Genomic DNA, 72,089 nt, shown 5'->3' on the forward strand with positions numbered 1-72,089 from the left:
CACATCTACATCCACATACATACAAACATCCACATCCACATTCCCATTCACATCTATACATCCACATCTACATCCACATTCACATACATCCACATCCACATTCCCATTCACATCTATACATCCACATTCATATACATCCACATCCACATTCCCATTCACATCTATACATCCACATTCCCATCCACATTCCCATTCACATCTATACATCCACATCCACATCCATATACATATATACATCCACATCCACATTCCCATTCACATCTATACATCCACATTCACATCCACGTTCACATGCATCCACATCCACATCAACATTCACATTCATACATATACATCTACATGTATACATCCACATCACATTCATACAACCACATTACATTCATTCTCGTTCTAACACATCCCATATACATCTTAACACATCCTAACTCATCTTAACACATTCTATCACATCTCATATACATCTTATCACATCTTTTTACATCTCATACACCTCTTATCACATCCTATCACTTTCCATACGCATCTTATCAAATCTTATCACATCTCATACACCTCTTATCACCTCCTATCACTTTCCATACGCATCTTATCAATTCTTATCACATCTCATACACCTCTTATCACATCTTATCACATTTCATATCTTTTTTTAAGAGAATTCTTATATTTAGTATAAGATTTCTCTACACTTTTATTTATGCATAAATTCCATTTAAGGAGACTAACAGTTTCGAAATTAAAATCAATCTTTTATGCATCTTCTTATGCATAAGTTCAATTTGGTAGGAATTACACTTTTAGAATAAAAGAATTTCTCTTATGCATCTAAGTTATGCATAAAATCCATTTATGAGGAAAATCACACTTTTAGTATAAAAAGAATATCTTTTATGCATACCACTATGCATGAAATCCAATATGATAAAAGTAACACTCTTACAATAAAATAATCAACTTTTATGCATACCTCTATGCATGAAATTCAATTATGATAAAAGTCACACTTTTATAATAAAATAATCAACTTTTATGCATACTTCTATGCATGAAAATTAAAAATGATAAAAGTAACACTTTTGATATAAAATTTTTTCCTTTATGCATACTTCTATGCATGAAAATTAAAAATGATAAAAATAACACTTTTGATATAAAAATTTATCCATTATGCATGCTTCTATGCATGAAATAAAAATGGTAAAAATAACACTTTTGATATAAAAATTTATCCATTATGCATACTTCTATGCATGAAATAAAAATGGTAAAAATAACACTTTTGATATAAAAACTTATCCTTTATGCATGATATTAAAATTCAATTTCTCCATGATTGTAATGAAATTCTTTCAATTAATCTAGGATGATAATTCCTAGAATATGGTAGGAAGTCCTCTTTTTATGCTTTGAATGAGATTATTTTATGCATAATTTTTATAAAAATTTTGCCATAGCTCCGCTGCTATGACTGATAAATCTCAATTTTTCTAAGGGATAATTCTTATCATTAAGGAAATAATTAAAATAATCTCTAATTGGATTATTAATCCATAATGGATTGAATCATTAATATACATAAACTAAAAGCATAGAAAAAAGCCATTAATTTGGCCTCAAGCATAGCTTAATCTTGGGTTAAGAAAAAGCTTTATGAAAAGCTTGATTTGGATTGAGAACGGGTCATGAGTATGACCATTTCTTGAGTGAGGGAGAGAATTTACATAAAAATCATTAGAATTTAAACATAAATGAAAATTAACTTCAATAGCATTATGTAACTCTTCACTACTATTCAAACTTCAATAGCATTTAAAAAAAAACCATACCAATTAAACTTCTCAAGCTTGAGAGGGGTTGAGAAGAGAGAAACATTGAGAAATTATAGAAAGATCAATATTCACTAATTACCTTACAACTTGCTTGATTCTTTGTTCACGGTAGAGGCCCCCAACCAATCAATTGGTTAAGTATGTTGATGGAGCCACTAATGGGGATTGAAGAAAGAGGAAAGCTCCAAAAACTAGTGAATTATTAAATGAATTCACAGTTCTTGGCTTAGGTGGAGTAGAGTAACGATGCATAAACACTATATATTTTTCAACAAGGGGGAGGCTTCTATTTATAGGAAAAATTGAGCTCCTAACCAAACAAACTGATTCTAGAATTTTCTAAATCAGTTTGGTCAATAATTGACCATTTTTAGGTCAGTTAAGCTAACTTTTTGGAACTAGACTTGAATGAGGAGAGAGGAGAGATGAAATATCTCAATTTTTATGAGTTTAAAACTCATTCAAGCATGTGAAATATGCACCTCCTTTAAAGAACTCCCCTTCCTTACATATGTGTCATAATGGAATCATTTTAATATTGCTCATAGTTTTTTTACTAATAAACCTTGTACATTTTCAACTCTTCATCTTATGTGAAATATGCACCTCCTTTAAAGAACTCCCCTTCCTTACATATGTGTCATAATGGAATCATTTTAATATTGCTCATAGTTTTTTACTAATAAACCTTGTACATTTTCAACTCTTCATCTTATGTGAAATATGCACCTCCTTTAAAGAACTCCCCTTCCTTACATATGTGTCATAATGGAATCATTTTAATATTGCTCATAGTTTTTTACTAATAAACCTTGTACATTTTCAACTCTTCATCTTATGTGAGCATTTAAGGGACTCCCCTTCCTTACATATGTGTCATAATAAAATCATTATACCCAAAATATCTCATATTTTTAATATTGCACATAGTTTTTTACTAATAAACCTTGTACATTTTCAACTCTTCACCTCATGTGAGCATTTACTCATTTTTGGGTATTTTCTTTTTACAAGTTGGATTTATCTCTTCCCTACATATGGATTGATGCTATTGGTCCATAGGAACCTTAATTGGACCATAGTCTAAAGATTTCTGAAAATCTAGACCCTTAGGCTAAGGTTCTTTATACCAATTTTTAATTAATTCCAATTGCACATTGGAAAATTCTTTTTTGAATTTCTGTTTCAAGGGAACTCATCTGAATTAGAAGAGATATTTTTCTATCCAAAAATATTCAAAATCTGAATATTCTCTCTCTAGAATATTTTTCTCTCTCTAGGCTAAAACAGATAGAAACAGGGTCTTTATATTTCTGAAGAGGGATTGATTACAGGGAAAGATACTAGACATCAAAAAGGGGGTGGGGGAGGAATCTTACATTCTACCCCACTTGAAAAATGCGAGATGTCCTCATCTCGCAAACTGGGATAATTTCGCAAGATGCACGAATATGAGACTTAAAGAAAAATTTTAATCAAGATTAACCACCAAGAAACGTCTTAAAGAGAGCAAGATTCAAAATAAGAACAAGATTTAAACTTTATTCATTCTCGGAACTTATACAGTAAAGATAGAAGAACTCTTTACACTTCCATAAGCCCGTCCATCATATGATCACAAAAGCAGTCCTCACAAGCTGCACAAGTATAAGGTAACTCATCTATGGGAATAATTCTGTTGGTTATTGCTGCACCTATCTCAGAGGTATGAGGTGATCTAACAAAAGGACCTCTGAGAGGCAAGCCAAAAACGGGATAAAGACATATCTTCTCATGAGGAAGAAAACATGCCAGTAAGAAGACCCGCTCAGAAAACCCAAGATGCCTTGATATTATGACACAGTAATATCGGGGACCCAAACCCAAAGCTTCAATAACCATGGCCAAGCGGACATTGTTACGAAAGTGCTGCTGACCCCAGGGTGTTACCCTAGTTATGTTTTGATAGGTCCGCCATTTGGTTTGCGCTACAGAAGTTCCCAAGTGAGGGAAAAGTGAGCGCTCATACTGCTCTATAAAATCCTTCTTCACAGATTCACTTGCGTCTTGAAGGTGAGGAATCATTATGGATAAAACTAGTTCTTGTTGCCAAGCCATGAAGGAGATTAAGAAAGAAAGGAGATCGATGGAAGTAAGATTACTGTGAGCGACAAGTAAAAGTTACGACTTATATAAAGAAAGGAGCTAGCGTAACTTAGAAGCCAACGATAACTTGCCACTGAAGTTTTACTGTCTTTCCATGATTTGGGTTTGACACATTTTTCTATAGAAGGCATTAAGAATTTTGAGGTGAAGAGATAAAAGAAGCTTGTAGGCTAAGTCACCTACTTTCATTGAATTCAGATATAAGGCTCACAATATCTGGGGGATAACTTCATATACTCCCCAAGAGATAAAGAACTTCTTTTGGGCCGTACTCAAATGAAGACCAAAACCTTGATATCCAAAACATCGATTCTCACTTCTGAACTCATTGTTCTGAATCCTTAAAACAGGTGGGACTCTTGAGAAGTATTCTAGAAAAAGGGTCTTCCTTTGTTAAACAAAACTTTCTTTTATTTTAGAGAGGGAATAATTATAAGATCAGAAAGGGAGATTCTTACTCCTGTATACCTCGAAGGTTGGGGAGGAATCTTACATTCTACCCCACTTAAAAGGTGCAAGATGTCCTCATCTCGCAAGTAGAGGACAACTCTTTTGCTTAAGATCCAATTTATTCTGGGGTTCCTTATATTCCGGTCAACCCAACAGAATATGGGGATAAATATCCCTTATATAGAACTCATCATTAAATAATAATTCATTTAGATCATATCATTCCTACGATAATGGTCCATCAGACCGAATAATTTCCTTCTAAACATTCCTCCACGGGAATTTCAGTTAAGCAAGTTCTCAATTTGTCATCCCTTAACTTGATCTACCGTCTCAAGTATTAACAGTAGCAATTTGACAGCACAATCCACTAATCTCATAGTGATTTGCTGAAATCATTATCATCATTTATCATTACAGGGACTCGTCCCATTCATCCTCATTGTGGTTTTGCTCAGGTTATTATATTTCAACTAAATTTCAAAAATCATCATTTTTCAATCAGAATCCCAATCAATTCATCAGTTCCCAAACAGAATTTAAAATCATATCAACCACATTCGAATTCATCAACTGGATAGCATTAATGCTTATAATTTCAAGTCTTAGATTTACTCGTATATACTGTCAGTAAAGAGCTGCAGTATACTCTCGGTATATACGAGTAGTCACGGCCCTTGGAATTATAAGGTAAATACCATCATGTCTAGGCCTCAAACAAGTCAGGGATTCTATATAATTACGGTACTTCCATCTGAAGACCCAATTACTAATTACGAATTTCAGTTTGAATATCAAATTGTATGAATTATATCACACAATTACAACCTTTTTGTGCTTCTTGATAAATTTTTGACATATTTGGCTTCTCAGTTGATCTTTATTAACCAATTTGCTCTGATACCAACTGTGAGATCCCTATTCCCACCGCGCAACGGATTCGGGGTACTAGCAGCGGAAGTAGCACTTCTTGCGCGAGGCAGGATCCCACACTCGGGGCCTCGTCCACGGATATCCGGACAAAAGACTAATCCGTCGGTTTTTCCAAAACCGAACCCGAAAAAACTTCCCTTATCCGGAAAGCACGGGCGATTCCTCCAGGATAACTTTTTACTCTAACGTAGTCAAGACCATTAATAATGATCAAACTGATCCGACTGCACCTATAAAGATACTCGGTCAGATCAAGGAAGAAACTTGCACTTGGATCATTGGGATCAACGCTTTTTTCCCCATCAAGAGGCACAGCCGTTGATTCCTATCCATAGAACAATTACTATCCGGGACTTACTTCATCTATCGTAATAACGGAAATTGAGTCTCGATTTACGGATCCATCAATCCAGCCTAACCCCATCCGATCCCATGGGTTAGCCAACCACCCAACCACTGTAGTGATGGGATCCAATTTGGAATTTGGTTAGGTTTTGTCCCGGGTACCAAGGAAAAGAGTTCCAAGGCCCCCTAGCCGGAAGTTCGTGCAAACATAAAACTAGCCACACCACTTACACACCCAATATGAAATTACCTTTTTCTTAACATCAGCTAACTTTAAAACAATCCTTTAATGAAACCATAGTACCACTGATCATAATATTCCAATTTATCCGGTTGATTCATAATTTCCCATCATCAGAGTATCTATGGCATCATTGGCAACTAGAACGCTCACCACCTGTCCACACAGGGGCCTTTTCAATAGTTCCTAGCCCATAATACTCGGCAATATAATCACTTATAAAAATCAAGATGGACTCTCGTTGAAGATCAGCAAGATCAACCAACAGATCCATATAAAGAGCCATGGACTCATCCATTGAAGACCAGCAAGGTCAATCAATCAGATCCATGCCCGGTTTCACAAAACAACTCTTACTCCTTGTTCCAATATCTTCCACGACGCACGTGTGGGTATCTTCGGCGACCCAGAGCCCGAGCACCGTATGGTCAGCACCCTCTAGGATCCTTCGCAGGTGACCTAGCGCTTCACTCATAGGCCGCTTCCTTGGTCCCTCATCCACCGTACCGGAAGCTCACCATTTAAATCGAACCGAGGCTGGTCAAGACCTCGGTCGACCTTGCTACGCGAGACGTCCTCCATTGACTCTCCGTCAGCAGTTGCAACTTTAACAGTTAGGTCTTCATGACCTTAATCCACAAGACGGTCAAAATGCTTCCCCAGCATTCATGACATAAAACAGTCATTTACAAACAGTCATAAAATACAGTTTCTAAATCAAACTCTCGTCTTTCCACATTATCCCTCCTTAGTCCACATTACTTATTCCACATTCCATTTAATGTGTACTCATTCTCATCCATTTCCTCATATCGGCGACACATTAATTCACAGACACATTCACATTCACACCCCTACATCCACATCTACATGCATACATCCATTTTTACATCCTCATTTATACATCCACATCCCATATCCACATTCATACATACACATCCATATCCACATCCATCTCCACATCCACATCCACATCCACATCCATACATCTACATCTACATGTTTACCTCCATTTTCACATCCTCATTTATACATCCACATCTCATATCCACATTCATACATACACATCCATTTTCACATCCATACATCCACATCCACATGTATACCTCCACTATCACGTCCTCATTCATACATCCTCATCCACACACATACATCCACATCCACACACATACATCCACATCCACATTCCCATTCATATCTATACATCCACATCTACATCCACATACATACATACATCCACATTCACATTCCATATCCATATCTACATCCACATTCACATACATCCACATCCACATTCCCATTCACATCTATACATCCACATCTACATCAATATTCATATACATCTACATCCACATTCACATACATCCACATCCACATTCCCATTCACATCTATACATCCACATTCACATACATCCACATCCACATTCCCATTCACATCTATACATCCACATTCATATACATCCACATCCACATTCCCATTCACATCTATACATCCACATCTACATCCACATACATACAAACATCCACATCCACATTCCCATTCACATCTATACATCCACATCTACATCCACATTCACATACATCCACATCCACATTCCCATTCACATCTATACATCCACATTCATATACATCCACATCCACATTCCCATTCACATCTATACATCCACATTCCCATCCACATTCCCATTCACATCTATACATCCACATCCACATCCATATACATATATACATCCACATCCACATTCCCATTCACATCTATACATCCACATTCACATCCACGTTCACATGCATCCACATCCACATCAACATTCACATTCATACATATACATCTACATGTATACATCCACATCACATTCATACAACCACATTACATTCATTCTCGTTCTAACACATCCCATATACATCTTAACACATCCTAACTCATCTTAACACATTCTATCACATCTCATATACATCTTATCACATCTTTTTACATCTCATACACCTCTTATCACATCCTATCACTTTCCATACGCATCTTATCAAATCTTATCACATCTCATACACCTCTTATCACCTCCTATCACTTTCCATACGCATCTTATCAATTCTTATCACATCTCATACACCTCTTATCACATCTTATCACATTTCATATCTTTTTTTAAGAGAATTCTTATATTTAGTATAAGATTTCTCTACACTTTTATTTATGCATAAATTCCATTTAAGGAGACTAACAGTTTCGAAATTAAAATCAATCTTTTATGCATCTTCTTATGCATAAGTTCAATTTGGTAGGAATTACACTTTTAGAATAAAAGAATTTCTCTTATGCATCTAAGTTATGCATAAAATCCATTTATGAGGAAAATCACACTTTTAGTATAAAAAGAATATCTTTTATGCATACCACTATGCATGAAATCCAATATGATAAAAGTAACACTCTTACAATAAAATAATCAACTTTTATGCATACCTCTATGCATGAAATTCAATTATGATAAAAGTCACACTTTTATAATAAAATAATCAACTTTTATGCATACTTCTATGCATGAAAATTAAAAATGATAAAAGTAACACTTTTGATATAAAATTTTTTCCTTTATGCATACTTCTATGCATGAAAATTAAAAATGATAAAAATAACACTTTTGATATAAAAATTTATCCATTATGCATGCTTCTATGCATGAAATAAAAATGGTAAAAATAACACTTTTGATATAAAAATTTATCCATTATGCATACTTCTATGCATGAAATAAAAATGGTAAAAATAACACTTTTGATATAAAAACTTATCCTTTATGCATGATATTAAAATTCAATTTCTCCATGATTGTAATGAAATTCTTTCAATTAATCTAGGATGATAATTCCTAGAATATGGTAGGAAGTCCTCTTTTTATGCTTTGAATGAGATTATTTTATGCATAATTTTTATAAAAATTTTGCCATAGCTCCGCTGCTATGACTGATAAATCTCAATTTTTCTAAGGGATAATGCTTATCATTAAGGAAATAATTAAAATAATCTCTAATTGGATTATTAATCCATAATGGATTGAATCATTAATATACATAAACTAAAAGCATAGAAAAAAGCCATTAATTTGGCCTCAAGCATAGCTTAATCTTGGGTTAAGAAAAAGCTTTATGAAAAGCTTGATTTGGATTGAGAACGGGTCATGAGTATGACCATTTCTTGAGTGAGGGAGAGAATTTACATAAAAATCATTAGAATTTAAACATAAATGAAAATTAACTTCAATAGCATTATGTAACTCTTCACTACTATTCAAACTTCAATAGCATTTAAAAAAAAACCATACCAATTAAACTTCTCAAGCTTGAGAGGGGTTGAGAAGAGAGAAACATTGAGAAATTATAGAAAGATCAATATTCACTAATTACCTTACAACTTGCTTGATTCTTTGTTCACGGTAGAGGCCCCCAACCAATCAATTGGTTAAGTATGTTGATGGAGCCACTAATGGGGATTGAAGAAAGAGGAAAGCTCCAAAAACTAGTGAATTATTAAATGAATTCACAGTTCTTGGCTTAGGTGGAGTAGAGTAACGATGCATAAACACTATATATTTTTCAACAAGGGGGAGGCTTCTATTTATAGGAAAAATTGAGCTCCTAACCAAACAAACTGATTCTAGAATTTTCTAAATCAGTTTGGTCAATAATTGACCATTTTTAGGTCAGTTAAGCTAACTTTTTGGAACTAGACTTGAATGAGGAGAGAGGAGAGATGAAATATCTCAATTTTTATGAGTTTAAAACTCATTCAAGCATGTGAAATATGCACCTCCTTTAAAGAACTCCCCTTCCTTACATATGTGTCATAATGGAATCATTTTAATATTGCTCATAGTTTTTTTACTAATAAACCTTGTACATTTTCAACTCTTCATCTTATGTGAAATATGCACCTCCTTTAAAGAACTCCCCTTCCTTACATATGTGTCATAATGGAATCATTTTAATATTGCTCATAGTTTTTTACTAATAAACCTTGTACATTTTCAACTCTTCATCTTATGTGAAATATGCACCTCCTTTAAAGAACTCCCCTTCCTTACATATGTGTCATAATGGAATCATTTTAATATTGCTCATAGTTTTTTACTAATAAACCTTGTACATTTTCAACTCTTCATCTTATGTGAGCATTTAAGGGACTCCCCTTCCTTACATATGTGTCATAATAAAATCATTATACCCAAAATATCTCATATTTTTAATATTGCACATAGTTTTTTACTAATAAACCTTGTACATTTTCAACTCTTCACCTCATGTGAGCATTTACTCATTTTTGGGTATTTTCTTTTTACAAGTTGGATTTATCTCTTCCCTACACATGGATTGATGCTATTGGTCCATAGGAACCTTAATTGGACCATAGTCTAAAGATTTCTGAAAATCTAGACCCTTAGGCTAAGGTTCTTTATACCAATTTTTAATTAATTCCAATTGCACATTGGAAAATTCTTTTTTGAATTTCTGTTTCAAGGGAACTCATCTGAATTAGAAGAGATATTTTTCTATCCAAAAATATTCAAAATCTGAATATTCTCTCTCTAGAATATTTTTCTCTCTCTAGGCTAAAACAGATAGAAACAGGGTCTTTATATTTCTGAAGAGGGATTGATTACAGGGAAAGATACTAGACATCAAAAAGGGGGTGGGGGAGGAATCTTACATTAACACTTATATATCACATAAAAAAGAGCAAATATTTGCATACATATTTTCTCAAGGGGAGAACCAAAATATGGAATACATTTCTATGTATTCAAAAAGCACGTGCACACACACACACACACACACACACACACACACACATCACAATACATATTTCACTATCTAGAATCTATATTATTAACAACATATACACTCCCAAGGGAGGGCACATTCTTTGGTGTGTAATTTTTAGAAGAGAAAGTGTGCCGACTCTCCACCCACATAAAAATTTGGTTATTTATATTTATATATGTACATTTATATATAGTAGCACACTAGTGCAAGAAAAAAACCATATGTACTATATTGAATTCCAGAATCTTGTAGCCCACTAATTAAAACTAAGAAAATAATGCTATGTCATTAAGACTATATGAAAGAAACCTTTTCATGTCACTCTAAAATTCAAGATACTAAAATTCAAAACTTAAACACTAAGAAAACAAGGCTCAAAGCTCTAAAGGTTGCCAAAATTAAAGCAGATCAATACATACATTAAAGAAAGCGCACAAATATATACACAATACTACTTTACATACATCAAAGCTGAGGAAACTATCTTTGTTTGTGAAATCTGTTTTTAAATGATTGTTTTATGTCAAGAATGCTGGGGAAGCATTTTGACCGTCTTGTGAATGAGGTCATGGAGACCTATCTGTTAAAGTTGCAACTGCTGTGACGAAGAGTCATCGGAGGACGTCTCGCGTTAAATGGTGAGCTTCCGGTACAGTGGATGAGGGACCAAGGAAGCGGCCTATGAGTGAAACACTAGGTGACCTGTGAAGGATCCTAGAGGGTGCTGACCATACGATGCTCAAGCTCTGGGCCACCAAAGATACCCACAAGTACGTCGGGGAAGATATTGGAACAAGGAGTAAGAGTTGTTTTCTGAATTTGGGCATGGATCTGGTTGATTGACCTTGCTGGTCCTCAACGGATGAGTCCATGACTCTTTTATATGGATCTGTTGGTTGATCTTGCTGATCTTCAACGGAGGTTCCATCTGGATATTTTTATGTGATTATATTGCCGGGTACTATGAGCTAGGAACTATTGAAAAGGCCCCTGGTAAACAGGTGGTGAGCGTTCTGGTTGCCAATGATGCCATAGGTACACTGATGAAGGAAGGAATTGGAAATTAGGATTCAACTGGATAATTAGAGGATTATGATCAGTAACACTATGGTTTCATTAAATGATTATTTTAAAGATTGTTGAATCTATGAAAAATGCAAGTTCATATTGGGTGTGTAAGTGGTGTGACTAGTTCTATGTTTACATGAATATCCCGCTAAGGGGCCTGGGAACTCTTTTCCCTGGTACCCGGGACAAAACCTATCAAAATTCCTAATTGGATCCCATCACTACAGTGGTTGGGCAGTTGGCTAACCCATAGGACTCGATGGGGTTAGGCTGGACTGATGGATCTCTCAATTTCTGTATAGTACGATAGATGAGGTAAATCTTGGATAAAAACTATTCTATGGAAAAGAATCAACAGTTGTGCCTCTCAATGAGGAAAAAAGCATTGGTCTCTATGATCCAAGTACAATCTTTTCCCTGATTTGATTATGGGACTTACGGGTTCGGTCAGATCAGTTCAGTTAGTTCAGGCTTTTGACTACGCTAGAGAAAAGTTATCCTGGAGGAATCGCTCGTGCTTTTCAGGCAAGGGAAGTTTTTCCGAGTTTGGTTTTGGAAGAACCGATGGATTAGTCTCTTGTCTAGATATCCGTGGGCGAGGCCCCGACTGTGGGACCCTGCCCCGTGCAAGAAGTGCTACTTCCGCTGCTAGCACCCCCAAATTCGTTGCGCAGTGGGGTCAGGGATCTTACAAAGGATTTGGGGGAGCTCAGATATTTCTTGGGCATTGAGGTGATTATGTCACCACATGGTATTGGATTACTGCAGAGACAGTATGGCTTGGACATGTTGTCCAAGTATGGTATGAGAGGCTATAAGCCTATCATACCATACTTGGATTAGAATGGCAAGTTGAGTGCAGATTGAGGAGAGATTTTGGAGGATCCTACTTTGTATAGGTGCATAGTAGGAAGCTTGATCTACATGACAATCACCAGGCCAGATTTGAGCTATGTTGTTGGGTTGGTGAGTCAGTTTATGCAGGCTCCTCGAAAGCCGCATTTGGATGCATTGAGACGCATACTGAGGTATGTGAGGTCTACTTTGCATTGTGGACTATTTTATGAAATTGGGACAGAGATATGTGTACATGGGTACACAGATGCTGATTGGGTTGGTAGTATCTCAGATAGAAGATCTAGAAGGCATTGTATTGAGCAAGAAGCCTAGTTGTATTTTGAGCAACTTAATAAGCAAGATATTTTCTTGTATTTTGTGAGTCTCTCTCCTGCACATCTTTGATCTAGCATGAAATTATAACATGGTATCTAGAGCTTTGGTTGCTTAGGTCACCTTTGTGGTGTAGAATAGGTCAACTCTATTATTATTTTTCTTTGTGGAGCTGAACCTCGTGCAAGTGGAGCAGCTCCAGCAACTCGTGGAGGCAAGAACTCATGGAGCTTTCAACTAAAAACTTGAAGAGGACGTTCGGGCGCTCAAGATCGTACAGCTCATCAGACAAGTGACCCCTTCTCTGCCGTAGCATTGTCGTCTGAGCAAGCCGGCATAATTTTCTAGCTACCGTCGATGTCGTACACGCATTCGATGTCTGCAAGTGATTACAGGCTATGAGAGATTAGGGATTTTGAAGCCCATAGTCTCAACTACCTACAGCCCGAATCTTAGCCCTAATGGCGGCCTGATGCGTTCGCTACAGTAGAAAAACCAGGCTACTCTCCTTGAAAGCCATTGAAGCTTCCATTAAAGCTTCAAAATCAAGCTTCTTTTTGCTCTAATCCTGTCCTCTTAGCTCTAATCACTTAAGTGCTCTTGTGAGGGCTTGTTGCAGATCCTATTTTGAGTTTGAAGTGGTGGGCATACACCATGAGGTATTCATGAGCCTCATTCTCATCAAGCTCCATCAACATCTTCAAGTGCACAAAGCTTTTCAAAGTGTGCTTATAAGCACTAATAGTGTTGATTAACACTAATGAGGCTTCTAATCCAACAAAGGGGAGTCGTTCCAAAGTGTTTCTAAACACTAAGAGTGTTCTTAAACATTAATGGTGAATCTAATCAGCAATGCAAGTGTCATTAGATGCTAGAAATGTGCTCTTAAGCACTAATCATGTTTTTAAACACTAATGGTGATCTTTATCACCAAACAAAGTGTTCTTTGACACTAATGAAGCTAATCTCCATCAAAATTAATGGTTGGGCACAAACCCTAAATGCTAAACCATAAGCTTCACCATCTTAATCTCCTTTTTTATGCAACATCCTTGGCTTGGTTAAGGGTTGTTGCATTCTCATAAGCCTCTCTCTTTCTACTTAAGCCAAAACATCACAAATTTTTGGTTTTTTCTTCTTTATAAATCAGCCCATTACTCTCTAGTAATCTCAAAGGACAACACCCAAATTTTTGGTTTTTTCTTCTTCATAAATCAGCCCATTACTCTCTAGTAATCTCCTTCAATACCCAATGTCAAAGGACGACACCCAAATTAAGAAGTTCTCAAGAGAGGGCTTCCACACTTAGCAAGTCCTTGTCAAGATGATGTCCAAAGGTTTTGGGCCATTCATCCCCGCCGGCACTAAGGTTATTGATCGAACTAAGGCTGAAGATATTGAAGATGATGAGAGGGCACAAGCCATCATCATGCTTCATCTTGATGAGGCTCTCATACTAGCTTCTGACTGCAAAGGAGAAATGGGATGAGCTTGATAAGCTCTATGGAGCTCGTGGTAAGAATTCCAAGATCTCACTTAAAATTGAATTTTTCAGCTTGGAACTCAAAGAGGGAGACGGCATCGGAGCCTTCATCTCTAACTTGAAGGGCCTTATGGCTCAACTTGCATCAGTGAATGCGAGAATGGATGAAGATGATGTAGTGGCTGAAGAACATACCTAATCCCACCCTTAAAGGAGTCATTCAATCTTGTCTTATTGATGAAGAAAAGAGGCCAAAGGGAGGAGTTGAATCTTCAAATGCAACAACTTCATCGAATATCGAACAAGCTTTGTCACATCAAGTGATCAAAGTAAGATGTGTCCATTGCAAAAAGGTGGGTCATTTGGCAAATAATTGTTGGATCAAACATCCCAACAAAATGAAATGTAACAAGTGTAAACAAACGGGACATATCACTTCTAAATGTCCTAACAAAGAGTCAAAGGCTAACTTTGTATCAGCCTCTAACTCCACTGAGAAATTATTTTAAATCTCAATGTACCCACACCTATATTCCTAACCTTGTACGTCTAATGTTATAAAGGCAACCTATGTCCAATACCACCTATTCCAATTTTCTTTCATAGTTGGTATTGAGGGGGGGTATTAAGAGACTAAGGTTATGTAAAAGGGGAGGAGAAGGGTGTGTGTGTGAATGGACTTATGGTCCACTAGCTCACCTATTTAAAGGTGGAGCTAGAAGGCATCGTATTGAGCAAGAAGCCTAGTTGTATTTTGAGCAACTTAATAAGCAAGATATTTTCTTGTATTTTGTGAGTCTCTCTCCTCCACATCTTTGATCTAGCATGAGCACCATGAAATTATAACAGTGTGTGTGCTTGCAAGAGCTCAAGCTCTTTTCTCCTTTGCATCTTTTTAGATATACTAACTGGGAATTTAAGCTTACAATAGCTTTATACACCTATCGCATATTATACAAAGTTGCAATTAGTTGCACACCCTTTAAAATGGTGTATGGACTTGAGGTAGTAATGCCTTGGGAGTTCATGATTCCTAGCTTAAGAGTAGCTGATGGTGAGATGAATTGGTTGACCAATTATTTGTTTTAGAATGACTCGAAGAGGAAAGACAAATTATAGTACAAAACATGCTGACAGAGAAAGACTGTAGAGAGAAGTGGTTTGACCAAAATATCAAGAATAAGGAGATCAATCAAGGAGATCTTGTACTTATCTATGTAATCCGTAGTGAAAAGAAAAATCCCAAATACACTTGAAAGCAACCATTTAGGGTTTTTGAAGTTACACCACAAGGTACTATACATATTGAGACTCTTAACGGAGCTAAGACTATCAATTTCCTTAGTGGTATAGTAAGTTTAAGAAATGATGGACCTCTTATTAAAGAATCCTTATATGCTTCTCATGATACACAAGCTGCCATGGAAAAGGCCGCTCAAAAGAAGATCTAATCCCAAGGGAAAGACAAGCAAAACTTTAACAATAGGAGTCAAGGGAAACTTTAACAACATTGAGAAGAAAACCTTGGACCTTCCACACAAGCTTATGTTGGAGAGGTAATCGACAACATGGATGCATTCCATCTCTCAGAACACCCATTGAATTATCTAGCCCCTATGGTAAAGTGTTCTATAATGCTATGCTTGACATGGGTGCTAATCACAATCTACTCTCATTTGCTACATGGAATCAGTTGGGTGAATCTCAACTTAAAAAGTATAACATGAGAATAGAGGGGATAAGTGGTGCCAAAAATACCAAAGTGCTTGGTTTGTTTAAAACTATCATCCAAGGTGATAACGAGCACTTGGTTATGTCGATTTTTTATGCCCATGGGAACTTTAAAAGAACATGTCATTTTTGGACGAACCTAGATGATAGTGGCTCAATGCAAAATTGAATGGGCCAAAAGGAGTGTCTCAGTCGTAAAACATCCTAACCCTTTTACACTCCACGAACATTACTCTCATGGGTCCCTAAAGCTTTTCACTCACCAACTTACTGTCAAGGAAATGAGGAGGCATCGCAACAAAAATCAATCCAAACCACGGGTTACCTCTCGATGGATTCCAACTCGTCTTCTGCAAGCTCAAGGCTACTATGAGGGTAACAAGTGGATTTGGGTGCTAAAAAGGAAGCAAATTCCCATAACCTTATCAACAACCAAAGCAACATCTATGGGGTGACCCTCAATCTTGTCCACTCACAATGCCCAAAAAAAAGAGGGAAGAATCAAACCTTCCTCATTAGTCACTTAAAGTATTTGGATTGTAAGATTCCTCCCCAGCCTCTCAAGATGTCCGCATCTTCCCCTGTAATCAAATCCCTCTTCAGAAATATAAGAGATCTTGTTTCTACCAGTTTTGGCCTAGAGAGAGAAAATATTTTAGAGAGATAATATTCAGATTTTAAATATTTTCGAATGGAAAAAATTCTCATCTTATTAAAATAAGTTTCCCTGAAACAGAAGTTCAAAAAGATTTCCAGAAGGTGCATTAGAAATTAAGTATAATCTGTTCAAGAGGTATTATCCAGGGGGTGAAGATTTTTTCGAAATTTTAAATTAAGGTTCCTATGGACCTATCCTATAAGATTCATCCAAATGTAGGAAGGAGATAAATAGAAGAATAAAAGAAAAATCCCCCAAAAATGAGTAAATACTCACATAAGATGAAGAGTTGACTAAGGACAAGGTTAATAGTTAAAAAAGAGAGATATTTGGAAGTAATGATGCATTTTTGACACCTTTGCATGGGGGAATTTCCCTCATGAAGGAGGAGCCTATTTCACATGCTTGAATGAGTTTTAAACTCCCAAATAATGAGATATTTTTATCTCTCCTCTCTCCTGTTTCAACTAGATCCAAAAAGAGAGCAAAACTGACCCAAAAATGGTCAAAAATTGACCAAACTGATCTGGAAAATTCTAGAATCAGTTGGCTTGGTTAGAAGCTCACTTTTTCCTATAAATAGAAGCCTTCCCCTTTGTTGAAACTCAATAGTGTTTTTGCACTCTTACCCTGCTTCTCCCTAGAGCCAGAAAACTGTGAATTTACTCATAATTCATTAGTTTTTGACCTTCCCTCTTCTAAAGACTGGTGGCCACTCTTGTTTCAAACAAGAGTTACCCTCAAACCATCAAGCCAAAGGAAAGCTCTCAAATTCCTTCGTAAGTTGGAGATTCTTCTCTTTTTTATTCATTTTTATGGTTTTTACGATTTTTGTCTTCTCTAAATTGTAAATGATGTTATGCCTCATTAAAAAAAGGCATTCCCCTCTCTTCTTTAGCAAATCCAACCTTTCTTTATCCTAGATGAACGATTAATGGATAAAATCAAGTTTTTCATAATGTTTCTCTTAAACAATGGAACCATTTCCCTCCGTGACCTTCACGGGAACAAAGTTCAAGGAACTGGAGTTTCCGGATCCCCAGACCTCCAGTTAGTAAAAGCTTCTAAGTTGCTGAAAGGACTTAGAAAGAAGCAGCAAATTTATGTTGTCGAAATGAACCTAGTAGACTCAAAGCTTAAGGCTAAAGAACCAGGATGGTTAAATGAATTTGATGATCTATTCCCAGCAGAGCTAACTGAAATGCCTCCAATTCGGGAAGTAGATCATGTGATAGAATTGACCCCCGGAGCTCAGCCAGTAGCCCTGCGCACATACTATAAGATTCCTCCCCAGCCTCTCAAGAAGTCCAGTATCTTCCTGTGTAATCAAATCCCTCTTCAGAAATATAAAAGATCTTATTTCTAACTGTTTTAGCCTAGAGAGAGAAAATATTCCAGAGAGAGAATATTCAGATTATGAATATTTTTGGATACCCAAAATATCCCATATTTTTAATATTGCTCATAGTTTTTTACTAATAAACCTTGTACATTTCAACTCTTCATCTTATGTGAGCATTTACTCATTTTTGGATACCCAAAATATCTCATATTTTTGATATTACTCATAGTTTCTTACTAATAAACCTTGTAAAGCATGTGAGCATGATTAATGGCATGTAGAGTTCCAAGGCAATGTAAACATAAGGCAAGGAAATGTAGAAAATCCTTGGTTTATGAGGATTCCTAAACCCTATTTTCTCATAAAACCCTTTTTCTTTGGCCAAATAGATCAAGAAACATATGGTAGAATAGAAGAGACCATGGGAAAGAGGATTATGGATTGAATTTATTGAGAAATTTCACTAAAAACCCTAATCTTGGAGAATTTCCTAAACCCTTTTCCTCTCAAGAAACCATAAAATCATGAACATTCTGCCATAAAAATGGTATGGGAGGGTAGAGGGAGCTTGAGGAAGAGAACTAACACCCAAAAACTCAAAAATCCTAATTCCTTTGAAAAACGAAGCATAGGTAGCATATATAAGAAGAGAAGAGCATGTAGAAGATGGTTAGGGTGTTACTTATATAAGCATGAGAAACTCTAATTTCGAAGGAAAACCTAAATCACCAAAATTATTCTCAAATGAAGCATTGAAGGTATCAACATGAAGCTTACATGAAGATAAGAAGTTTCCATATCATGTAGAAGTGATTTAAGCAAGTAGCTAACTCTTCATATGCATCTCAACATGGCCCCACACATGGGTGGCGTAACGGTGCAAAATTACCTTCCTTCCATGGCCGAAAGAAGCTCCTTGTTTAGCTCTTGAAGAGAATGATCCATGGCTTCATTTATTGGTGGAAGAAAAGTGGTATAATATGTAGTAAAGAGCATACTTGTCTCTTGAAGAGAATGATCCATGGCTTCATTTTATTAGTATAATGTGTAGTAAAGAGCATACTTTCAAGGTCTCCATGAAAGATTAAAAGGGGGAAAAAGGGGAAGAAGAAGGACACTCACTTTTCACCATTTTTAAAAAAATGAAAGACAACCCTAAAAGTGGGGAAAAAAACTTTTTCCTTCTCCCTTTTTCTCCAAAAATTTTCTCAAACCATAGTATAACACTCCTATTCTCACCAATTTGAATCTAACACTCCATATCTAGCAAGATTGTACTCAATCTTGGCTATAATTCAATAAAATGGTGCAACATTTTTAAAAAAAAACAAGAAAACCAAAAAATGTGTGCATAGATTCAAGAATTTGTGGAAAATAAACATGTAGGATCACTTAAATTTTATTATTCTTTACACTTGGGTTTTAAAAGTGTTCTACATATGTTCTAGCCACATAACGTTGTTTAGGCATCATGCCAACCACATAAGGTGCCATTTAGAGGTGAAAGTATTGATTTTAGTAAGCAAGGGTGTGATACCTCTTGTCCAACCATGATGATACCTTGGTGGTAAGGGGTGTAACTTCAAATATTGTGTCCTTCCAACTTGCGAGTTGATGTTGAGGGGTTGATCATCCCAACCGCATAAGGTACCATTTTTAGAGGTGAAAGTATTGATATTAGTAAGTAGTAAGCAAGGGTGTGATACCTCTTGTCCAAACATGATGATACCTTGGTGGTAAGGTATGCAACTTCAAATATGGTATCCTACTAGCTTGTGAGTTGATGTTGAGGGATTGCTATACATCTCCTTCTACCACTAGAGGAGGTACTTGTCACCTTGCCTTCTTCGGCGGATGAAAATTCTTATACAACTCAGTTTGACAGTTTTGGTTTTGTCCCGTTGTTGCAAATAGGTTTGTGTGGTACCTCTCCTTTTTTAGGAGTGGGTTTTGTGTGTATATTTATAGGATTGAGATTGAGGGCTCTTGTGTGTCTTCACGTTTTCTAGGTGAAGGTTTTTGCTTGCTTCTTTCCTTTTTGTTGTCATGATTAAAACTAGTAGGTTCTTATGAGTTTATCTCCATTTTAAGATTATATTCTTATGCTTCTACTAGTATGGGATGTAATTCAACTGGTGCTCCTTGTTATTGACTTTGGTTGCCATACTTGGTCTTGAAATGTTACTTTTGTGGTTATTATTATGGAGTTTGCTTGCCACATTGCAATTCCATGGCTTTGGCACCTAGATTTAGCAGTTGTCTTGGTAGTATCTTTGGGAAATTCAGCTAGTCCTTCTGTACCCAACATTGGCTTACTTTAGCAAGTTGAGATTGTGAAGAGGTTTTTAACCAAAATTTCTTTGAAGAGTTCTTTTTTAAGGAAAACTTTCTTGGGTTAAGTATCAATGCTTGATTGGTAGCATTCTCAGTGTGGCTAGTTATTAGCACTACTCGGTGTCACTGTCAGATTTCTTCAAGGCAAGCCCAAAATTTGATTGGGATTTCTAAATTTCAGTTGCTGAAAATATACCCAAGGCCAGTTTTTCGTGAACATTGACTAACATCCATCACAAATCTTGTCACATAAGAGACCTATGTATGCCAATTATATGAAGCCTTAAATCAGGCTTCATTCACTAAAGCTATCTCACATCCCATGCCACACATCTACCACCCTCTAACACAGTTAATGTCACCAAGGTTGTGTTAAGTTGCACCATGGTAGAGCCCAAGGATCATGAAGACCTTGCTTTTGAACCACTCTCCTTGCTAGAACATCTTTAATAGGACTTTGTGAGAAGGTTTCCCCGCTCTTGGACCACCATACAACAGTTGTCCCCATCCACCAAGAAACCTTGTGGGACCTAATAACTATCATGATTGGTCATAATATACTTTGGCGAATATACTTTGGTGTAATACTGGAGGTCAAGATTAGCTCTTGGGTAGTGAAACACAAATATCAAGCAAAATTCATGGAGGAATTACTTGACGTTTTATCATATTTTTTCTCCAAGCTATCATTAGGCAGATAGGTTGCTTGCATGATTCAGAGAGACTTGATCGTATTTTTCCTCTCGGGGTTATCATTGAGGAGATGAGGGCACGTAGGTAACAATTCTCTTTCTTTCTTTCTTTCTTTCTTTTTTGTGTGTCTTTGGAAGGTCTCCGATTCAATTGACTCGGGATGTTTGCAGAAACTTTATTTTTTCCACCAAAGATGATGTGGGGGACTGATGGCGGTCAAAATCGTGCACTAAGATGTGCGTCAGGTGAGGTTAGAAGTACTACTAGGGTTAAAATGGGTTGTGTACTCTCTCCCTCACAGCATACATTGATGAGTATACATACTACTACTGAATCACAAACACACACAAAGATAGCGAGCGAGTCTTTTGCTGGTTCATGACTCTTGTAGAAACTTTCTTTATTTTCCATGATGAGAGATAATGCTACTATAGGTGAGTGGCTGTGAGATCAACAATACTAATTATGGTTGTTAACGTAGACTTCTCTCAACAACTGTTGCACCTGCACCACCCATTATATATATATATACCCTCCTCCCCCAATGTTGGTCATGCAATATATTACTATCATTATCTTTTATGTAGAATTTATGTTGTACACACATATATCCTTTGGTTATATGTATGTATATATACTGTACCACACTAGTGCAATGCAAAGCTTTCCATCTTGAAAAACTAGAGTAAGAAAATCCAAACATTACACACACAACACAGACACCTTAACACTTATATATCACACAAAAAAGAGCAAATATTTGCATACATATTTTCTCAAGGGGAGAACCAAAATATGGAATACATTTCTATGTATTCAAAAAGCACGTGCACACACACACACACACACACACACACACACACACACACACACACACACACACATCACAATACATATTTCACTATCTAGAATCTATATTATTAACAACATATACACTCCCAAGGGAGGGCACATTCTTTGGTGTGTAATTTTTAGAAGAGAAAGTGTGCCGACTCTCCACCCACATAAAAATTTGGTTATTTATATTTATATATGTACATTTATATATAGTAGCACACTAGTGCAAGAAAAAAACCATATGTACTATATTGAATTCCAGAATCTTGTAGCCCACTAATTAAAACTAAGAAAATAATGCTATGTCATTAAGACTATATGAAAGAAACCTTTTCATGTCACTCTAAAATTCAAGATACTAAAATTCAAAACTTAAACACTAAGAAAACAAGGCTCAAAGCTCTAAAGGCTGCCAAAATTAAAGCAGACCAATACATACATTAAAGAAAGCGCACAAATATATACACAATACTACTTTACATACATCAAAGCTGAGGAAACTATCTTTGTTTGTGAAATCTGTTTTTAAATGATTGTTTTATGTCAAGAATGCTGGGGAAGCATTTTGACCGTCTTGTGAATGAGGTCATGGAGACCTATCTGTTAAAGTTGCAACTGCTGTGACGAAGAGTCATCGGAGGACGTCTCGCGTTAAATGGTGAGCTTCCGGTACAGTGGATGAGCGACCAAGGAAGCGGCCTATGAGTGAAACACTAGGTGACCTGTGAAGGATTCTAGAGGGTGCTGACCATACGATGCTCAAGCTCTGGGCCACCAAAGATACCCACAAGTACGTCGGGGAAGATATTGGAACAAGGAGTAAGAGTTGTTTTCTGAATTTGGGCATGGATCTGGTTGATTGACCTTGCTGGTCCTCAACGGATGAGTCCATGACTCTTTTATATGGATCTGTTGGTTGATCTTGCTGATCTTCAACGGAGGTTCCATCTGGATATTTTTATGTGATTATATTGCCGGGTACTATGAGCTAGGAACTATTGAAAAGGCCCCTGGTAAACAGGTGGTGAGCGTTCTGGTTGCCAATGATGCCATAGGTACACTGATGAAGGAAGGAATTGGAAATTAGGATTCAACTGGATAATTAGAGGATTATGATCAATAACACTATGGTTTCATTAAATGATTATTTTAAAGATTGTTGAATCTATGAAAAATGCAAGTTCATATTGGGTGTGTAAGTGGTGTGACTAGTTTTATGTTTACATGAATATCCCGCTAAGGGGCCTGGGAACTCTTTTCCCTGGTACCCGGGACAAAACCTATCAAAATTCCTAATTGGATCCCATCACTACAGTGGTTGGGCAGTTGGCTAACCCATGGGACTCGATGGGGTTAGGCTGGACTGATGGATCTCTCAATTTCTGTATAGTACGATAGATGAGGTAAATCTTGGATAAAAACTATTCTATGGAAAAGAATCAACAGTTGTGCCTCTCAATGAGAAAAAAAGCATTGGTCTCTATGATCCAAGTACAATCTTTTCCCTGATTTGATTATGGGACTTACGGGTTCGGTCAGATCAGTTCAGTTAGTTCAGGCTTTTGACTACGCTAGAGAAAAGTTATCCTGGAGGAATCGCTCGTGCTTTTCAGGCAAGGGAAGTTTTTCCGAGTTTGGTTTTGGAAGAACCGATGGATTAGTCTCTTGTCTAGATATCCGTGGGCGAGGCCCCGACTGTGGGACCTTGCCCCGTGCAAGAAGTGCTACTTCCGCTGCTAGCACCCCCAAATTCGTTGCGCAGTGGGGTCAGGGATCTTACAAAGGATTTGGGGGAGCTCAGATATTTCTTGGGCATTGAGGTGATTATGTCACCACATGGTATTGGATTACTGCAGAGACAGTATGGCTTGGACATGTTGTCCAAGTATGGTATGAGAGGCTATAAGCCTATCATACCATACTTGGATTAGAATGGCAAGTTGAGTGCAGATTGAGGAGAGATTTTGGAGGATCCTACTTTGTATAGGTGCATAGTAGGAAGCTTGATCTACATGACAATCACCAGGCCAGATTTGAGCTATGTTGTTGGGTTGGTGAGTCAGTTTATGCAGGCTCCTCGAAAGCCGCATTTGGATGCATTGAGACGCATACTGAGGTATGTGAGGTCTACTTTGCATTGTGGACTATTTTATGAAATTGGGACAGAGATATGTGTACATGGGTACACAGATGCTGATTGGGTTGGTAGTATCTCAGATAGAAGATCTAGAAGGCATTGTATTGAGCAAGAAGCCTAGTTGTATTTTGAGCAACTTAATAAGCAAGATATTTTCTTGTATTTTGTGAGTCTCTCTCCTGCACATCTTTGATCTAGCATGAAATTATAACATGGTATCTAGAGCTTTGGTTGCTTAGGTCACTTTTGTGGTGTAGAATAGGTCAACTCTATTATTATTTTTCTTTGTGGAGCTGAACCTCGTGCAAGTGGAGCAGCTCCAGCAACTCGTGGAGGCAAGAACTCATGGAGCTTTCAACTAAAAACTTGAAGAGGACGTTCGGGCGCTCAAGATCGTACAGCTCATCAGACAAGTGACCCCTTCTCTGCCGTAGCATTGTCGTCTGAGCAAGCCGGCACAATTTTCTAGCTACCGTCGATGTCGTACACGCATTCGATGTCTGCAAGTGATTACAGGCTATGAGAGATTAGGGCTTTTGAAGCCCATAGTCTCAACTACCTACAGCCCGAATCTTAGCCCTAATGGCGGCCTGATGCGTGTTGAAATTTGAGCATAATGATGAGCTATGGTGGATCATACACTAGAATCAACATGATTAACAAAGTGATTAAGAAATGATTAAGATGTAATTAGTGAATAATTAGCAGATAGATTAATGTAGGCATAGATACTCAAAAACCAGCAAATTCTCATTAGGGCTATGCCTCAATTTATAGTGTTTACATCAAGCATCAAATCCCCTTGATTTCTCCATGATTCACTCCCTGAATATCTCCACCTCTTGCCTGATTCTCTCCACCTCTTCTCTTTTCCCTGAATATCTCCCAGAATATCTCCACACTCCTAAATTCCCTCATGCTACCCATTATTCTCTCCCAGTAGATTCTCCTAACCTTTTCACAGGTTCTTTCACAATTACATCTCCTCTTTTACAGCCTCTATCCAAGAGCTTGTTCCCACACACACCCTATTCACTTGTATATTTCAACACCTCCCCTCAAGTGAATAATCCTAGTACACCTAGACCCTATACCAAGTTTGCCACCCATTACTTGGTAGTCCGCGACCAGTGTCTAATCCTCCCCTCAAGTTATCTCAGCACACCTGGACCCTGTATCAAGTTTCTCTCTTACTTGACAGTCCGCGACCAGTGCCTCAAGTCCCTAAACTCCATAGTCCTTGACACTCTCTCTCTCAATGTGTCCAAGGCTACTATAAGTGCCCGTGACCTTGACTAAAGTGCTCACACATACATCTACCACTTGGCCTACATCATCGGTGGCTCAGAGTTGGTTTTACTTTATTGGGGCAGGTTACATTGGGTTGTGGGTTCTCTCTCTCTCTCTCTCTCTCTCTCTCAGAGATTTTTACATGGCTCCTCACTCTTTGGAGCCTCACATCTTCTCTTTTCTTCAGTCTTCTTCTCGTGGCAGCATCTCTTCTCGGGGCAGCTTCTCTTCTTGTGGCAGCTTCTCTTCTCGTGTCCACGTCTTCCTTCAGGTCTTCTTCTCGGTGTGGATCCTCTTCTTGGGAAGAGATATTCTTCTTCTTTCATGGCTGGAGCCATGAGCTCGTCCGTCAGGTCATTTTGCTCCATGTGAGCAACATGTTTCAATGTTTTGCTGACAGTTCCTTTGGGCTTTTTATGTTTATCTTTTGTCATTATGCAATGCAAACCCAAATTTATGCGGGAGGTCTTACCTCTTGCCTTAATCTGGACAAGGGCAGTGTCTGTTCCCATTTTTACACTGATAAAATGTGCCCAATACATAATGCGTATAGCATTCATTCTCATGCACATTCCAAATGCAATTCTGGCTGTGAATAATCTTGAATTTGAGTGAGATTTACAGGCATTAACCAAGGGTTGAATGCAAAATGTTGATTTTCACAATTTTATCAGCACAATTTTCCCAGAAATTACACTAAATTAAGGGTAACCAATTTGTACGGGATGGTTGGAGTATCAAACCAACTCCGATTTGAAATCTGAAGTTATAGGGATCTGTATCAGATACCTAATGGTTAATTTGAACCCTCAATTGCACCAAAGTACAGTGATTAGCACTGATTAATCACTGATTAGCAAATTAATGCTCTGGTTTGTGTGCAAAAAACAGAGTATGCGGGGAGCTCAGATCTGATGCCTTCCACTTCAAATGAGCTCAAATGCTTTCAAAGGCATCAATAGCAATGAGTCTAGTAGAGGATTAAGCCAAGAAACACAAGATTTGACCAAATAATGAAAGCTTAATCTCTGTTTTACCAAAGTCACCTGCAGATTTGATGAAGAGCTTTGATCTCTCTGTAGACTTGATGAAATTGATTTCTGTCTTCACCAGCTTGTAGAGCATGCTTGATTACCCCTTGGGCTAGGAGGAATTGAAGTAATTTGATTGCAGCCAAGAGAAATCTGCAGTTTGCTTCAGAAAAAACGCGCCGGTTCAAACGTCGATTTTCGCTTCATTTCTGCGCGGTTTGCTACGCCGTCTTGATAGGCTTGAAGCCAAAGACCTAAGCTAGCTTGTGTAAGAATCTTATGCCCTAATTTTGAGTGTGCTAGATGCTAGAGACCCTCCACTGGCTGGGGGTGAAGGGGAAGAGTAAAAACTCACTAAAAACTGATTTTTTTGCTAATTATCTTACTAATCCTGATTAATTCACTAATGGGCTCATAAATCTGGTTGATTCTAGGCATGGCTCTGATACCATGTTGAAATTTGAGCATAATGATGAGCTATGGTGGATCATACACTAGAATCAACATGATTAACAAAGTGATTAAGAAATGATTAAGATGTAATTAGTGAATAATTAGCAGATAGATTAATGTAGGCATGGATACTCAAAAACCAGCAAATTCTCATTAGGGCTATGCCTCAATTTATAGTGTTTACATCAAGCATCAAATCCCCTTGATTTCTCCATGATTCACTCCCTGAATATCTCCACCTCTTGCCTGATTCTCTCCACCTCTTCTCTTTTCCCTGAATATCTCCCAGAATATCTCCACACTCCTAAATTCCCTCATGCTACCCATTATTCTCTCCCAGTAGATTCTCCTAACCTTTTCACAGGTTCTTTCACAATTACATCTCCTCTTTTACAGCCTCTATCCAAGAGCTTGTTCCCACACACACCCTATTCACTTGTATATTTCAACAATGCGTTCGCTACAGTAGAAAAACCAGGCTACTCTCCTTGAAAGCCATTGAAGCTTCCATTAAAGCTTCAAAATCAAGCTTCTTTTTGCTCTAATCCTGTCCTCTTAGCTCTAATCACTTAAGTGCTCTTGTGAGGGCTTGTTGCAGATCCTATTTTGAGTTTGAAGTGGTGGGCATACACCATGAGGTATTCATGAGCCTCATTCTCATCAAGCTCCATCAACATCTTCAAGTGCACAAAGCTTTTCAAAGTGTGCTTATAAGCACTAATAGTGTTGATTAACACTAATGAGGCTTCTAATCCAACAAAGGGGAGTCATTCCAAAGTGTTTCTAAACACTAAGAGTGTTCTTAAACATTAATGGTGAATCTAATCAGCAATGCAAGTGTCATTAGATGCTAGAAATGTGCTCTTAAGCACTAATCATGTTTTTAAACACTAATGGTGATCTTTATCACCAAACAAAGTGTTCTTTGACACTAATGAAGCTAATCTCCATCAAAATTAATGGTTGGGCACAAACCCTAAATGCTAAACCATAAGCTTCACCATCTTAATCTCCTTTTTTATGCAACATCCTTGGCTTGGTTAAGGGTTGTTGCATTCTCATAAGCCTCTCTCTTTCTACTTAAGCCAAAACATCACAAATTTTTGGTTTTTTCTTCTTTATAAATCAGCCCATTACTCTCTAGTAATCTCAAAGGACAACACCCAAATTTTTGGTTTTTTCTTCTTCATAAATCAGCCCATTACTCTCTAGTAATCTCCTTCAATACCCAATGTCAAAGGACGACACCCAAATTAAGAAGTTCTCAAGAGAGGGCTTCCACACTTAGCAAGTCCTTGTCAAGATGATGTCCAAAGGTTTTGGGCCATTCATCCCCGCCGGCACTAAGGTTATTGATCGAACTAAGGCTGAAGATATTGAAGATGATGAGAGGGCACAAGCCATCATCATGCTTCATCTTGATGAGGCTCTCATACTAGCTTCTGACTGCAAAGGAGAAATGGGATGAGCTTGATAAGCTCTATGGAGCTCGTGGTAAGAATTCCAAGATCTCACTTAAAATTGAATTTTTCAGCTTGGAACTCAAAGAGGGAGACGGCATCGGAGCCTTCATCTCTCACTTGAAGGGCCTTATGGCTCAACTTGCATCAGTGAATGCGAGAATGGATGAAGATGATGTAGTGGCTGAAGAACATACCTAATCCCACCCTTAAAGGAGTCATTCAATCTTGTCTTGATGAAGAAAAGAGGCCAAAGGGAGGAGTTGAATCTTCAAATGCAACAACTTCATCGAATATCGAACAAGCTTTGTCACATCAAGTGATCAAAGTAAGACGTGTCCATTGCAAAAAGGTGGGTCATTTGGCAAATAATAGTTGGATCAAACATCCCAACAAAATGAAATGTAACAAGTGTAAACAAACGGGACATATCACTTCTAAATGTCCTAACAAAGAGTCAAAGGCTAACTTTGTATCAGCCTCTAACTCCACTGAGAAATTATTTTAAATCTCAATGTACCCACACCTATATTCCTAACCTTGTACGTCTAATGTTATAAAGGCAACCTATGTCCAATACCACCTATTCCAATTTTCTTTCATAGTTGGTATTGAGGGGGGGTATTAAGAGACTAAGGTTATGTAAAAGGGGAGGAGAAGGGTGTGTGTGTGAATGGACTTATGGTCCACTAGCTCACCTATTTAAAGGTGGAGCTAGAAGGCATCGTATTGAGCAAGAAGCCTAGTTGTATTTTGAGCAACTTAATAAGCAAGATATTTTCTTGTATTTTGTGAGTCTCTCTCTTCCACATCTTTGATCTAGCATGAGCACCATGAAATTATAGCAGTGTGTGTGCTTGCAAGAGCTCAAGCTCTTTTCTCCTTTGCATCTTTTTAGATATACTAACTGGGAATTTAAGCTTACAATAGCTTTATACACCTATCGCATATTATACAAAGTTGCAATTAGTTGCACACCCTTTAAAATGGTGTATGGACTTGAGGTAGTAATGCCTTGGGAGTTCATGATTCCTAGCTTAAGAGTAGCTGATGGTGAGATGAATTGGTTGACCAATTATTTGTTTTAGAATGACTCGAAGAGGAAAGACAAATTATAGTACAAAACATGCTGACAGAGAAAGACTGTAGAGAGAAGTGGTTTGACCAAAATATCAAGAATAAGGAGATCAATCAAGGAGATCTTGTACTTATCTATGTAATCCGTAGTGAAAAGAAAAATCCCAAATACACTTGAAAGCAACCATTTAGGGTTTTTGAAGTTACACCACAAGGTACTATACATATTGAGACTCTTAACGGAGCTAAGACTATCAATTTCCTTAGTGGTATAGTAAGTTTAAGAAATGATGGACCTCTTATTAAAGAATCCTTATATGCTTCTCATGATACACAAGCTGCCATGGAAAAGGCCGCTCAAAAGGAACATGTCATTTTTGGACGAACCTAGATGATAGTGGCTCAATGCAAAATTGAATGGGCCAAAAGGAGTGTCTCAGTCGTAAAACATCCTAACCCTTTTACACTCCACGAACATTACTCTCATGGGTCCCTAAAGCTTTTCACTCGCCAACTTACTGTCAAGGAAATGAGGAGGCATCGCAACAAAAATCAATCCAAACCACGGGTTACCTCTCGATGGATTCCAACTCGTCTTCTGCAAGCTCAAGGCTACTATGAGGGTAACAAGTGGATTTGGGTGCTAAAAAGGAAGCAAATTCCCATAACCTTATCAACAACCAAAGCAACATCTATGGGGTGACCCTCAATCTTGTCCACTCACAATGCCCAAAAAAAAAGAGGGAAGAATCAAACCTTCCTCATTAGTCACTTAAAGTATTTGGATTGTAAGATTCCTCCCCAGCCTCTCAAGATGTCCGCATCTTCCCCTGTAATCAAATCCCTCTTCAGAAATATAAGAGATCTTGTTTCTACCAGTTTTGGCCTAGAGAGAGAAAATGTTCTAGAGAGATAATATTCAGATTTTAAATATTTTCGGATGGAAAAAATTCTCATCTTATTAAAATAAGTTTCCCTGAAACAGAAGTTCAAAAAGATTTCCAGAAGGTGCATTAGAAATTAAGTATAATCTGTTCAAGAGGTATTATCCAGGGGGTGAAGATTTTTTCAAAATTTTAAATTAAGGTTCCTATGGACCTATCCTATAAGATTCATCCAAATGTAGGAAGGAGATAAATAGAAGAATAAAAGAAAAATCCCCCAAAAATGAGTAAATACTCACATAAGATGAAGAGTTGACTAAGGACAAGGTTAATAGTTAAAAAAGAGAGATATTTGGAAGTAATGATGCATTTTTGACACCTCTGCATGGGGGAATTTCCCTCATGAAGGAGGAGCCTATTTCACATGCTTGAATGAGTTTTAAACTCCCAAATAATGAGATATTTTTATCTCTCCTCTCTCCTGTTTCAACTAGATCCAAAAAGGGAGCAAAACTGACCCAAAAATGGTCAAAAATTGACCAAACTGATCTGGAAAATTCTAGAATCAGTTGGCTTGGTTAGAAGCTCACTTTTTCCTATAAATAGAAGCCTTCCCCTTTGTTGAAACTCAATAGTGTTTTTGCACTCTTACCCTGCTTCTCCCTAGAGCCAGAAAACTGTGAATTTACTCATAATTCATTAGTTTTTGACCTTCCCTCTTCTAAAGACTGGTGGCCACTCTTGTTTCAAACAAGAGTTACCCTCAAACCATCAAGCCAAAGGAAAGCTCTCAAATTCCATCGTAAGTTGGAGATTCTTCTCTTTTTTTATTCATTTTTATGGTTTTTACGATTTTTGTCTTCTCTAAATTGTAAATGATGTTATGCCTCATTAACAAAAGGCATTCCCCTCTCTTCTTTAGCAAATCCAACCATTCTTTATCCTAGATGAACAATTAATGGATAAAATCAAGTTTTTCTTAATGTTTCTCTTAAACAATGGAACCATTTCCCTCCATGACCTTCACGGGAACAAAGTTCAAGGAACTGGAGTTTCCGGATCCCCAGACCTTCAGTTAGTAAAAGCTTCTAAGTTGCTGAAAGGACTTAGAAAGAAGCAGCAAATTTATGTTGTCGAAATGAACCTAGTAGACTCAAAGCTTAAGGCTAAAGAACCAGGATGGTTAAATGAATTTGATGATCTATTCCCAGCAGAGCTAACTGAAATGCCTCCAATTCGGGAAGTAGATCATGTGATAGAATTGACCCCCGGAGCTCAGCCAGTAGCCCTGCGCACATACTATAAGATTCCTCCCCAGCCTCTCAAGAAGTCCAGTATCTTCCTGTGTAATCAAATCCCTCTTCAGAAATATAAAAGATCTTATTTCTAACTGTTTTAGCCTAGAGAGAGAAAATATTCCAGAGAGAGAATATTCAGATTATGAATATTTTTGGATACCCAAAATATCCCATATTTTTAATATTGCTCATAGTTTTTTACTAATAAACCTTGTACATTTCAACTCTTCATCTTATGTGAGCATTTACTCATTTTTGGATACCCAAAATATCTCATATTTTTGATATTACTCATAGTTTCTTACTAATAAACCTTGTAAAGCATGTGAGCGTGATTAATGGCATGTAGAGTTCCAAGGCAATGTAAACATAAGGCAAGGAAATGTAGAAAATCCTTGGTTTATGAGGATTCCTAAACCCTATTTTCTCATAAAACCCTTTTTCTTTGGCCAAATAGATCAAGAAACATATGGTAGAATAGAAGAGACCATGGGAAAGAGGATTATGGATTGAATTTATTGAGAAATTTCACTAAAAACCCTAATCTTGGAGAATTTCCTAAACCCTTTTCCTCTCAAGAAACCATAAAATCATGAACATTCTGCCATAAAAATGGTATGGGAGGGTAGAGGGAGCTTGAGGAAGAGAACTAACACCCAAAAACTCAAAAATCCTAATTCCTTTGAAAAACGAAGCATAGGTAGCATATATAAGAAGAGAAGAGCATGTAGAAGATGGTTAGGGTGTTACTTATATAAGCATGAGAAACTCTAATTTCGAAGGAAAACCTAAATCACCAAAATTATTCTCAAATGAAGCATTGAAGGTATCAACATGAAGCTTACATGAAGATAAGAAGTTTCCATATCATGTAGAAGTGATTTAAGCAAGTAGCTAACTCTTCATATGCATCTCAACATGGCCCCACACATGGGTGGCGTAACGGTGCAAAATTACCTTCCTTCCATGGCCGAAAGAAGCTCCTTGTTTAGCTCTTGAAGAGAATGATCCATGGCTTCATTTATTGGTGGAAGAAAAGTGGTATAATATGTAGTAAAGAGCATACTTGTCTCTTGAAGAGAATGATCCATGGCTTCATTTTATTAGTATAATGTGTAGTAAAGAGCATACTTTCAAGGTCTCCATGAAAGATTAAAAGGGGGAAAAAAGGGAAGAAGAAGGACACTCACTTTTCACCATTTTTAAAAAAATGAAAGACAACCCTAAAAGTGGGGAAAAAAACTTTTTCCTTCTCCCTTTTTCTCCAAAAATTTTCTCAAACCATAGTATAACACTCCTATTCTCACCAATTTGAATCTAACACTCCATATCTAGCAAGATTGTACTCAATCTTGGCTATAATTCAATAAAATGGTGCAACATTTTAAAAAAAAAACAAGAAAACCAAAAAATGTGTGCATAGATTCAAGAATTTGTGGAAAATAAACATGTAGGATCACTTAAATTTTATTATTCTTTACACTTGGGTTTTAAAAGTGTTCTACATATGTTCTAGCCACATAACGTTGTTTAGGCATCATGCCAACCACATAAGGTGCCATTTAGAGGTGAAAGTATTGATTTTAGTAAGCAAGGGTGTGATACCTCTTGTCCAACCATGATGATACCTTGGTGGTAAGGGGTGTAACTTCAAATATTGTCTCCTTCCAACTTGCGAGTTGATGTTGAGGGGTTGATCATCCCAACCGCATAAGGTACCATTTTTAGAGGTGAAAGTATTGATATTAGTAAGTAGTAAGCAAGGGTGTGATACCTCTTGTCCAAACATGATGATACCTTGGTGGTAAGGTATGCAACTTCAAATATGGTATCCTACTAGCTTGTGAGTTGATGTTGAGGGATTGCTATACATCTCCTTCTACCACTAGAGGAGGTACTTGTCACCTTGCCTTCTTCGGCGGATGAAAATTCTTATACAACTCAGTTTGACAGTTTTGGTTTTGTCCCGTTGTTGCAAATAGGTTTGTGTGGTACCTCTCCTTTTTTAGGAGTGGGTTTTGTGTGTATATTTATAGGATTGAGATTGAGGGCTCTTGTGTGTCTTCACGTTTTCTAGGTGAAGGTTTTTGCTTGCTTCTTTCCTTTTTGTTGTCATGATTAAAACTAGTAGGTTCTTATGAGTTTATCCCCATTTTAAGATTATATTCTTATGCTTCTACTAGTATGGGATGTAATTCAACTGGTGCTCCTTGTTATTGACTTTGGTTGCCATACTTGGTCTTGAAATGTTACTTTTGTGGTTATTATTATGGAGTTTGCTTGCCACATTGCAATTCCATGGCTTTGGCACCTAGATTTAGCAGTTGTCTTGGTAGTATCTTTGGGAAATTCAGCTAGTCCTTCTGTACCCAACATTGGCTTACTTTAGCAAGTTGAGATTGTGAAGAGGTTTTTAACCAAAATTTCTTTGAAGAGTTCTTTTTTAAGGAAAACTTTCTTGGGTTAAGTATCAATGCTTGATTGGTAGCATTCTCAGTGTGGCTAGTTATTAGCACTACTCGGTGTCACTGTCAGGTTTCTTCAAGGCAAGCCCAAAATTTGATTGGGATTTCTAAATTTCAGTTGCTGAAAATATACCCAAGGCCAGTTTTTCGTGAACATTGACTAACATCCATCACAAATCTTGTCACATAAGAGACCTATGTATGCCAATTATATGAAGCCTTAAATCAGGCTTCATTCACTAAAGCTATCTCACATCCCATGCCACACATCTACCACCCTCTAACACAGTTAATGTCACCAAGGTTGTGTTAAGTTGCACCATGGTAGAGCCCAAGGATCATGAAGACCTTGCTTTTGAACCACTCTCCTTGCTAGAACATCTTTAATAGGACTTTGTGAGAAGGTTTCCCCGCTCTTGGACCACCATACAACAGTTGTCCCCATCCACCAAGAAACCTTGTGGGACCTAATAACTATCATGATTGGTCATAATATACTTTGGCGAATATACTTTGGTGTAATACTGGAGGTCAAGATTAGCTCTTGGGTAGTGAAACACAAATATCAAGCAAAATTCATGGAGGAATTACTTGACGTTTTATCATATTTTTTCTCCAAGCTATCATTAGGCAGATAGGTTGCTTGCATGATTCAGAGAGACTTGATCATATTTTTCCTCTCAGGGTTATCATTGAGGAGATGAGGGCACGTAGGTAACAATTCTCTTTCTTTCTTTCTTTCTTTCTTTTTTGTGTGTCTTTGGAAGGTCTCCGATTCAATTGACTCGGGATGTTTGCAGAAACTTTATTTTTTCCACCAAAGATGATGTGGGGGACTGATGGCGGTCAAAATCAGGCACTAAGATGTGCGTCAGGTGAGGTTAGAAGTACTACTGGGGTTAGAATGGGTTGTGTACTCTCTCCCTCACAGCATACATTGATGAGTATACATACTACTACTGAATCACAAACACACACAAAGATAGCGAGCGAGTCTTTTGCTGGTTCATGACTCTTGTAGAAACTTTCTTTATTTTCCATGATGAGAGATAATGCTACTATAGGTGAGTGGCTGTGAGATCAACAATACTAATTATGGTTGTTAACGTAGACTTCTCTCAACAACTGTTGCACCTGCACCACCCATTATATATATATATACCCTCCTCCCCCAATGTTGGTTATGCAATATATTACTATCATTATCTTTTATGTAGAATTTATGTTGTACACACATATATCCTTTGGTTATATGTATGTATATATACTGTACCACACTAGTGCAATGCTTTCCATCTTGAAAAACTAGAGTAAGAAAATCCAAACATTACACACACAACACAGACACCTTAACACTTATATATCACACAAAAAAGAGCAAATATTTGCATACATATTTTCTCAAGGGGAGAACCAAAATATGGAATACATTTCTATGTATTCAAAAAGCACGTGCACACACACACACACACACACACACAATTATCACAATACATATTTCACTATCTAGAATCTATATTATTAACAACATATACACTCCCAAGGGAGGGCACATTCTTTGGTGTGTAATTTTTAGAAGAGAAAGTGTGCCGACTCTCCACCCACATAAAAATTTGGTTATTTATATTTATATATGTACATTTATATATAGTAGCACACTAGTGCAAGAAAAAAACCATATGTACTATATTGAATTCCAGAATCTTGTAGCCCACTAATTAAAACTAAGAAAATAATGCTATGTCATTAAGACTATATGAAAGAAACCTTTTCATGTCACTCTAAAATTCAAGATACTAAAATTCAAAACTTAAACACTAAGAAAACAAGGCTCAAAGCTCTAAAGGCTGCCAAAATTAAAGCAGATCAATACATACATTAAAGAAAGCGCACAAATATATACACAATACTACTTTACATACATCAAAGCTGAGGAAACTATCTTTGTTTATGAAATCTGTTTTTAAATGATTGTTTTATGTCAAGAATGCTGGGGAAGCATTTTGACCGTCTTGTGAATGAGGTCATGGAGACCTATCTGTTAAAGTTGCAACTGCTGTGACGAAGAGTCATCGGAGGACGTCTCGCGTTAAATGGTGAGCTTCCGGTACAGTGGATGAGGGACCAAGGAAGCGGCCTATGAGTGAAACACTAGGTGACCTGTGAAGGATCCTAGAGGGTGCTGACCATACGGTGCTCAAGCTCTGGGCCACCAAAGATACCCACAAGTACGTCGGGGAAGATATTGGAACAAGGAGTAAGAGTTGTTTTCTGAATTTGGGCATGGATCTGGTTGATTGACCTTGCTGGTCCTCAACGGATGAGTCCATGACTCTTTTATATGGATCTGTTGGTTGATCTTGCTGATCTTCAACGGAGATTCCATCTGGATATTTTTATGTGATTATATTGCCGGGTACTATGAGCTAGGAACTATTGAAAAGGCCCCTGGTAAACAGGTGGTGAGCGTTCTGGTTGCCAATGATGCCATAGGTACACTGATGAAGGAAGGAATTGGAAATTAGGATTCAACTGGATAATTAGAGGATTATGATCAGTAACACTATGGTTTCATTAAATGATTATTTTAAAGATTGTTGAATCTATGAAAAATGCAAGTTCATATTGGGTGTGTAAGTGGTGTGACTAGTTTTATGTTTACATGAATATCCCGCTAAGGGGCCTGGGAACTCTTTTCCCTGGTACCCGGGACAAAACCTATCAAAATTCCTAATTGGATCTCATCACTACAGTGGTTGGGCAGTTGGCTAACCCATGGGACTCGATGGGGTTAGGCTGGACTGATGGATCTCTCAATTTTTGTATAGTACGATAGATGAGGTAAATCTTGGATAAAAACTATTCTATGGAAAAGAATCAACAGTTGTGCCTCTCAATGAGGAAAAAAGCGTTGGTCTCTATGATCCAAGTACAATCTTTTCCCTGATTTGATTATGGGACTTACGGGTTCGGTCAGATCAGTTCAGTTAGTTCAGGTTTTTGACTACGCTAGAGAAAAGTTATCCTGGAGGAATCACTCGTGCTTTTCAGGCAAGGGAAGTTTTTCCGAGTTTGGTTTTGGAAGAACCGATGGATTAGTCTCTTGTCTAGATATCCGTGGGCGAGGCCCCGACTGTGGGACCCTGCCCCGTGCAAGAAGTGCTACTTCCGCTGCTAGCACCCCCAAATTCGTTGCGCAGTGGGGTCAGGGATCTTACAAAGGATTTGGTGGAGCTCAGATATTTCTTGGGCATTGAGGTGATTATGTCACCACATGGTATTGGATTACTGCAGAGACAGTATGGCTTGGACATGTTGTCCAAGTATGGTATGAGAGGCTATAAGCCTATCATACCATACTTGGATTAGAATGGCAAGTTGAGTGCAGATTGAGGAGAGATTTTGGAGGATCCTACTTTGTATAGGTGCATAGTAGGAAGCTTGATCTACATGACAATCACCAGGCCAGATTTGAGCTATGTTGTTGGGTTGGTGAGTCAGTTTATGCAGGCTCCTCGAAAGCCGCATTTGGATGCATTGAGACGCATACTGAGGTATGTGAGGTCTACTTTGCATTGTGGACTATTTTATGAAATTGGGACAGAGATATGTGTACATGGGTACACAGATGCTGATTGGGTTGGTAGTATCTCAGATAGAAGATCTAGAAGGCATTGTATTGAGCAAGAAGCCTAGTTGTATTTTGAGCAACTTAATAAGCAAGATATTTTCTTGTATTTTGTGAGTCTCTCTCCTGCACATCTTTGATCTAGCATGAAATTATAACATGGTATCTAGAGCTTTGGTTGCTTAGGTCACTTTTGTGGTGTAGAATAGGTCAACTCTATTATTATTTTTCTTTGTGGAGCTGAACCTCGTGCAAGTGGAGCAGCTCCAGCAACTCGTGGAGGCAAGCACTCATGGAGCTTTCAACTAAAAACTTGAAGAGGACGTTCGGGCGCTCAAGATCGTACAGCTCATCAGACAAGTGACCCCTTCTCTGCCGTAGCATTGTCGTCTGAGCAAGCCGGCACAATTTTCTAGCTACCGTCGATGTCGTACACGCATTCGATGTCTGCAAGTGATTACAGGCTATGAGAGATTAGGGCTTTTGAAGCCCATAGTCTCAACTACCTACAACCCGAATCTTAGCCCTAATGGCGGCCTGATGCGTTCGCTACAGTAGAAAACCAGGCTACTCTCCTTGAAAGCCATTGAAGCTTCCATTAAAGCTTCAAAATCAAGCTTCTTTTTGCTCTAATCCTGTCCTCTTAGCTCTAATCACTTAAGTGCTCTTGTGAGGGCTTGTTGCAGATCCTATTTTGAGTTTGAAGTGGTGGGCATACACCATGAGGTATTCATGAGCCTCATTCTCATCAAGCTCCATCAACATCTTCAAGTGCACAAAGCTTTTCAAAGTGTGCTTATAAGCACTAATAGTGTTGATTAACACTAATGAGGCTTCTAATCCAACAAAGGGGAGTCATTCCAAAGTGTTTCTAAACACTAAGAGTGTTCTTAAACATTAATGGTGAATCTAATCAGTAATGCAAGTGTCATTAGATGCTAGAAATGTGCTCTTAAGCACTAATCATGTTTTTAAACACTAATGGTGATCTTTATCACCAAACAAAGTGTTCTTTGACACTAATGAAGCTAATCTCCATCAAAATTAATGGTTGGGCACAAACCCTAAATGCTAAACCATAAGCTTCACCATCTTAATCTCCTTTTTTATGCAACATCCTTGGCTTGGTTAAGGGTTGTTGCATTCTCATAAGCCTCTCTCTTTCTACTTAAGCCAAAACATCACAAATTTTTGGTTTTTTCTTCTTTATAAATCAGCCCATTACTCTCTAGTAATCTCAAAGGACAACACCCAAATTTTTGGTTTTTTCTTCTTCATAAATCAGCCCATTACTCTCTAGTAATCTCCTTCAATACCCAATGTCAAAGGACCACACCCAAATTAAGAAGTTCTCAAGAGAGGGCTTCCACACTTAGCAAGTCCTTGTCAAGATGATGTCCAAAGGTTTTGGGCCATTCATCCCCGCCAGCACTAAGGTTATTGATCGAACTAAGGCTAAAGATATTGAAGATGATGAGAGGGCACAAGCCATCATCATGCTTCATCTTGATGAGGCTCTCATACTAGCTTCTGACTGCAAAGGAGAAATGGGATGAGCTTGATAAGCTCTATGGAGCTCGTGGTAAGAATTCCAAGATCTCACTTAAAATTGAATTTTTCAGCTTGGAACTCAAAGAGGGAGACGGCATCGGAGCCTTCATCTCTTAGTTGAAGGGCCTTATGGCTCAACTTGCATCAGTGAATGTGAGAATGGATGAAGATGATGTAGTGGCTGAAGAACATACCTAATCCCACCCTTAAAGGAGTCATTCAATCTTGTCTTGATGAAGAAAAGAGGCCAAAGGGAGGAGTTGAATCTTCAAATGCAACAACTTCATCGAATATCGAACAAGCTTTGTCACATCAAGTGATCAAAGTAAGATGTGTCCATTGCAAAAAGGTGGGTCATTTGGCAAATAATTGTTGGATCAAACATCCCAACAAAATGAAATGTAACAAGTGTAAACAAACGGGACATATCACTTCTAAATGTCCTAACAAAGAGTCAAAGGCTAACTTTGTATCAGCCTCTAACTCCACTGAGAAATTATTTTAAATCTCAATGTACCCACACCTATATTCCTAACCTTGTACGTCTAATGTTATAAAGGCAACCTATGTCCAATACCACCTATTCCAATTTTCTTTCATAGTTGGTATTGAGGGGCGGTATTAAGAGACTAAGGTTATGTAAAAGGGGAGGAGAAGGGTGTGTGTGTGAATGGACTTATGGTCTACTAGCTCACCTATTTAAAGGTGGAGCTAGAAGGCATCGTATTGAGCAAGAAGCCTAGTTGTATTTTGAGCAACTTAATAAGCAAGATATTTTCTTGTATTTTGTGAGTCTCTCTCCTCCACATCTTTGATCTAGCATGAGCACCATGAAATTATAACAGTGTGTGTGCTTGAAAGAGCTCAAGCTCTTTTCTCCTTTGCATCTTTTTAGATATACTAACTGGGAATTTAAGCTTACAATAGCTTTATACACCTATCGCATATTATACAAAGTTGCAATTAGTTGCACACCCTTTAAAATGGTGTATGGACTTGAGGTAGTAATGCCTTGGGAGTTCATGATTCCTAGCTTAAGAGTAGCTGATGGTGAGATGAATTGGTTGACCAATTATTTGTTTTAGAATGACTCGAAGAGGAAAGACAAATTATAGTACAAAACATGCTGACAGAGAAAGACTGTAGAGAGAAGTGGTTTGACCAAAATATCAAGAATAAGGAGATCAATCAAGGAGATCTTGTACTTATCTATGTAATCCGTAGTGAAAAGAAAAATCCCAAATACACTTGAAAGCAACCATTTAGGGTTTTTGAAGTTACACCACAAGGTACTATACATATTGAGACTCTTAACGGAGCTAAGACTATCAATTTCCTTAGTGGTATAGTAAGTTTAAGAAATGATGGACCTCTTATTAAAGAATCCTTATATGCTTCTCATGATACACAAGCTGCCATGGAAAAGGCCGCTCAAAAGAAGATCTAATCCCAAGGGAAAGACAAGCAAAACTTTAACAATAGGAGTCAAGGGAAACTTTAACAACATTGAGAAGAAAACCTTGGACCTTCCACACAAGCTTATGTTGGAGAGGTAATCGACAACATGGATGCATTCCATCTCTCAGAACACCCATTGAATTATCTAGCCCCTATGGTAAAGTGTTCTATAATGCTATGCTTGACATGGGTGCTAATCACAATCTACTCTCATTTGCTACATGGAATCAGTTGGGTGAATCTCAACTTAAAAAGTATAACATGAGAATAGAGGGGATAAGTGGTGCCAAAAATACCAAAGTGCTTGGTTTGTTTAAAACTATCATCCAAGGTGATAACGAGCACTTGGTTATGTCGATTTTTTATGCCCATGGGAACTTTAAAAGAACATGTCATTTTTGGACGAACCTAGATGATAGTGGCTCAATGCAAAATTGAATGGGCCAAAAGGAGTGTCTCAGTCGTAAAACATCCTAACCCTTTTACACTCCACGAACATTACTCTCATGGGTCCCTAAAGCTTTTCACTCGCCAACTTACTGTCAAGGAAATGAGGAGGCATCGCAACAAAAATCAATCCAAACCACGGGTTACCTCTCGATGGATTCCAACTCGTCTTCTGCAAGCTCAAGGCTACTATGAGGGTAACAAGTGGATTTGGGTGCTAAAAAGGAAGCAAATTCCCATAACCTTATCAACAACCAAAGCAACATCTATGGGGTGACCCTCAATCTTGTCCACTCACAATGCCCAAAAAAAGAGAGGGAAGAATCAAACCTTCCTCATTAGTCACTTAAAGTATTTGGATTGTAAGATTCCTCCCCAGCCTCTCAAGATGTCCGCATCTTCCCCTGTAATCAAATCCCTCTTCAGAAATATAAGAGATCTTGTTTCTACCAGTTTTGGCCTAGAGAGAGAAAATATTCTAGAGAGATAATATTCAGATTTTAAATATTTTCGGATGGAAAAAATTCTCATCTTATTAAAATAAGTTTCCCTGAAACAGAAGTTCAAAAAGATTTCCAGAAGGTGCATTAGAAATTAAGTATAATCTGTTCAAGAGGTATTATCCAGGGGGTGAAGATTTTTTCGAAATTTTAAATTAAGGTTCCTATGGACCTATCCTATAAGATTCATCCAAATGTAGGAAGGAGATAAATAGAAGAATAAAAGAAAAATCCCCCAAAAATGAGTAAATACTCACATAAGATGAAGAGTTGACTAAGGACAAGGTTAATAGTTAAAAAAGAGAGATATTTGGAAGTAATGATGCATTTTTGACACCTCTGCATGGGGGAATTTTCCTCATGAAGGAGGAGCCTATTTCACATGCTTGAATGAGTTTTAAACTCCCAAATAATGAGATATTTTTATCTCTCCTCTCTCCTGTTTCAACTAGATCCAAAAAGGGAGCAAAACTGACCCAAAAATGGTCAAAAATTGACCAAACTGATCTGGAAAATTCTAGAATCAGTTGGCTTGGTTAGAAGCTCACTTTTTCCTATAAATAGAAGCCTTCCCCTTTGTTGAAACTCAATAGTGTTTTTGCACTCTTACCCTGCTTCTCCCTAGAGCCAGAAAACTGTGAATTTACTCATAATTCATTAGTTTTTGACCTTCCCTCTTCTAAAGACTAGTGGCCACTCTTGTTTCAAACAAGAGTTACCCTCAAACCATCAAGCCAAAGGAAAGCTCTCAAATTCCTTCGTAAGTTGGAGATTCTTCTCTTTTTTTATTCATTTTTATGGTTTTTACGATTTTTGTCTTCTCTAAATTGTAAATGATGTTATGCCTCATTAAAAAAAGGCATTCCCCTCTCTTCTTTAGCAAATCCAACCATTCTTTATCCTAGATGAACGATTAATGGATAAAATCAAGTTTTTCATAATGTTTCTCTTAAACAATGGAACCATTTCCCTCCATGACCTTCACGGGGACAAAGTTCAAGGAACTGGAGTTTCCGGATCCCCAGACCTTCAGTTAGTAAAAGCTTCTAAGTTGCTGAAAGGACTTAGAAAGAAGCAGCAAATTTATGTTGTCGAAATGAACCTAGTAGACTCAAAGCTTAAGGCTAAAGAACCAGGATGGTTAAATGAATTTGATGATCTATTCCCAGCAGAGCTAACTGAAATGCCTCCAATTCGGGAAGTAGATCATGTGATAGAATTGACCCCCGGAGCTCAGCCAGTAGCCCTGCGCACATACTATAAGATTCCTCCCCAGCCTCTCAAGAAGTCCAGTATCTTCCTGTGTAATCAAATCCCTCTTCAGAAATATAAAAGATCTTATTTCTAACTGTTTTAGCCTAGAGAGAGAAAATATTTCAGAGAGAGAATATTCAGATTATGAATATTTTTGGATACCCAAAATATCCCATATTTTTAATATTGCTCATAGTTTTTTACTAATAAACCTTGTACATTTCAACTCTTCATCTTATGTGAGCATTTACTCATTTTTGGATACCCAAAATATCTCATATTTTTGATATTACTCATAGTTTCTTACTAATAAACCTTGTAAAGCATGTGAGCGTGATTAATGGCATGTAGAGTTCCAAGGCAATGTAAACATAAGGCAAGGAAATGTAGAAAATCCTTGGTTTATGAGGATTCCTAAACCCTATTTTCTCATAAAACCCTTTTTCTTTGGCCAAATAGATCAAGAAACATATGGTAGAATAGAAGAGACCATGGGAAAGAGGATTATGGATTGAATTTATTGAGAAATTTCACTAAAAACCCTAATCTTGGAGAATTTCCTAAACCCTTTTCCTCTCAAGAAACCATAAAATCATGAACATTCTGCCATAAAAATGGTATGGGAGGGTAGAGGGAGCTTGAGGAAGAGAACTAACACCCAAAAACTCAAAAATCCTAATTCCTTTGAAAAACGAAGCATAGGTAGCATATATAAGAAGAGAAGAGCATGTAGAAGATGGTTAGGGTGTTACTTATATAAGCATGAGAAACTCTAATTTCGAAGGAAAACCTAAATCACCAAAATTATTCTCAAATGAAGCATTGAAGGTATCAACATGAAGCTTACATGAAGATAAGAAGTTTCCATATCATGAAGAAGTGATTTAAGCAAGTAGCTAACTCTTCATATGCATCTCAACATGGCCCCACACATGGGTGGCGTAACGGTGCAAAATTACCTTCCTTCCATGGCCGAAAGAAGCTCCTTGTTTAGCTCTTGAAGAGAATGATCCATGGCTTCATTTATTGGTGGAAGAAAAGTGGTATAATATGTAGTAAAGAGCATACTTGTCTCTTGAAGAGAATGATCCATGGCTTCATTTTATTAGTATAATGTGTAGTAAAGAGCATACTTTCAAGGTCTCCATGAAAGATTAAAAGGGGGAAAAAGGGGAAGAAGAAGGACACTCACTTTTCACCATTTTTAAAAAAATGAAAGACAACCCTAAAAGTGGGGAAAAAAACTTTTTCCTTCTCCCTTTTTCTCCAAAAATTTTCTCAAACCATAGTATAACACTCCTATTCTCACCAATTTGAATCTAACACTCCATATCTAGCAAGATTGTACTCAATCTTGGCTATAATTCAATAAAATGGTGCAACATTTTTAAAAAAAAACAAGAAAACCAAAAAATGTGTGCATAGATTCAAGAATTTGTGGAAAATAAACATGTAGGATCACTTAAATTTTATTATTCTTTACACTTGGGTTTTAAAAGTGTTCTACATATGTTCTAGCCATATAACGTTGTTTAGGCATCATGCCAACCACATAAGGTGCCATTTAGAGGTGAAAGTATTGATTTTAGTAAGCAAGGGTGTGATACCTCTTGTCCAACCATGATGATACCTTGGTGGTAAGGGGTGTAACTTCAAATATTGTGTCCTTCCAACTTGCGAGTTGATGTTGAGGGGTTGATCATCCCAACCGCATAAGGTACCATTTTTAGAGGTGAAAGTATTGATATTAGTAAGTAGTAAGCAAGGGTGTGATACCTCTTGTCCAAACATGATGATACCTTGGTGGTAAGGTATGCAACTTCAAATATGGTATCCTACTAGCTTGTGAGTTGATGTTGAGGGATTGCTATACATCTCCTTCTACCACTAGAGGAGGTACTTGTCACCTTGCCTTCTTCGGCGGATGAAAATTCTTATACAACTCAGTTTGACAGTTTTGGTTTTGTCCCGTTGTTGCAAATAGGTTTGTGTGGTACCTCTCCTTTTTTAGGAGTGGGTTTTGTGTGTATATTTATAGGATTGAGATTGAGGGCTCTTGTGTGTCTTCACGTTTTCTAGGTGAAGGTTTTTGCTTGCTTCTTTCCTTTTTGTTGTCATGATTAAAACTAGTAGGTTCTTATGAGTTTATCTCCATTTTAAGATTATATTCTTATGCTTCTACTAGTATGGGATGTAATTCAACTGGTGCTCCTTGTTATTGACTTTGGTTGCCATACTTGGTCTTGAAATGTTACTTTTGTGGTTATTATTATGGAGTTTGCTTGCCACATTGCAATTCCATGGCTTTGGCACCTAGATTTAGCAGTTGTCTTGGTAGTATCTTTGGGAAATTCAGCTAGTCCTTCTGTACCCAACATTGGCTTACTTTAGCAAGTTGAGATTGTGAAGAGGTTTTTAACCAAAATTTCTTTGAAGAGTTCTTTTTTAAGGAAAAATTTCTTGGGTTAAGTATCAATGCTTGATTGGTAGCATTCTCAGTGTGGCTAGTTATTAGCACTACTCGGTGTTGGTTAGGGTGTTACTTATATAAGCATGAGAAACTCTAATTTCGAAGGAAAACCTAAATCACCAAAATTATTCTCAAATGAAGCATTGAAGGTATCAACATGAAGCTTACATGAAGATAAGAAGTTTCCATATCATGTAGAAGTGATTTAAGCAAGTAGCTAACTCTTCATATGCATCTCAACATGGCCCCACACATGGGTGGCGTAACGGTGCAAAATTACCTTCCTTCCATGGCCGAAAGAAGCTCCTTGTTTAGCTCTTGAAGAGAATGATCCATGGCTTCATTTATTGGTGGAAGAAAAGTGGTATAATATGTAGTAAAGAGCATACTTGTCTCTTGAAGAGAATGATCCATGGCTTCATTTTATTAGTATAATGTGTAGTAAAGAGCATACTTTCAAGGTCTCCATGAAAGATTAAAAGGGGGAAAAAGGGGAAGAAGAAGGACACTCACTTTTCACCATTTTTTAAAAAATGAAAGACAACCCTAAAAGTGGGGAAAAAAACTTTTTCCTTCTCCCTTTTTCTCCAAAAATTTTCTCAAACCATAGTATAACACTCCTATTCTCACCAATTTGAATCTAACACTCCATATCTAGCAAGATTGTACTCAATCTTGGCTATAATTCAATAAAATGGTGCAACATTTTTAAAAAAAAAACAAGAAAACCAAAAAATGTGTGCATAGATTCAAGAATTTGTGGAAAATAAACATGTAGGATCACTTAAATTTTATTATTCTTTACACTTGGGTTTTAAAAGTGTTCTACATATGTTCTAGCCACATAACGTTGTTTAGGCATCATGCCAACCACATAAGGTGCCATTTAGAGGTGAAAGTATTGATTTTAGTAAGCAAGGGTGTGATACCTCTTGTCCAACCATGATGATACCTTGGTGGTAAGGGGTGTAACTTCAAATATTGTGTCCTTCCAACTTGCGAGTTGATGTTGAGGGGTTGATCATCCCAACCGCATAAGGTACCATTTTTAGAGGTGAAAGTATTGATATTAGTAAGTAGTAAGCAAGGGTGTGATACCTCTTGTCCAAACATGATGATACCTTGGTGGTAAGGTATGCAACTTCAAATATGGTATCCTACTAGCTTGTGAGTTGATGTTGAGGGATTGCTATACATCTCCTTCTACCACTAGAGGAGGTACTTGTCACCTTGCCTTCTTCGGCGGATGAAAATTCTTATACAACTCAGTTTGACAGTTTTGGTTTTGTCCCGTTGTTGCAAATAGGTTTGTGTGGTACCTCTCCTTTTTTAGGAGTGGGTTTTGTGTGTATATTTATAGGATTGAGATTGAGGGCTCTTGTGTGTCTTCACGTTTTCTAGGTGAAGGTTTTTGCTTGCTTCTTTCCTTTTTGTTGTCATGATTAAAACTAGTAGGTTCTTATGAGTTTATCTCCATTTTAAGATTATATTCTTATGCTTCTACTAGTATGGGATGTAATTCAACTGGTGCTCCTTGTTATTGACTTTGGTTGCCATACTTGGTCTTGAAATGTTACTTTTGTGGTTATTATTATGGAGTTTGCTTGCCACATTGCAATTCCATGGCTTTGGCACCTAGATTTAGCAGTTGTCTTGGTAGTATCTTTGGGAAATTCAGCTAGTCCTTCTGTACCCAACATTGGCTTACTTTAGCAAGTTGAGATTGTGAAGAGGTTTTTAACCAAAATTTCTTTGAAGAGTTCTTTTTTAAGGAAAACTTTCTTGGGTTAAGTATCAATGCTTGATTGGTAGCATTCTCAGTGTGGCTAGTTATTAGCACTACTCGGTGTCACTGTCAGATTTCTTCAAGGCAAGCCCAAAATTTGATTGGGATTTCTAAATTTCAGTTGCTGAAAATATACCCAAGGCCAGTTTTTCGTGAACATTGACTAACATCCATCACAAATCTTGTCACATAAGAGACCTATGTATGCCAATTATATGAAGCCTTAAATCAGGCTTCATTCACTAAAGCTATCTCACATCCCATGCCACACATCTACCACCCTCTAACACAGTTAATGTCACCAAGGTTGTGTTAAGTTGCACCATGGTAGAGCCCAAGGATCATGAAGACCTTGCTTTTGAACCACTCTCCTTGCTAGAACATCTTTAATAGGACTTTGTGAGAAGGTTTCCCCGCTCTTGGACCACCATACAACAGTTGTCCCCATCCACCAAGAAACCTTGTGGGACCTAATAACTATCATGATTGGTCATAATATACTTTGGCGAATATACTTTGGTGTAATACTGGAGGTCAAGATTAGCTCTTGGGTAGTGAAACACAAATATCAAGCAAAATTCATGGAGGAATTACTTGACGTTTTATCATATTTTTTCTCCAAGCTATCATTAGGCAGATAGGTTGCTTGCATGATTCAGAGAGACTTGATCGTATTTTTCCTCTCAGGGTTATCATTGAGGAGATGAGGGCACGTAGGTAACAATTCTCTTTCTTTCTTTCTTTCTTTCTTTTTTGTGTGTCTTTGGAAGGTCTCCGATTCAATTGACTCGGGATGTTTGCAGAAACTTTATTTTTTCCACCAAAGATGATGTGGGGGACTGATGGCGGTCAAAATCGGGCACTAAGATGTGCGTCAGGTGAGGTTAGAAGTACTACTGGGGTTAAAATGGGTTGTGTACTCTCTCCCTCACAGCATACATTGATGAGTATACATACTACTACTGAATCACAAACACACACAAAGATAGCGAGCGAGTCTTTTGCGGGTTCATGACTCTTGTAGAAACTTTCTTTATTTTCCATGATGAGAGATAATGCTACTATAGGTGAGTGGCTGTGAGATCAACAATACTAATTATGGTTGTTAACGTAGACTTCTCTCAACAACTGTTGCACCTGCACCACCCATTATATATATATATACCCTCCTCCCCCAATGTTGGTCATGCAATATATTACTATCATTATCTTTTATGTAGAATTTATGTTGTACACACATATATCCTTTGGTTATATGTATGTATATATACTGTACCACACTAGTGCAATGCAAAGCTTTCCATCTTGAAAAACTAGAGTAAGAAAATCCAAACATTACACACACAACACAGACACCTTAACACTTATATATCACACAAAAAAGAGCAAATATTTGCATACATATTTTCTCAAGGGGAGAACCAAAATATGGAATACATTTCTATGTATTCAAAAAGCACGTGCACACACACACACACACACACACACACACACACACACACACACACACACATCACAATACATATTTCACTATCTAGAATCTATATTATTAACAACATATACACTCCCAAGGGAGGGCACATTCTTTGGTGTGTAATTTTTAGAAGAGAAAGTGTGCCGACTCTCCACCCACATAAAAATTTGGTTATTTATATTTATATATGTACATTTATATATAGTAGCACACTACTGCAAGAAAAAAACCATATGTACTATATTGAATTCCAGAATCTTGTAGCCCACTAATTAAAACTAAGAAAATAATGCTATGTCATTAAGACTATATGAAAGAAACCTTTTCATGTCACTCTAAAATTCAAGATACTAAAATTCAAAACTTAAACACTAAGAAAACAAGGCTCAAAGCTCTAAAGGCTGCCAAAATTAAAGCAGATCAATACATACATTAAAGAAAGCGCACAAATATATACACAATACTACTTTACATACATCAAAGCTGAGGAAACTATCTTTGTTTGTGAAATCTGTTTTTAAATGATTGTTTTATGTCAAGAATGCTGGGGAAGCATTTTGACCGTCTTGTGAATGAGGTCATGGAGACCTATCTGTTAAAGTTGCAACTGCTGTGACGAAGAGTCATGGGAGGACGTCTCGCGTTAAATGGTGAGCTTCCGGTACAGTGGATGAGGGACCAAGGAAGCGGCCTATGAGTGAAACACTAGGTGACCTGTGAAGGATCCTAGAGGGTGCTGACCATACGATGCTCAAGCTCTGGGCCACCAAAGATACCCACAAGTACGTCGGGGAAGATATTGGAACAAGGAGTAAGAGTTGTTTTCTGAATTTGGGCATGGATCTGGTTGATTGACCTTGCTGGTCCTCAACGGATGAGTCCATGACTCTTTTATATGGATCTGTTGGTTGATCTTGCTGATCTTCAACGGAGGTTCCATCTGGATATTTTTATGTGATTATATTGCCGGGTACTATGAGCTAGGAACTATTGAAAAGGCCCCTGGTAAACAGGTGGTGAGCGTTCTGGTTGCCAATGATGCCATAGGTACACTGATGAAGGAAGGAATTGGAAATTAGGATTCAACTGGATAATTAGAGGATTATGATCAGTAACACTATGGTTTCATTAAATGATTATTTTAAAGATTGTTGAATCTATGAAAAATGCAAGTTCATATTGGGTGTGTAAGTGGTGTGACTAGTTTTATGTTTACATGAATATCCCGCTAAGGGGCCTGGGAACTCTTTTCCCCGGTACCCGGGACAAAACCTATCAAAATTCCTAATTGGATCCCATCACTACAGTGGTTGGGCAGTTGGCTAACCCATGGGACTCGATGGGGTTAGGCTGGACTGATGGATCTCTCAATTTCTGTATAGTACGATAGATGAGGTAAATCTTGGATAAAAACTATTCTATGGAAAAGAATCAACAGTTGTGCCTCTCAATGAGGAAAAAAGCATTGGTCTCTATGATCCAAGTACAATCTTTTCCCTGATTTGATTATGGGACTTACGGGTTCGGTCAGATCAGTTCAGTTAGTTCAGGCTTTTGACTACGCTAGAGAAAAGTTATCCTGGAGGAATCGCTCGTGCTTTTCAGGCAAGGGAAGTTTTTCCGAGTTTGGTTTTGGAAGAACCGATGGATTAGTCTCTTGTCTAGATATCCGTGGGCGAGGCCCCGACTGTGGGACCCTGCCCCGTGCAAGAAGTGCTACTTCCGCTGCTAGCACCCCCAAATTCGTTGCGCAGTGGGGTCAGGGATCTTACAAAGGATTTGGGGGAGCTCAGATATTTCTTGGGCATTGAGGTGATTATGTCACCACATGGTATTGGATTACTGCAGAGACAGTATGGCTTGGACATGTTGTCCAAGTATGGTATGAGAGGCTATAAGCCTATCATACCATACTTGGATTAGAATGGCAAGTTGAGTGCAGATTGAGGAGAGATTTTGGAGGATCCTACTTTGTATAGGTGCATAGTAGGAAGCTTGATCTACATGACAATCACCAGGCCAGATTTGAGCTATGTTGTTGGGTTGGTGAGTCAGTTTATGCAGGCTCCTCGAAAGCCGCATTTGGATGCATTGAGACGCATACTGAGGTATGTGAGGTCTACTTTGCATTGTGGACTATTTTATGAAATTGGGACAGAGATATCTGTACATGGGTACACAGATGCTGATTGGGTTGGTAGTATCTCAGATAGAAGATCTAGAAGGCATTGTATTGAGCAAGAAGCCTAGTTGTATTTTGAGCAACTTAATAAGCAAGATATTTTCTTGTATTTTGTGTCTCTCTCCTGCACATCTTTGATCTAGCATGAAATTATAACATGGTATCTAGAGCTTTGGTTGCTTAGGTCACTTTTGTGGTGTAGAATAGGTCAACTCTATTATTATTTTTCTTTGTGGAGCTGAACCTCGTGCAAGTGGAGCAGCTCCAGCAACTCGTGGAGGCAAGAACTCATGGAGCTTTCAACTAAAAACTTGAAGAGGACGTTCGGGCGCTCAAGATCGTACAGCTCATCAGACAAGTGACCCCTTCTCTGCCGTAGCATTGTCGTCTGAGCAAGCCGGCACAATTTTCTAGCTACCGTCGATGTCGTACACGCATTCGATGTCTGCAAGTGATTACAGGCTATGAGAGATTAGGGCTTTTGAAGCCCATAGTCTCAACTACCTACAGCCCGAATCTTAGCCCTAATGGCGGCCTGATGCGTGTTGAAATTTGAGCATAATGATGAGCTATGGTGGATCATACACTAGAATCAACATGATTAACAAAGTGATTAAGAAATGATTAAGATGTAATTAGTGAATAATTAGCAGATAGATTAATGTAGGCATGGATACTCAAAAACCAGCAAATTCTCATTAGGACTATGCCTCAATTTATAGTGTTTACATCAAGCATCAAATCCCCTTGATTTCTCCATGATTCACTCCCTGAATATCTCCACCTCTTGCCTGATTCTCTCCACCTCTTCTCTTTTCCCTGAATATCTCCCAGAATATCTCCACACTCCTAAATTCCTCATGCTACCCATTATTCTCTCCCAGTAGATTCTCCTAACCTTTTCACAGGTTCTTTCACAATTACATCTCCTCTTTTACAGCCTCTATCCAAGAGCTTGTTCCCACACACACCCTATTCACTTGTATATTTCAACACCTCCCCTTAAGTGAATAATCCTAGTACACCTAGACCCTATACCAAGTTTGCCACCCATTACTTGGTAGTCCGCGACCAGTGTCTAATCCTCCCCTCAAGTTATCTCAGCACACCTGGACCCTGTATCAAGTTTCTCTCTTACTTGACAGTCCGCGACCAGTGCCTCAAGTCCCTAAACTCCATAGTCCTTGACACTCTCTCTCTCAATGTGTCCAAGGCTACTATAAGTGCCCGTGACCTTGACTAAAGTGCTCACACATACATCTACCACTTGGCCTACATCATCGGTGGCTCAGAGGTGGTTTTACTTTATTGGGGCAGGTTACATTGGGTTGTGGGTTCTCTCTCTCTCTCTCTCTCTCTCTCTCTCTCTCTCTCAGAGATTTTTACATGGCTCCTCACTCTTTGGAGCCTCACATCTTCTCTTTTCTTCAGTCTTCTTCTCGTGGCAGCATCTCTTCTCGGGGCAGCTTCTCTTCTTGTGGCAGCTTCTCTTCTCGTGTCCATGTCTTCCTTCAGGTCTTCTTCTCGGTGTGGATCCTCTTCTTGGGAAGAGATATTCTTCTTCTTTCATGGCTGGAGCCATGAGCTCGTCCGTCAGGTCATTTTGCTCCATGTGAGCAACATGTTTCAATGTTTTGCTGACAGTTCCTTTGGGCTTTTTATGTTTATCTTTTGTCATTATGCAATGCAAACCCAAATTTATGCGGGAGGTCTTACCTCTTGCCTTAATCTGGACAAGGGCAGTGTCTGTTCCCATTTTTACACTGATAAAATGTGCCCAATACATAATGCGTATAGCATTCATTCTCATGCACATTCCAAATGCAATTCTGGCTGTGAATAATCTTGAATTTGAGTGAGATTTACAGGCATTAACCAAGGGTTGAATGCAAAATGTTGATTTTCACAATTTTATCAGCACAATTTTCCCAGAAATTACACTAAATTAAGGGTAACCAATTTGTACGGGATGGTTGGAGTATCAAACCAACTCCGATTTGAAATCTGAAGTTATAGGGATCTGTATCAGATACCTAATGGTTAATTTGAACCCTCAATTGCACCAAAGTACAGTGATTAGTACTGATTAATCACTGATTAGCAAATTAATGCTCTGGTTTGTGTGCAGAAAATAGAGTATGCGGGGAGCTCAGATCTGATGCCTTCCACTTCAAATGAGCTCAAATGCTTTCAAAGGCATCAATAGCAATGAGTCTAGTAGAGGATTAAGCCAAGAAACACAAGATTTGACCAAATAATGAAAGCTTAATCTCTGTTTTACCAAAGTCACCTGTAGATTTGATGAAGAGCTTTGATCTCTCTGTAGACTTGATGAAATTGATTTCTGTCTTCACCAGCTTGTAGAGCATGCTTGATTACCCCTTGGGCTAGGAGGAATTGAAGTAATTTGATTGGAGCCAAGAGAAATCTGCAGTTTGCTTCAGAAAAAACGCGCCGGTTCAAACGTCGATTTTCGCTTCATTTTTGCGCGGTTTGCTACGCCGTCTTGATAGGCTTGAAGCCAAAGACCTAAGCTAGCTTGTGTAAGAATCTTATGCCCTAATTTTGAGTGTGCTAGATGCTAGAGACCCTCCACTGGCTGGGGGTGAAGGGGAAGAGTAAAAACTCACTAAAAACTGATTTTTTGCTAATTATCTTACTAATCCTGATTAATTCACTAATGGGCTCATAAATCTGGTTGATTCTAGGCATGGCTCTGATACCATGTTGAAATTTGAGCATAATGATGAGCTATGGTGGATCATACACTAGAATCAACATGATTAACAAAGTGATTAAGAAATGATTAAGACGTAATTAGTGAATAATTAGCAGATAGATTAATGTAGGCATGGATACTCAAAAACCAGCAAATTCTCATTAGGGCTATGCCTCAATTTATAGTGTTTACATCAAGCATCAAATCCCCTTGATTTCTCCATGATTCACTCCCTGAATATCTCCACCTCTTGCCTGATTCTCTCCACCTCTTCTCTTTTCCCTGAATATCTCCCAGAATATCTCCACACTCCTAAATTCCCTCATGCTACCCATTATTCTCTCCTAGTAGATTCTCCTAACCTTTTCACAGGTTCTTTCACAATTACATCTCCTCTTTTACAACCTCTATTCAAGAGCTTGTTCCCACACACACCCTATTCACTTGTATATTTCAACAATGCGTTCGCTACAGTAGAAAAACCAGGCTACTCTCCTTGAAAGCCATTGAAGCTTCCATTAAAGCTTCAAAATCAAGCTTCTTTTTGCTCTAATCCTGTCCTCTTAGCTCTAATCACTTAAGTGCTCTTGTGAGGGCTTGTTGCAGATCCTATTTTGAGTTTGAAGTGGTGGGCATACACCATGAGGTATTCATGAGCCTCATTCTCATCAAGCTCCATCAACATCTTCAAGTGCACAAAGCTTTTCAAAGTGTGCTTATAAGCACTAATAGTGTTGATTAACACTAATGAGGCTTCTAATCCAACAAAGGGGAGTCATTCCAAAGTGTTTCTAAACACTAAGAGTGTTCTTAAACATTAATGGTGAATCTAATCAGCAATGCAAGTGTCATTAGATGCTAGAAATGTGCTCTTAAGCACTCATCATGTTTTTAAACACTAATGGTGATCTTTACACCAAACAAAGTGTTCTTTGACACTAATGAAGCTAATCTCCATCAAAATTAATGGTTGGGCACAAACCCTAAATGCTAAACCATAAGCTTCACCATCTTAATCTCCTTTTTTATGCAACATCCTTGGCTTGGTTAAGGGTTGTTGCATTCTCATAAGCCTCTCTCTTTCTACTTAAGCCAAAACATCACAAATTTTTGGTTTTTTCTTCTTTATAAATCAGCCCATTACTCTCTAGTAATCTCAAAGGACAACACCCAAATTTTTGGTTTTGCCTTCTTCATAAATCAGCCCATTACTCTCTAGTAATCTCCTTCAATACCCAATGTCAAAGGACGACACCCAAATTAAGAAGTTCTCAAGAGAGGGCTTCCACACTTAGCAAGTCCTTGTCAAGATGATGTCCAAAGGTTTTGGGCCATTCATCCCCGCCGGCACTAAGGTTATTGATCGAACTAAGGCTGAAGATATTGAAGATGATGAGAGGGCACAAGCCATCATCATGCTTCATCTTGATGAGGCTCTCATACTAGCTTCTGACTGCAAAGGAGAAATGGGATGAGCTTGATAAGCTCTATGGAGCTCGTGGTAAGAATTCCAAGATCTCACTTAAAATTGAATTTTTCAGCTTGGAACTCAAAGAGGGAGACGGCATCGGAGCCTTCATCTCTCACTTGAAGGGCCTTATGGCTCAACTTGCATCAGTGAATGCGAGAATGGATGAAGATGATGTAGTGGCTGAAGAACATACCTAATCCCACCCTTAAAGGAGTCATTCAATCTTGTCTTGATGAAGAAAAGAGGCCAAAGGGAGGAGTTGAATCTTCAAATGCAACAACTTCATCGAATATTGAACAAGCTTTGTCACATCAAGTGATCAAAGTAAGACGTGTCCATTGCAAAAAGGTGGGTCATTTGGCAAATAATTGTTGGATCAAACATCCCAACAAAATGAAATGTAACAAGTGTAAACAAACGGGACATATCACTTCTAAATGTCCTAACAAAGAGTCAAAGGCTAACTTTGTATCAGCCTCTAACTCCACTGAGAAATTATTTTAAATCTCAATGTACCCACACCTATATTCCTAACCTTGTACGTCTAATGTTATAAAGGCAACCTATGTCCAATACCACCTATTCCAATTTTCTTTCATAGTTGGTATTGAGGGGGGGTATTAAGAGACTAAGGTTATGTAAAAGGGGAGGAGAAGGGTGTGTGTGTGAATGGACTTATGGTCCACTAGCTCACCTATTTAAAGGTGGAGCTAGAAGGCATCGTATTGAGCAAGAAGCCTAGTTGTATTTTGAGCAACTTAATAAGCAAGATATTTTCTTGTATTTTGTGAGTCTCTCTCTTCCACATCTTTGATCTAGCATGAGCACCATGAAATTATAACAGTGTGTGTGCTTGCAAGAGCTCAAGCTCTTTTCTCCTTTGCATCTTTTTAGATATACTAACTGGGAATTTAAGCTTACAATAGCTTTATACACCTATCGCATATTATACAAAGTTGCAATTAGTTGCACACCCTTTAAAATGGTGTATGGACTTGAGGTAGTAATGCCTTGGGAGTTCATGATTCCTAGCTTAAGAGTAGCTGATGGTGAGATGAATTGGTTGACCAATTATTTGTTTTAGAATGACTCGAAGAGGAAAGACAAATTATAGTACAAAACATGCTGACAGAGAAAGACTGTAGAGAGAAGTGGTTTGACCAAAATATCAAGAATAAGGAGATCAATCAAGGAGATCTTGTACTTATCTATGTAATCCGTAGTGAAAAGAAAAATCCCAAATACACTTGAAAGCAACCATTTAGGGTTTTTGAAGTTACACCACAAGGTACTATACATATTGAGACTCTTAACGGAGCTAAGACTATCAATTTCCTTAGTGGTATAGTAAGTTTAAGAAATGATGGACCTCTTATTAAAGAATCCTTATATGCTTCTCATGATACACAAGCTGCCATGGAAAAGGCCGCTCAAAAGGAACATGCCATTTTTGGACGAACCTAGATGATAGTGGCTCAATGCAAAATTGAATGGGCCAAAAGGAGTGTCTCAGTCGTAAAACATCCTAACCCTTTTACACTCCACGAACATTACTCTCATGGGTCCCTAAAGCTTTTCACTCGCCAACTTACTGTCAAGGAAATGAGGAGGCATCGCAACAAAAATCAATCCAAACCACGGGTTACCTCTCGATGGATTCCAACTCGTCTTCTGCAAGCTCAAGGCTACTATGAGGGTAACAAGTGGATTTGGGTGCTAAAAAGGAAGCAAATTCCCATAACCTTATCAACAACCAAAGCAACATCTATGGGGTGACACTCAATCTTGTCCACTCACAATGCCCAAAAAAAGAGAGGGAAGAATCAAACCTTCCTCATTAGTCACTTAAAGTATTTGGATTGTAAGATTCCTCCCCAGCCTCTCAAGATGTCCGCATCTTCCCCTGTAATCAAATCCCTCTTCAGAAATATAAGAGATCTTGTTTCTACCAGTTTTGGCCTAGAGAGAGAAAATGTTCTAGAGAGATAATATTCAGATTTTAAATATTTTCGGATGGAAAAAATTCTCATCTTATTAAAATAAGTTTCCCTGAAACAGAAGTTCAAAAAGATTTCCAGAAGGTGCATTAGAAATTAAGTATAATCTGTTCAAGAGGTATTATCCAGGGGGTGAAGATTTTTTCGAAATTTTAAATTAAGGTTCCTATGGACCTATCCTATAAGATTCATCCAAATGTAGGAAGGAGATAAATAGAAGAATAAAAGAAAAATCCCCCAAAAATGAGTAAATACTCACATAAGATGAAGAGTTGACTAAGGACAAGGTTAATAGTTAAAAAAGAGAGATATTTGGAAGTAATGATGCATTTTTGACACCTCTGCATGGGGGAATTTCCCTCATGAAGGAGGAGCCTATTTCACATGCTTGAATGAGTTTTAAACTCCCAAATAATGAGATATTTTTATCTCTCCTCTCTCCTGTTTCAACTAGATCCAAAAAGGGAGCAAAACTGACCCAAAAATGGTTAAAAATTGACCAAACTGATCTGGAAAATTCTAGAATCAGTTGGCTTGGTTAGAAGCTCACTTTTTCCTATAAATAGAAGCCTTCCCCTTTGTTGAAACTCAATAGTGTTTTTGCACTCTTACCCTGCTTCTCCCTAGAGCCAGAAAACTGTGAATTTACTCATAATTCATTAGTTTTTGACCTTCCCTCTTCTAAAGACTGGTGGCCACTCTTGTTTCAAACAAGAGTTACCCTCAAACCATCAAGCCAAAGGAAAGCTCTCAAATTCCTTCGTAAGTTGGAGATTCTTCTCTTTTTTTATTCATTTTTATGGTTTTTACGATTTTTGTCTTCTCTAAATTGTAAATGATGTTATGCCTCATTAAAAAAAGGCATTCCCCTCTCTTCTTTAGCAAATCCAACCATTCTTTATCCTAGATGAACGATTAATGGATAAAATCAAGTTTTTCATAATGTTTCTCTTAAACAATGGAACCATTTCCCTCCATGACCTTCACGGGAACAAAGTTCAAGGAACTGGAGTTTCCGGATCCCCAGACCTTCAGTTAGTAAAAGCTTCTAAGTTGCTGAAAGGACTTAGAAAGAAGCAGCAAATTTATGTTGTCGAAATGAACCTAGTAGACTCAAAGCTTAAGGCTAAAGAACCAGGATGGTTAAATGAATTTGATGATCTATTCCCAGCAGAGCTAACTGAAATGCCTCCAATTCGGGAAGTAGATCATGTGATAGAATTGACCCCCGGAGCTCAGCCAGTAGCCCTGCGCACATACTATAAGATTCCTCCGCAGCCTCTCAAGAAGTCCAGTATCTTCCTGTGTAATCAAATCCCTCTTCAGAAATATAAAAGATCTTATTTCTAACTGTTTTAGCCTAGAGAGAGAAAATATTCCAGAGAGAGAATATTCAGATTATGAATATTTTTGGATACCCAAAATATCCCATATTTTTAATATTGCTCATAGTTTTTTACTAATAAACCTTGTACATTTCAACTCTTCATCTTATGTGAGCATTTACTCATTTTTGGATACCCAAAATATCTCATATTTTTGATATTACTCATAGTTTCTTACTAATAAACCTTGTAAAGCATGTGAGCGTGATTAATGGCATGTAGAGTTCCAAGGCAATGTAAACATAAGGCAAGGAAATGTAGAAAATCCTTGGTTTATGAGGATTCCTAAACCCTATTTTCTCATAAAACCCTTTTTCTTTGGCCAAATAGATCAAGAAACATATGGTAGAATAGAAGAGACCATGGGAAAGAGGATTATGGATTGAATTTATTGAGAAATTTCACTAAAAACCCTAATCTTGGAGAATTTCCTAAACCCTTTTCCTCTCAAGAAACCATAAAATCATGAACATTCTGCCATAAAAATGGTATGGGAGGGTAGAGGAAGCTTGAGGAAGAGAACTAACACCCAAAAACTCAAAAATCCTAATTCCTTTGAAAAACGAAGCATAGGTAGCATATATAAGAAGAGAAGAGCATGTAGAAGATGGTTAGGGTGTTACTTATATAAGCATGAGAAACTCTAATTTCGAAGGAAAACCTAAATCACCAAAATTATTCTCAAATGAAGCATTGAAGGTATCAACATGAAGCTTACATGAAGATAAGAAGTTTCCATATCATGTAGAAGTGATTTAAGCAAGTAGCTAACTCTTCATATGCATCTCAACATGGCCCCACACATGGGTGGCGTAACGGTGCAAAATTACCTTCCTTCCATGGCCGAAAGAAGCTCCTTGTTTAGCTCTTGAAGAGAATGATCCATGGCTTCATTTATTGGTGGAAGAAAAGTGGTATAATATGTAGTAAAGAGCATACTTGTCTCTTGAAGAGAATGATCCATGGCTTCATTTTATTAGTATAATGTGTAGTAAAGAGCATACTTTCAAGGTCTCCATGAAAGATTAAAAGGGGGAAAAAGGGGAAGAAGAAGGACACTCACTTTTCACCATTTTTTAAAAAATGAAAGACAACCCTAAAAGTGGGGAAAAAAACTTTTTCCTTCTCCCTTTTTCTCCAAAAATTTTCTCAAACCATAGTATAACACTCCTATTCTCACCAATTTGAATCTAACACTCCATATCTAGCAAGATTGTACTCAATCTTGGCTATAATTCAATAAAATGGTGCAACATTTTTAAAAAAAAAACAAGAAAACCAAAAAATGTGTGCATAGATTCAAGAATTTGTGGAAAATAAACATGTAGGATCACTTAAATTTTATTATTCTTTACACTTGGGTTTTAAAAGTGTTCTACATATGTTCTAGCCACATAACGTTGTTTAGGCATCATGCCAACCACATAAGGTGCCATTTAGAGGTGAAAGTATTGATTTTAGTAAGCAAGGGTGTGATACCTCTTGTCCAACCATGATGATACCTTGGTGGTAAGGGGTGTAACTTCAAATATTGTGTCCTTCCAACTTGCGAGTTGATGTTGAGGGGTTGATCATCCCAACCGCATAAGGTACCATTTTTAGAGGTGAAAGTATTGATATTAGTAAGTAGTAAGCAAGGGTGTGATACCTCTTGTCCAAACATGATGATACCTTGGTGGTAAGGTATGCAACTTCAAATATGGTATCCTACTAGCTTGTGAGTTGATGTTGAGGGATTGCTATACATCTCCTTCTACCACTAGAGGAGGTACTTGTCACCTTGCCTTCTTCGGCGGATGAAAATTCTTATACAACTCAGTTTGACAGTTTTGGTTTTGTCCCGTTGTTGCAAATAGGTTTGTGTGGTACCTCTCCTTTTTTAGGAGTGGGTTTTGTGTGTATATTTATAGGATTGAGATTGAGGGCTCTTGTGTGTCTTCACGTTTTCTAGGTGAAGGTTTTTGCTTGCTTCTTTCCTTTTTGTTGTCATGATTAAAACTAGTAGGTTCTTATGAGTTTATCTCCATTTTAAGATTATATTCTTATGCTTCTACTAGTATGGGATGTAATTCAACTGGTGCTCCTTGTTATTGACTTTGGTTGCCATACTTGGTCTTGAAATGTTACTTTTGTGGTTATTATTATGGAGTTTGCTTGCCACATTGCAATTCCATGGCTTTGGCACCTAGATTTAGCAGTTGTCTTGGTAGTATCTTTGGGAAATTCAGCTAGTCCTTCTGTACCCAACATTGGCTTACTTTAGCAAGTTGAGATTGTGAAGAGGTTTTTAACCAAAATTTCTTTGAAGAGTTCTTTTTTAAGGAAAACTTTCTTGGGTTAAGTATCAATGCTTGATTGGTAGCATTCTCAGTGTGGCTAGTTATTAGCACTACTCGGTGTCACTGTCAGATTTCTTCAAGGCAAGCCCAAAATTTGATTGGGATTTCTAAATTTCAGTTGCTGAAAATATACCCAAGGCCAGTTTTTCGTGAACATTGACTAACATCCATCACAAATCTTGTCACATAAGAGACCTATGTATGCCAATTATATGAAGCCTTAAATCAGGCTTCATTCACTAAAGCTATCTCACATCCCATGCCACACATCTACCACCCTCTAACACAGTTAATGTCACCAAGGTTGTGTTAAGTTGCACCATGGTAGAGCCCAAGGATCATGAAGACCTTGCTTTTGAACCACTCTCCTTGCTAGAACATCTTTAATAGGACTTTGTGAGAAGGTTTCCCCGCTCTTGGACCACCATACAACAGTTGTCCCCATCCACCAAGAAACCTTGTGGGACCTAATAACTATCATGATTGGTCATAATATACTTTGGCGAATATACTTTGGTGTAATACTGGAGGTCAAGATTAGCTCTTGGGTAGTGAAACACAAATATCAAGCAAAATTCATGGAGGAATTACTTGACGTTTTATCATATTTTTTCTCCAAGCTATCATTAGGCAGATAGGTTGCTTGCATGATTCAGAGAGACTTGATCGTATTTTTCCTCTCAGGGTTATCATTGAGGAGATGAGGGCACGTAGGTAACAATTCTCTTTCTTTCTTTCTTTCTTTCTTTTTTGTGTGTCTTTGGAAGGTCTCCGATTCAATTGACTCGGGATGTTTGCAGAAACTTTATTTTTTCCACCAAAGATGATGTGGGGGACTGATGGCGGTCAAAATCGGGCACTAAGATGTGCGTCAGGTGAGGTTAGAAGTACTACTGGGGTTAAAATGGGTTGTGTACTCTCTCCCTCACAGCATACATTGATGAGTATACATACTACTACTGAATCACAAACACACACAAAGATAGCGAGCGAGTCTTTTGCGGGTTCATGACTCTTGTAGAAACTTTCTTTATTTTCCATGATGAGAGATAATGCTACTATAGGTGAGTGGCTGTGAGATCAACAATACTAATTATGGTTGTTAACGTAGACTTCTCTCAACAACTGTTGCACCTGCACCACCCATTATATATATATATACCCTCCTCCCCCAATGTTGGTCATGCAATATATTACTATCATTATCTTTTATGTAGAATTTATGTTGTACACACATATATCCTTTGGTTATATGTATGTATATATACTGTACCACACTAGTGCAATGCAAAGCTTTCCATCTTGAAAAACTAGAGTAAGAAAATCCAAACATTACACACACAACACAGACACCTTAACACTTATATATCACACAAAAAAGAGCAAATATTTGCATACATATTTTCTCAAGGGGAGAACCAAAATATGGAATACATTTCTATGTATTCAAAAAGCACGTGCACACACACACACACACACACACACACACACACACACATCACAATACATATTTCACTATCTAGAATCTATATTATTAACAACATATACACTCCCAAGGGAGGGCACATTCTTTGGTGTGTAATTTTTAGAAGAGAAAGTGTGCCGACTCTCCACCCACATAAAAATTTGGTTATTTATATTTATATATGTACATTTATATATAGTAGCACACTACTGCAAGAAAAAAACCATATGTACTATATTGAATTCCAGAATCTTGTAGCCCACTAATTAAAACTAAGAAAATAATGCTATGTCATTAAGACTATATGAAAGAAACCTTTTCATGTCACTCTAAAATTCAAGATACTAAAATTCAAAACTTAAACACTAAGAAAACAAGGCTCAAAGCTCTAAAGGCTGCCAAAATTAAAGCAGATCAATACATACATTAAAGAAAGCGCACAAATATATACACAATACTACTTTACATACATCAAAGCTGAGGAAACTATCTTTGTTTGTGAAATCTGTTTTTAAATGATTGTTTTATGTCAAGAATGCTGGGGAAGCATTTTGATCGTCTTGTGAATGAGGTCATGGAGACCTATCTGTTAAAGTTGCAACTGCTGTGACGAAGAGTCATCGGAGGACGTCTCGCGTTAAATGGTGAGCTTCCGGTACAGTGGATGAGGGACCAAGGAAGCGGCCTATGAGTGAAACACTAGGTGACCTGTGAAGGATCCTAGAGGGTGCTGACCATACGATGCTCAAGCTCTGGGCCACCAAAGATACCCACAAGTACGTCGGGGAAGATATTGGAACAAGGAGTAAGAGTTGTTTTCTGAATTTGGGCATGGATCTGGTTGATTGACCTTGCTGGTCCTCAACGGATGAGTCCATGACTCTTTTATATGGATCTGTTGGTTGATCTTGCTGATCTTCAACGGAGGTTCCATCTGGATATTTTTATGTGATTATATTGCCGGGTACTATGAGCTAGGAACTATTGAAAAGGCCCCTGGTAAACAGGTGGTGAGCGTTCTGGTTGCCAATGATGCCATAGGTACACTGATGAAGGAAGGAATTGGAAATTAGGATTCAACTAGATAATTAGAGGATTATGATCAGTAACACTATGGTTTCATTAAATGATTATTTTAAAGATTGTTGAATCTATGAAAAATGCAAGTTCATATTGGGTGTGTAAGTGGTGTGACTAGTTTTATGTTTACATGAATATCCCGCTAAGGGGCCTGGGAACTCTTTTCCCCGGTACCCGGGACAAAACCTATCAAAATTCCTAATTGGATCCCATCACTACAGTGGTTGGGCAGTTGGCTAACCCATGGGACTCGATGGGGTTAGGCTGGACTGATGGATCTCTCAATTTCTGTATAGTACGATAGATGAGGTAAATCTTGGATAAAAACTATTCTATGGAAAAGAATCAACAGTTGTGCCTCTCAATGAGGAAAAAAGCATTGGTCTCTATGATCCAAGTACAATCTTTTCCCTGATTTGATTATGGGACTTACGGGTTCGGTCAGATCAGTTCAGTTAGTTCAGGCTTTTGACTACGCTAGAGAAAAGTTATCCTGGAGGAATCGCTCGTGCTTTTCAGGCAAGGGAAGTTTTTCCGAGTTTGGTTTTGGAAGAACCGATGGATTAGTCTCTTGTCTAGATATCCGTGGGCGAGGCCCCGACTGTGGGACCCTGCCCCGTGCAAGAAGTGCTACTTCCGCTGCTAGCACCCCCAAATTCGTTGCGCAGTGGGGTCAGGGATCTTACAAAGGATTTGGGGGAGCTCAGATATTTCTTGGGCATTGAGGTGATTATGTCACCACATGGTATTGGATTACTGCAGAGACAGTATGGCTTGGACATGTTGTCCAAGTATGGTATGAGAGGCTATAAGCCTATCATACCATACTTGGATTAGAATGGCAAGTTGAGTGCAGATTGAGGAGAGATTTTGGAGGATCCTACTTTGTATAGGTGCATAGTAGGAAGCTTGATCTACATGACAATCACCAGGCCAGATTTGAGCTATGTTGTTGGGTTGGTGAGTCAGTTTATGCAGGCTCCTCGAAAGCCGCATTTGGATGCATTGAGACGCATACTGAGGTATGTGAGGTCTACTTTGCATTGTGGACTATTTTATGAAATTGGGACAGAGATATCTGTACATGGGTACACAGATGCTGATTGGGTTGGTAGTATCTCAGATAGAAGATCTAGAAGGCATTGTATTGAGCAAGAAGCCTAGTTGTATTTTGAGCAACTTAATAAGCAAGATATTTTCTTGTATTTTGTGTCTCTCTCCTGCACATCTTTGATCTAGCATGAAATTATAACATGGTATCTAGAGCTTTGGTTGCTTAGGTCACTTTTGTGGTGTAGAATAGGTCAACTCTATTATTATTTTTCTTTGTGGAGCTGAACCTCGTGCAAGTGGAGCAGCTCCAGCAACTCGTGGAGGCAAGAACTCATGGAGCTTTCAACTAAAAACTTGAAGAGGACGTTCGGGCGCTCAAGATCGTACAGCTCATCAGACAAGTGACCCCTTCTCTGCCGTAGCATTGTCGTCTGAGCAAGCCGGCACAATTTTCTAGCTACCGTCGATGTCGTACACGCATTCGATGTCTGCAAGTGATTACAGGCTATGAGAGATTAGGGCTTTTGAAGCCCATAGTCTCAACTACCTACAGCCCGAATCTTAGCCCTAATGGCGGCCTGATGCGTGTTGAAATTTGAGCATAATGATGAGCTATGGTGGATCATACACTAGAATCAACATGATTAACAAAGTGATTAAGAAATGATTAAGACGTAATTAGTGAATAATTAGCAGATAGATTAATGTAGGCATGGATACTCAAAAACCAGCAAATTCTCATTAGGACTATGCCTCAATTTATAGTGTTTACATCAAGCATCAAATCCCCTTGATTTCTCCATGATTCACTCCCTGAATATCTCCACCTCTTGCCTGATTCTCTCCACCTCTTCTCTTTTCCCTGAATATCTCCCAGAATATCTCCACACTCCTAAATTCCTCATGCTACCCATTATTCTCTCCCAGTAGATTCTCCTAACCTTTTCACAGGTTCTTTCACAATTACATCTCCTCTTTTACAGCCTCTATCCAAGAGCTTGTTCCCACACACACCCTATTCACTTGTATATTTCAACACCTCCCCTCAAGTGAATAATCCTAGTACACCTAGACCCTATACCAAGTTTGCCACCCATTACTTGGTAGTCCGCGACCAGTGTCTAATCCTCCCCTCAAGTTATCTCAGCACACCTGGACCCTGTATCAAGTTTCTCTCTTACTTGACAGTCCGCGACCAGTGCCTCAAGTCCCTAAACTCCATAGTCCTTGACACTCTCTCTCTCAATGTGTCCAAGGCTACTATAAGTGCCCGTGACCTTGACTAAAGTGCTCACACATACATCTACCACTTGGCCTACATCATCGGTGGCTCAGAGGTGGTTTTACTTTATTGGGGCAGGTTACATTGGGTTGTGGGTTCTCTCTCTCTCTCTCTCTCTCTCTCTCTCTCTCAGAGATTTTTACATGGCTCCTCACTCTTTGGAGCCTCACATCTTCTCTTTTCTTCAGTCTTCTTCTCGTGGCAGCATCTCTTCTCGGGGCAGCTTCTCTTCTTGTGGCAGCTTCTCTTCTCGTGTCCATGTCTTCCTTTAGGTCTTCTTCTCGGTGTGGATCCTCTTCTTGGGAAGAGATATTCTTCTTCTTTCATGGCTGGAGCCATGAGCTCGTCCGTCAGGTCATTTTGCTCCATGTGAGCAACATGTTTCAATGTTTTGCTGACAGTTCCTTTGGGCTTTTTATGTTTATCTTTTGTCATTATGCAATGCAAACCCAAATTTATGCGGGAGGTCTTACCTCTTGCCTTAATCTGGACAAGGGCAGTGTCTGTTCCCATTTTTACACTAATAAAATGTGCCCAATACATAATGCGTATAGCATTCATTCTCATGCACATTCCAAATGCAATTCTGGCTGTGAATAATCTTGAATTTGAGTGAGATTTACAGGCATTAACCAAGGGTTGAATGCAAAATGTTGATTTTCACAATTTTATCAGCACAATTTTCCCAGAAATTACACTAAATTAAGGGTAACCAATTTGTACGGGATGGTTGGAGTATCAAACCAACTCCGATTTGAAATCTGAAGTTATAGGGATCTGTATCAGATACCTAATGGTTAATTTGAACCCTCAATTGCACCAAAGTACAGTGATTAGTACTGATTAATCACTGATTAGCAAATTAATGCTCTGGTTTGTGTGCAGAAAATAGAGTATGCGGGGAGCTCAGATCTGATGCCTTCCACTTCAAATGAGCTCAAATGCTTTCAAAGGCATCAATAGCAATGAGTCTAGTAGAGGATTAAGCCAAGAAACACAAGATTTGACCAAATAATGAAAGCTTAATCTCTGTTTTACCAAAGTCACCTGCAGATTTGATGAAGAGCTTTGATCTCTCTGTAGACTTGATGAAATTGATTTCTGTCTTCACCAGCTTGTAGAGCATGCTTGATTACCCCTTGGGCTAGGAGGAATTGAAGTAATTTGATTGGAGCCAAGAGAAATCTGCAGTTTGCTTCAGAAAAAACGCGCCGGTTCAAACGTCGATTTTCGCTTCATTTTTGCGCGGTTTGCTACGCCGTCTTGATAGGCTTGAAGCCAAAGACCTAAGCTAGCTTGTGTAAGAATCTTATGCCCTAATTTTGAGTGTGCTAGATGCTAGAGACCCTCCACTGGCTGGGGGTGAAGGGGAAGAGTAAAAACTCACTAAAAATTGATTTTTTGCTAATTATCTTACTAATCCTGATTAATTCACTAATGGGCTCATAAATCTGGTTGATTCTAGGCATGGCTCTGATACCATGTTGAAATTTGAGCATAATGATGAGCTATGGTGGATCATACACTAGAATCAACATGATTAACAAAGTGATTAAGAAATGATTAAGACGTAATTAGTGAATAATTAGCAGATAGATTAATGTAGGCATGGATACTCAAAAACCAGCAAATTCTCATTAGGGCTATGCCTCAATTTATAGTGTTTACATCAAGCATCAAATCCCCTTGATTTCTCCATGATTCACTCCCTGAATATCTCCACCTCTTGCCTGATTCTCTCCACCTCTTCTCTTTTCCCTGAATATCTCCCAGAATATCTCCACACTCCTAAATTCCCTCATGCTACCCATTATTCTCTCCTAGTAGATTCTCCTAACCTTTTCACAGGTTCTTTCACAATTACATCTCCTCTTTTACAACCTCTATTCAAGAGCTTGTTCCCACACACACCCTATTCACTTGTATATTTCAACAATGCGTTCGCTACAGTAGAAAAACCAGGCTACTCTCCTTGAAAGCCATTGAAGCTTCCATTAAAGCTTCAAAATCAAGCTTCTTTTTGCTCTAATCCTGTCCTCTTAGCTCTAATCACTTAAGTGCTCTTGTGAGGGCTTGTTGCAGATCCTATTTTGAGTTTGAAGTGGTGGGCATACACCATGAGGTATTCATGAGCCTCATTCTCATCAAGCTCCATCAACATCTTCAAGTGCACAAAGCTTTTCAAAGTGTGCTTATAAGCACTAATAGTGTTGATTAACACTAATGAGGCTTCTAATCCAACAAAGGGGAGTCATTCCAAAGTGTTTCTAAACACTAAGAGTGTTCTTAAACATTAATGGTGAATCTAATCAGCAATGCAAGTGTCATTAGATGCTAGAAATGTGCTCTTAAGCACTCATCATGTTTTTAAACACTAATGGTGATCTTTACACCAAACAAAGTGTTCTTTGACACTAATGAAGCTAATCTCCATCAAAATTAATGGTTGGGCACAAACCCTAAATGCTAAACCATAAGCTTCACCATCTTAATCTCCTTTTTTATGCAACATCCTTGGCTTGGTTAAGGGTTGTTGCATTCTCATAAGCCTCTCTCTTTCTACTTAAGCCAAAACATCACAAATTTTTGGTTTTTTCTTCTTTATAAATCAGCCCATTACTCTCTAGTAATCTCAAAGGACAACACCCAAATTTTTGGTTTTGCCTTCTTCATAAATCAGCCCATTACTCTCTAGTAATCTCCTTCAATACCCAATGTCAAAGGACGACACCCAAATTAAGAAGTTCTCAAGAGAGGGCTTCCACACTTAGCAAGTCCTTGTCAAGATGATGTCCAAAGGTTTTGGGCCATTCATCCCCGCCGGCACTAAGGTTATTGATCGAACTAAGGCTGAAGATATTGAAGATGATGAGAGGGCACAAGCCATCATCATGCTTCATCTTGATGAGGCTCTCATACTAGCTTCTGACTGCAAAGGAGAAATGGGATGAGCTTGATAAGCTCTATGGAGCTCGTGGTAAGAATTCCAAGATCTCACTTAAAATTGAATTTTTCAGCTTGGAACTCAAAGAGGGAGACGGCATCGGAGCCTTCATCTCTCACTTGAAGGGCCTTATGGCTCAACTTGCATCAGTGAATGCGAGAATGGATGAAGATGATGTAGTGGCTGAAGAACATACCTAATCCCACCCTTAAAGGAGTCATTCAATCTTGTCTTGATGAAGAAAAGAGGCCAAAGGGAGGAGTTGAATCTTCAAATGCAACAACTTCATCGAATATCGAACAAGCTTTGTCACATCAAGTGATCAAAGTAAGACGTGTCCATTGCAAAAAGGTGGGTCATTTGGCAAATAATTGTTGGATCAAACATCCCAACAAAATGAAATGTAACAAGTGTAAACAAACGGGACATATCACTTCTAAATGTCCTAACAAAGAGTCAAAGGCTAACTTTGTATCAGCCTCTAACTCCACTGAGAAATTATTTTAAATCTCAATGTACCCACACCTATATTCCTAACCTTGTACGTCTAATGTTATAAAGGCAACCTATGTCCAATACCACCTATTCCAATTTTCTTTCATAGTTGGTATTGAGGGGGGGTATTAAGAGACTAAGGTTATGTAAAAGGGGAGGAGAAGGGTGTGTGTGTGAATGGACTTATGGTCCACTAGCTCACCTATTTAAAGGTGGAGCTAGAAGGCATCGTATTGAGCAAGAAGCCTAGTTGTATTTTGAGCAACTTAATAAGCAAGATATTTTCTTGTATTTTGTGAGTCTCTCTCTTCCACATCTTTGATCTAGCATGAGCACCATGAAATTATAACAGTGTGTGTGCTTGCAAGAGCTCAAGCTCTTTTCTCCTTTGCATCTTTTTAGATATACTAACTGGGAATTTAAGCTTACAATAGCTTTATACACCTATCGCATATTATACAAAGTTGCAATTAGTTGCACACCCTTTAAAATGGTGTATGGACTTGAGGTAGTAATGCCTTGGGAGTTCATGATTCCTAGCTTAAGAGTAGCTGATGGTGAGATGAATTGGTTGACCAATTATTTGTTTTAGAATGACTCGAAGAGGAAAGACAAATTATAGTACAAAACATGCTGACAGAGAAAGACTGTAGAGAGAAGTGGTTTGACCAAAATATCAAGAATAAGGAGATCAATCAAGGAGATCTTGTACTTATCTATGTAATCCGTAGTGAAAAGAAAAATCCCAAATACACTTGAAAGCAACCATTTAGGGTTTTTGAAGTTACACCACAAGGTACTATACATATTGAGACTCTTAACGGAGCTAAGACTATCAATTTCCTTAGTGGTATAGTAAGTTTAAGAAATGATGGACCTCTTATTAAAGAATCCTTATATGCTTCTCATGATACACAAGCTGCCATGGAAAAGGCCGCTCAAAAGGAACATGCCATTTTTGGACGAACCTAGATGATAGTGGCTCAATGCAAAATTGAATGGGCCAAAAGGAGTGTCTCAGTCGTAAAACATCCTAACCCTTTTACACTCCACGAACATTACTCTCATGGGTCCCTAAAGCTTTTCACTCGCCAACTTACTGTCAAGGAAATGAGGAGGCATCGCAACAAAAATCAATCCAAACCACGGGTTACCTCTCGATGGATTCCAACTCGTCTTCTGCAAGCTCAAGGCTACTATGAGGGTAACAAGTGGATTTGGGTGCTAAAAAGGAAGCAAATTCCCATAACCTTATCAACAACCAAAGCAACATCTATGGGGTGACACTCAATCTTGTCCACTCACAATGCCCAAAAAAAGAGAGGGAAGAATCAAACCTTCCTCATTAGTCACTTAAAGTATTTGGATTGTAAGATTCCTCCCCAGCCTCTCAAGATGTCCGCATCTTCCCCTGTAATCAAATCCCTCTTCAGAAATATAAGAGATCTTGTTTCTACCAGTTTTGGCCTAGAGAGAGAAAATGTTCTAGAGAGATAATATTCAGATTTTAAATATTTTCGGATGGAAAAAATTCTCATCTTATTAAAATAAGTTTCCCTGAAACAGAAGTTCAAAAAGATTTCCAGAAGGTGCATTAGAAATTAAGTATAATCTGTTCAAGAGGTATTATCCAGGGGGTGAAGATTTTTTCGAAATTTTAAATTAAGGTTCCTATGGACCTATCCTATAAGATTCATCCAAATGTAGGAAGGAGATAAATAGAAGAATAAAAGAAAAATCCCCCAAAAATGAGTAAATACTCACATAAGATGAAGAGTTGACTAAGGACAAGGTTAATAGTTAAAAAAGAGAGATATTTGGAAGTAATGATGCATTTTTGACACCTCTGCATGGGGGAATTTCCCTCATGAAGGAGGAGCCTATTTCACATGCTTGAATGAGTTTTAAACTCCCAAATAATGAGATATTTTTATCTCTCCTCTCTCCTGTTTCAACTAGATCCAAAAAGGGAGCAAAACTGACCCAAAAATGGTTAAAAATTGACCAAACTGATCTGGAAAATTCTAGAATCAGTTGGCTTGGTTAGAAGCTCACTTTTTCCTATAAATAGAAGCCTTCCCCTTTGTTGAAACTCAATAGTGTTTTTGCACTCTTACCCTGCTTCTCCCTAGAGCCAGAAAACTGTGAATTTACTCATAATTCATTAGTTTTTGACCTTCCCTCTTCTAAAGACTGGTGGCCACTCTTGTTTCAAACAAGAGTTACCCTCAAACCATCAAGCCAAAGGAAAGCTCTCAAATTCCTTCGTAAGTTGGAGATTCTTCTCTTTTTTTATTCATTTTTATGGTTTTTACGATTTTTGTCTTCTCTAAATTGTAAATGATGTTATGCCTCATTAAAAAAAGGCATTCCCCTCTCTTCTTTAGCAAATCCAACCATTCTTTATCCTAGATGAACGATTAATGGATAAAATCAAGTTTTTCATAATGTTTCTCTTAAACAATGGAACCATTTCCCTCCATGACCTTCACGGGAACAAAGTTCAAGGAACTGGAGTTTCCGGATCCCCAGACCTTCAGTTAGTAAAAGCTTCTAAGTTGCTGAAAGGACTTAGAAAGAAGCAGCAAATTTATGTTGTCGAAATGAACCTAGTAGACTCAAAGCTTAAGGCTAAAGAACCAGGATGGTTAAATGAATTTGATGATCTATTCCCAGCAGAGCTAACTGAAATGCCTCCAATTCGGGAAGTAGATCATGTGATAGAATTGACCCCCGGAGCTCAGCCAGTAGCCCTGCGCACATACTATAAGATTCCTCCCCAGCCTCTCAAGAAGTCCAGTATCTTCCTGTGTAATCAAATCCCTCTTCAGAAATATAAAAGATCTTATTTCTAACTGTTTTAGCCTAGAGAGAGAAAATATTCCAGAGAGAGAATATTCAGATTATGAATATTTTTGGATACCCAAAATATCCCAT

The sequence above is a fragment of the Cibotium barometz genome, chromosome 55, assembly GCF_041138505.1.
Source record: "Cibotium barometz isolate CiBa-2024 chromosome 55, ASM4113850v1, whole genome shotgun sequence".
Lineage (NCBI taxonomy): Eukaryota > Viridiplantae > Streptophyta > Polypodiopsida > Cyatheales > Cibotiaceae > Cibotium > Cibotium barometz.